General features: G+C 36.1%; 6 protein-coding genes across 6 annotated transcripts; all 6 read right to left on the bottom strand.

Moving 5' to 3' along the window:
• Positions 1 to 5,439: 5,439 nt before the first annotated feature.
• LOC141609508 (glutamine-dependent NAD(+) synthetase-like) lies at positions 5,440 to 12,272 on the bottom strand. Its single transcript, XM_074428548.1, has 14 exons — positions 12,187 to 12,272; positions 10,394 to 10,609; positions 9,987 to 10,292; positions 9,649 to 9,872; positions 9,343 to 9,446; positions 9,099 to 9,233; positions 8,834 to 9,002; positions 8,622 to 8,757; positions 8,170 to 8,308; positions 7,787 to 7,963; positions 7,296 to 7,469; positions 6,806 to 6,901; positions 6,002 to 6,130; positions 5,440 to 5,899 (listed from the first exon to the last, which is right to left on the bottom strand). The coding sequence occupies exons 2-14, from the start codon at positions 10,585 to 10,587 to the stop codon at positions 5,747 to 5,749; spliced, it is 2,136 nt and encodes a 711-aa protein (XP_074284649.1). The 5' UTR covers positions 10,588 to 10,609; positions 12,187 to 12,272; the 3' UTR covers positions 5,440 to 5,746.
• Positions 12,273 to 34,533: 22,261 nt separating this feature from the next.
• On the bottom strand, positions 34,534 to 36,981 carry LOC141608827 (receptor-like protein EIX2). Its single transcript, XM_074428174.1, has one exon. It carries the CDS (start codon positions 36,979 to 36,981, stop codon positions 34,534 to 34,536), a length of 2,448 nt encoding a protein of 815 aa, XP_074284275.1.
• A 13,429-nt stretch (positions 36,982 to 50,410) lies between these two features.
• Positions 50,411 to 52,804, bottom strand: LOC141608826 (receptor-like protein EIX2). The gene has a single exon (XM_074428173.1). The coding sequence runs from the start codon at positions 52,802 to 52,804 to the stop codon at positions 50,411 to 50,413; it is 2,394 nt and encodes a 797-aa protein (XP_074284274.1).
• A 9,213-nt stretch (positions 52,805 to 62,017) lies between these two features.
• On the bottom strand, positions 62,018 to 64,396 carry LOC141608825 (receptor-like protein EIX2). Its single transcript, XM_074428172.1, has one exon. It carries the CDS (start codon positions 64,394 to 64,396, stop codon positions 62,018 to 62,020), a length of 2,379 nt encoding a protein of 792 aa, XP_074284273.1.
• Positions 64,397 to 66,249: 1,853 nt separating this feature from the next.
• LOC141608824 (uncharacterized) lies at positions 66,250 to 68,832 on the bottom strand. The gene is made up of 2 exons (XM_074428171.1): positions 67,780 to 68,832; positions 66,250 to 67,699 (listed from the first exon to the last, which is right to left on the bottom strand). The coding sequence occupies exons 1-2, from the start codon at positions 68,830 to 68,832 to the stop codon at positions 66,395 to 66,397; spliced, it is 2,358 nt and encodes a 785-aa protein (XP_074284272.1). The 3' UTR covers positions 66,250 to 66,394.
• An 847-nt stretch (positions 68,833 to 69,679) lies between these two features.
• Positions 69,680 to 70,896, bottom strand: LOC141608823 (putative prolyl 4-hydroxylase 12). The gene is made up of 4 exons (XM_074428170.1): positions 70,854 to 70,896; positions 70,595 to 70,752; positions 70,346 to 70,441; positions 69,680 to 70,242 (listed from the first exon to the last, which is right to left on the bottom strand). The coding sequence occupies exons 1-4, from the start codon at positions 70,894 to 70,896 to the stop codon at positions 69,874 to 69,876; spliced, it is 666 nt and encodes a 221-aa protein (XP_074284271.1). The 3' UTR covers positions 69,680 to 69,873.
• Between the last annotated feature and the right edge of the window lie 1,193 nt (positions 70,897 to 72,089).

The following is a 72,089-nucleotide window of genomic DNA, read 5'->3' as shown; positions in this document are numbered from 1 at the left end:
AAACTTCTATGTAAATGCACTAATAGTTCATTGATCAATTATACCAACCATGAACTTTTGTTTATCAATGATTTAAACATAATTGAACTAAATCAATACATATATATAAAGCATAAACTTTTCGAGCGATATTAGAGAGTCCAACTTTTTTAGAATTCATATATATAAAATAAATTTTATATAAAATTATTATCATTATCCTAAAAAGTGTAAATCTAGCTTTTTTTCTTAATAATTTATGAGAAAATATCCTAATCGAAGTAGATCTAATAATATGAGAAAATAATTCTAATAGAAGTAGATCTATAATTTATGAGAAAATATCCTAATCGACGTAGATCTAATAATATGAGAAAATAATCCTAATAGAAGTAATCTAATAATTTATGAGAAACAAAATAATACTAATAGAATTGGATTTAATAATTTATCGATTATTCTTTACTAAAATAATAATAGAAAAATAACTTATAAAGAATATTTATTTTAGAAATATTTATAACGCGAAATGTCATATAATAAACATATTCTTGAAAAAAAAACATACAATTACTATTCTTGAAAAAAAAAAGATCCTATTTTTTGACAAATATAAAATATTGTCAAAAATCTAACTTCTTCGATTTTAGCTTCTTAGTGAAATTCGTGTAGTAACAAAGATAATTTTATTATAAAACTTTTTTGAATATTTATAGATTTAAAAAAACATATATATAAAGCAGAAACTTTTCGAGCGATATTAGAGAGTCCAACTTTTTTAGAATTCATATATATAAAATAAATTTTATATAAAATTATTATCATTATCCTAATAAGTGTAAATCTAGCTTTTTTTTTAATAATTTATGAGAAAATATCCTAATCGAAGTAGATCTAATAATATGAGAAAATAATTCTAATAGAAGTAGATCTATAATTTATGAGAAAATATCCTAATCGACGTAGATCTAATAATATGAGAAAATAATCCTAATAGAAGTAATCTAATAATTTATGAGAAACAAAATAATACTAATAGAAGTGGATTTAATAATTTATCGATTATTCTTTACTAAAATAATAATAGAAAAATAACTTATAAAGAATATTTATTTTAGAAATATTTATAACGCGAAATGTCATATAATAAACATATAAAAGTGTTAAAATTGTATATTTTATAAACATACAATTACTATTCTTGAAAAAAAAAGATCCTATTTTTTGACAAATATAAAATATTGTCAAAAATCTAACTTCTTCGATTTTAGCTTCTTAGTGAAATTCGTGTAGTAACAAAGATAATTTTATTTTAAAACTTTTTTGAATATTTATAGATTTAAAAAGGATTTGAGCTGTTAATTATAACCAAACCCGTAATTATCTTTTACAAAAACGTTAGGAAAATGCCGATTTTTATTTTTTAAAAAAATAGTTCAGGAAAAAGTAACATGTCATATTAGGAAAAAAAAAAGTAAGGAATGACATTTACTTGGCATTTGGCTTTTACAATGGCAGTGGAAGGAGACAAATTTCTATGATGACAATATTAGAAATAAACAACTTCAACGATGACATGAACAGTTTTAACTCTGACTTTCTATAACTTATCAAATGTGTATGATTGGATTACCAATAACATTCACATAAGATTAAAAAAATTGAGCTATCATTTAATAGTAAACTTTAATTTTAATTAATTACATTTTGGTGACCTAAAATATTTAATTGTCAACTTTAATCTTAGTTAATTACATTTTCAGTAAAATAAAGTGCAAAATTCGATATTAAACTACATACAAAATAGAATAATCAACATAATATTGAAAAAAAATCCTTGATTTGTTATGTTCAATTTTTTTTTTAGTATTCTGTATAAAATACTAAGAATGTTATGTATACGTCACTTAAGTGGAAAATAGTCAAAACCTCAAGGTACTAAAGTGGAATACTAGGCTAAACCTCTAGGCACAAATGTTGAAAAAAATCTTTTTTGTTAATGGTTAACCATGAGGTATCCCATATGGATTTACTTGAATATAAGGTACTCCTTAGTGTAATAAATTAGGTTAAACTAATTGCATATATATTGGTTAAGAAGTAAAACGATTGTACATATATATTTAGTCATTTACAGCAATTTTCTTGAAATTGAAACTCTTTTATGAGAATTTGTTCATTTTGTTATTAGAAATAAAGAGTAGAATGTAAGATGATGAGACTTGATTTGTTAATAGATAACATTTCAAATAAACAAAAATGAGTTATAATTCTAATAAAATTAATCTAAAACTAATCGAGTTTAAGAGAAGTATCCTAATATCCTACTCCCTCAAATCCACACAAAACTCCTCATTTGATTTTTGAAGGTCAAACTTTGAAAAGTTTGACCGTTAATTCACTGAAAAATTAGATGTCGATTATATTTCGCTTGAAATTCATAGGGAACAATCAGTATTAATGGTAGATAGTCAAAACAAATTTATTGTTTAGAGATTTAAAAAAAAAAAACTCCAAACAAGCTACATATATAATTGTGATACATGTTGTTTTGCGTACCACCATTCAACATTTACAATATCGTATGCTTACAAAATGGAAACGATGTTGTAAGTTAATCTAATTTGTGAATCTTATAAAAGACAGTCTCAGTTATCACGTATTCATTTTAAGGCGTTAAATCACATTTTTGGGAATGACGTTTCAAATTAACTAAAATCGGTGGTACGTACAACGGTACAACAATAAAAATAGGTAACTATATAATACAATTGTGTTTTCGGATGTTATACAACTGATATACTTAATACCAAAAATAGTAACTTTTATGTTAAAGGACTGATGATCCATTAATAATCAATAAAATCAACCCAAAAGTTTTGTGTGTTCCGAATTTCAACATAGTTGGACTTTTTTTTTTTATCAACTTAATTAACTTCTACTACCAAACCATAACAATGTAAACCAATGTTTGTAATCTATTATTCAACAAATTCTTAGAACATTCAATATGCATATTGTAAAAGATGATCCTAATGGGAATCTCATGCATTCTATGTAATTGAATCACATATGTTTTTGTATTGTTGTTTAGAGATACTAATAATCATTGGAATTTGTAGATATTTATCATAAATGTCTCCATATACATTCGAGCGATCAAGACATATAAAACAATTCACCGATCTATGTTACTATTTTTGTTTCATTAATTTACTCTATCTTTATAAAAATGAGGAGATCATTAGGAGGAGGAACGATGCTGAGAAGAACAGAAGTAGAATTTGGCAATTTGGACAACTTAAAACTTTTGTGTAACAGCAGAGCAACTGATAGTATTATTCATATCTGACTATCAGTTCAAGACTCACGCATTAGCCTAAATTTCGAATAAGTGTAAGTTTGAAAGAGTCTTAATAATTTAGACCATTAATTACTCAAGCCCTCAAGCTCTCAATGGTGTACATGTGTTATGATCATTAATTAGTTGAATTAAAGAAACGCACATTATATTTTTAATCGAACATAATCTTTCTTATGCATCATGGAATATTTCTTTTTCTATTTATTCAACCACATATCTTTGTGTTTTGCTGTTAGTTTACATATTAAGTAGAAATCTATTTAGTCATATTTCTATACTTTTTTTGGGTAAAATGTAAGTAATACAATATTATAACCAAGCAACCAACTATTACAACTTACACCGTTTTACTTCATCTCTTGATAGGAAATACAGCAAAGTAATCTAATTGAACCACTCCCTATATCTTATCCTATCCCTTGCTCTACATTTCATCTGCAATCTATACAAAATATCATTTTTAATCGATAAAACTAGCAATTCTGGCCTAAAGCATCCTCATGTTTACATCTATTCTTTGCTTCCCGGCCATATCTTATATATTAGTGCATGTATACAAGCTCCCACCATTTTCTTCCTCATCTGACCTCTCATTCTCTTCTTCAACCACCATTCAACAAACTCATTTTTTGGTTCCTGTATATCCCCAGCATTCTGTTTAACAGATACAAGCTTTTAAGGAAAAGTAGTCTTACTATAAATAATCAAAGACTATTTCGGTTAAAAGCAGATGGTGAATGCGATTAGAACGGTAACTCTATTATTAATCAATCACCCAACAATTTTAATGTTGTTATAAACTACTAACTTATGTTGTCACAGATGATAGATAAAGGGAGTATATATAATTATGATACATGTTTTACGTAACCCCATTTAATTTTACTTAGTTGTTAAAGGTTAAAATAATTTGAAAATTTCAAAAAGGTTTATTTCAGTTATATAGGGTTCATTTTGGTAATTTGCACCATGTTTATGGACATAGGGTTTTGTATTTAATTCAAAACCGATGGTACCTGTAGTAACTACGTAATATAACTATGTCACTTGATGTTTATACAAATGATATGATTACTACTAATTAAATGACAAAACATTCATACTAAAAGTAATAATAATTCATAGGTCATCAACTACACCAAACCACGAACTTTTGTTTCATCAAATGATTTAACATAGTTGGACCTTTTTTTTTTATCAACTTAGGCATATATTTTAAAGATTATACTAATAGGAGCCCCGTGCATCGCACGGGCTTTCCAACTAGTAACAAGGATTTTTTGATAACTTATACCTTGAATAACTCAATTTTTCAAATCTTATACCTAAGATAACTTTCCTTAAAATCTTGTACCTAAAATAAAATTTTCTTCCAAACTTGATACCAAATATCGAAAAAAGCTCTAAATTGACGATCTTCTCCTTACCAATTAAACACCATCATCCTTTTCCCACCTATTAACCCACACATCCACAATTATCACCACTAAAAACCATCAAATTAGTAAGGACAAAATCGTCAATTTAAGGCATTTTTTTAAGATTTGGTATCAAGTTTGGAAGAAAATGTTATTTTAGGTATAAGATTTTAAAGAAAGTTACCTTAGCTATAAGATTTGAAAAAGTAAGTTATTCAAGGTATAAGTTATCAAAAAACCCTAATAACAATAATAATAATAATAATAATCGTGACAAAACACTAATAAACGTAACAATATTCGTGACAAAATAGTAATAATCCATGGCAAACGTGTAGTAATTGTGGAAAATATACGTTGAGGATATATTTTGGCAATATAGATATTGATTAATAAAAACTTTTTTTTACGAGTCCCTTTTGTCATCAAGGGTTAGTGCAACCACAAATTCGGATTTGCATAACACCAGCAAAGTAACAACATAACTAATCCCGTGAATTTTACGGGTAATAGAACTAGTTTGATGATAAATCAAGATGGTCATATACAAGACCAGTTTGACAAAATTAATAATGCTTACATGATAATGAAGATTAATTACACTTGTTGTAAATATGTAAGCAAAATGTACTAAACTAAATAATTAACATGAAATGGCATGTCATTTTTCTTCTATCTGAAAACCTAACATATGAATAACAAGAAACAAATTATTCAAAGTATAGATTAGTCTCATGATAAGAAATCATGAGATTCAAGAATTTGCAAGTCTCCTACCTAATATCTGTGCGAACGTGCCACATGCTTTTTATGAATGTATACAAAGCAAAGCAAAAAAGTGTACTAGGAGGGTAGGAGACCTTGTTAGCCCACTTACCTCTTCTAGTAGACTTACTAATATACCACACTTAAACTAGAAACCTACATTCGGATTTCCTGACCCGGCCGCTGCAACACCCATGCCTCCAACAAGATCAGGCACAACTTATGGCTTGTCTTTATCTGATGATTCCGGTAGAGGCACTCTATTACCGTTCATCTCCGTCACGAGTGCATCAATTTTTCGAAACTGAAATGGCCATCTTGAATTGTACAGAAATTGTCGAAGATCAAAGCGGTTGTCCTCTGGTGAATAACTCTGCCAAAAGCAATTTGTTACATAAGGAATTATAACAAACGAGTTTGTCCGCCTTTGTCCGGGGAACAATGTTTTACCAAATTAATCAAATATAAAAGATACCTCAGCATGGTAGGAAGGTGTAAGTACAGTCATCTTATGTCGATTGATAGAGTAGTACTTAAAGAAGTACTTGACCTTTTCTCCAATCTCAGCAGGTGTCATCCTTGATCCCCATCTAAAGCAAAGATTCTGCAGAAAATTATATAGGATGCCAAAAGTCAGGAGTTAGGATGAAAAACTCGACGTCAACTCGCAAACATTTTCCAGATACTAATAGAATAGTTATTCCATTTCCAAGGGCAACAAAGATCCACAATTATTTGGATTTGAATTTCGATGGAATTTAGCAAACTGCTTTCTGAACTCTATGCTTCTTACATTGTGATTGTCATTTTGATTGAGAGTTGTGGGACAAGAGAAGTCTCTCTTGTGATTTTAACAAGGATAAGATTGCATACAACCGGGAGCCATTGAGGCAGAGGGTAAGTTGTTGCATACTCCACTAATTAGAATAGTATATGACAGCCTAATAATATAGCAAGGGCAGAAGTGAAAATTGTTGATATGACTTTTGAATATTTATTTTATAAGAACTGATATTTATAGCTTAGACAAATGGTTCTAGGTCTTGCTAACAACTGAAAGCCTGAGACAATCAAATCATACTCACCGTCACTAGTTAGAATAGCCTGCAGGAAAAACAGATATAAGTCCTAGGTGGCCAAGACATCAATGTGCAAATTTTCAAGATAATTATTTGTTAATAATTTTACTACGAAACCAAAGTTGAGTTTGTATTAAGCCATATTCGCCTATTTTCATCTCCTCACAGTTTATAAAGCTAAAATTGTAGACATCGCCTACCTTAAACATGGATACTGGACCACAGCGAAATTTTTTACGCAATCTTCCGTAGATTGACAGCTCCTCATAAGTCATGCCCATGTCGACTTCATCGAGCTGTAAGAACAAAGAACCACTTAAGCAATTCTAGATCTATAGTTCATGCAGGAAAACCAGTAGAAGTTAAAGTGAAGAAATTCAAAAAGTATGTCATCTTAAGTTGACAAAATTATGTTTCTAACTGGTAAGCTGAATCTTCACTATTATGCTATCTAGATTATTTTATGGACATAAAAAGGTTATCATATCAGTAACTCATGCATGAAAATGTCGAGAATAGCCCTAATAATCATTAACATTTTGATATCTCTCTTTAATTTACAAGGGTAATGGAGACCATCTCACTGTGAAACTGTCTCGTATAAGGTGTTATTTCATATATGGTACTCCTGATTTTAGTTTGAAACAGTCAACTTCACATAAATGTGTATTCATCTTCTTAAAGAGTCACCTGGGTATAATCAGAACGTATCGGCTCAAGTTCTGCAGTTGGAGGAGCAGCTTCAATCTCTGCCAAGGAAGAGTAACCTAGGTTATCTGCTTTAGCTGCCCACTTCAAGAATGCTCGGAGATCTGTCTTACTAATGCTTCCAATCGGATTTATGTCTGCGGAGCTACAATCATACTAAGAAACAATCCGAAGAATCAATTAATAAGATATGTATTCACCCTACTATTCGCCAATATATATAATATCGTTTAGGCAGATGTTAGCTAGCTAGCTGATAAAGTCATTGAGTGGTAGTACTTATGACCTAGGCTGAAACCCGTCAACATCAGAACTACCATTATCTAGCTGAAAAAAATATGATACGGTTTGTGTGATATGTCTTTATTAGCAAGACAAATTGTGACAATGGAAGTTGTTAAACTACAGAAGTATAAACGGAGGAAAACTCAAAGCCAAAGAGGAAAAGCCTGTAATGAGTTGTAAATATTTACCTTTGTTAAGTAACCACGCAGTGCCTCATCCACATTGGAACTACCTAAAACGAGATAGAATCCTGATTTACTATGAACCCAAGGCATAAGTGATGCCAACATGAAGGCCACCACCATTCTGACTCGAGCTTGGATGTTCTGAAGCGCTAAGTTTTCAGGATTTGAACCTCCATCTACCTGAAATATAAGCAATATGCAGAAGATATTTAAGGCGAGCAGAAGGCATTTTACAAAGCTACATCGTGCGTCAGCTATCTATATAAGAGAAACAGGCTAAATACCACTGCAGTTGGTAAAAATAGGTGAAACACCTGTCGTTCTTTCAAGTACTCCATCTCATTATCATTGTTCTCATTTCACTTGAACGGTTAAATGATGTTTACCTGGTAGCGCAGACATTTGCCTGTTAGAGTTCGAAACAATGTTAGTAGAGCTGAAATGACAGTGTCTATGCTGAGGTTGAGATGCCAGGCTCCAATTTCAGCTGCAAGCTTTCTAGCTCGCGATGTTGTTTCTTCAGAACTGCAAAAGTAATTAAATTTGAGATTTACTGTTTCATATGGGTACCTTTCCGACTGCCCAAGTATTGAAATGGCAAGAAGCAATTTAATACTCCATAAAAACATCCCATAGGCTCACTCTAAGAAAAAAGATGCTTAGATCAATTATCAATATGAGTGTATAAGTACTAAACAGGTCTCCAAAGACCAACTCAGGAACACACATACATAGTGCATGATATATACGTTTCTGAAGTTGCCGGAAACAGCCGCTTTTCACAACATATATAAATTGAAACAGCAAGTCCTATGCATAAAAATATTGGGACAAATACCTATTTTCAGTTCCCATGAATACTGTATAAAATATGCGTTTGGCAAACTCCTTGCTGTCAGTTGGGAACTTCCCATCAGTATACTGTCCAATTCTTATTGCATCCGCTTTGACCTTCTCATCTCCATCCTTAATTTCTGCATTATGCATGAAATCAGAACTAGCTACAACTTACTAGCAAGCTAACGAGGACCAAGTTTGCTTTCACCTTACCTTTGACAACAAGCTGGCACATCCAGCCGACAATAGCAGCAACTGAGGAGCTATCAGCACCACCTGAAAGGGGAAGCAGAAATCCAGAAGCACCACTTCTTCTCAAGTAATCCCACAGCCAGCAAGCTGGCCCGTTGGCTATCTCCTCCTCCGGAGCATGATATCTAATCTACAAGGCATCAATCAATGTAACTCATTAACACTGAGATTCAATGATAAGATACACAATTGAGGACCATGGCTTCATAATTTGTCATAGGGCTACCTTAAGTGGAGAGGAAAGAGGCTCTTTCAAGTGGAATGATCGGCATAACTCGACAGGCACTGAAACAAACGGTACTTTTGTTTTGCAGCTTGCTTGCTCTTGGAAACTGCTAATGGATCCTCGAAGACTAGCAACCTGGTCGAATGAATTCGTGAACTAAATAAGGCAAAAAAAAAAAAAAAAAAAAAAAAAATTATGACCACTGTACTGTACTGTACAAGAAGGAAATCTCAATATCACTTACTATATCAAGATCAACTTGAGCAACCACAACCTCAACATCTTTTAATGAAAATTGTGAGCCTTGGGCAACCACATCTCCATTTACAACAACACAACAGCATCCATCTGCCAACATCAAATCTGTTAGAGTGTATAAAACCGATCTTTGGACTCTAACCATCAGCTTAAGCTTCATCAATCATAGAGACTAGCTAAAATTCGACAGTGATCCATTTTAATCACAATCAGGCAGTCTTCCGAGCTCTCAATAAGGCAAAATGAAAATATCAAAAGCTGAAACCCAAGAATAACAATTTAATTTAATTACCATAATATAAGCGGCCACCATCACAACCCTGATGATTACTATACATGTAGACTCCTCCACGAGTATGTGTAGCATCTATAAAAGCACGCATGCGAACATCAAGCTTTCTTAGTTGATGATGACTTCCACTGGCATTCATAAACACTTCAACACCAGTTAATGCGAGCTCGGCATGTGGAGGATCAGGAGTGAAGAGTTCTTCACAAACTTCAGCTGCTACCATTCTGGCAGAAATTAACTTCATAAATATTTATATAATCGATACACTACAGGAGTTGTCAGTTGTCTTAACAAATATTTGTAATCAGACAATCAAAGAGCAGTAATATGAGACATACGTATCCAAGAACTCCATTAATCCATAACCAAAAGGCACTTTCGTTTGGGATATGGCCTGGGCAACCTTAGGAGGTAGCTGAAACTGCACTATTTCGTACTTATTTTTCCAAGTGGTGAACCACCGGAGCTCTCTATAATTTCCATCATTAGCAAGCCACATCTTTGGCCGTATCATGATGATCTTTCTATCCATACAAACAACTTGGCAATTGTAACGCACCGAGTTACTAAGAATAGGCATTCCAAAGCTGCATAGTATCCCATCCGTCCAATCCCCCAACAAAAGTTCTTTCAAGCACTCCCATCTACAAATTCATCAACAGTTTTCATATTAGTCATGAATTTCAATTAGAAGAAAAACTGAAAGAGAAATAGAAATATAAAATGAAGGGAGGTAGATAAATACGCGTGATTGATAGTATCAAGCTCCAAAAAATGATCTTCGCAGCCATATCCAGTGATTTCAAGCTCAGGACCAAGACGAATAGTGGCACCGGCAGCTTTAGCCAACAAAATGGATTCCTTAATGTTATTGAGGTTAGCATCAAAGTCCATTGCCCATTGATTCAAGTTGCAAGTTGCTACCTTCAACAACCTCATCTTCTACTTTGGTTTTTGTCGTCTACAATTTGTTACTCACTTATTTAGTTAATTCCGCAATTAAGCATTTACTGAAATCGCCCATCAGACCAACGTTAAATGCAAAAATTAATATGGCCACCGAAACCTGTATACTTAAGACCAGAAGCAAATGACAGAAACGAACAGGCATTCCAAAAGTCGCAACATCTAAGAGCATCTCCAATGTTTGAGCAAAAGGAATTGCTTGCAAATTCTTAAAGTTTCAAGCTAGTTGCTCAACCATTAGAGAGCTCCACATGAACTAGCTTAATTTGAGCAACTAGCTCCATGGAACTAGTAGCTCAAATGGACCCACAAAGTAATATATGCCAACTAAATAAATGTATTTGAGTTCATTTAAGCAACAACTCTTATAGCTTAACCATTGGAGGAGTTTGTAGCTTAAAAGTGTTATAGCTCAAAAAGGTGATGTGGAAAGTTAAGCTAGTTGAGTTGTTGCTTACCATTGTGGATGCTCTAACTATAAGTCTCCACAACTCTTCACTTTTAGGACCAAAGTTATGTGTCAAAGGAATAGCACTCAGCTAGGTTCATATTCGTATTACTGCTAACTAATTAAAGACTCGAACGTTTAAATTTTCCAGTTAAGGAACTCAAACTAACACGTTAACTTTCAAGTATCAACGTTATGATATATTTTGACCACCAATATCCATTATCATCCCTAACAAACAAAATTAATAAGGGCTACAAATACTTTTTAATCTTTGATTCATTGTTAATTAACATAGCTAAAATGACTAAAAATGTTAAATTTTCATTTGATTACAACTTAAATGTTAATCATTACAACACATTTAAATTCCTCGCTAACTTGCATCGTACATTCGTACTCTGATAAGTTCCGTTATCGGGTCTGGGCCGCACACGCAACCCAAAACCAATTGGCAATATCTTGACACTCCCCCTCCCCCTCACATATAAGGTCCCGGTTCAGATTGGAAATTTTTCTCGCCAGTTTTTCTTTTTTTATTTTTCATGCGTTTTAGTTTTTTCGACCATTGGTTCTGATACCATAATAAGTTCCGTTATCGGCCTAGGCTGCACACGCATGGAGGAGAGAGAGTCCGGCTTATAAACCCAAGGAGGTTCCATCCCAAAACCAATTGGCAATGGGTGAGTAACTCCTTGGTTTATATGATAGATCCTCTCTCCTATTTTTCTAATGTGGAATACTCGTATGTGCCTTTATCATAGGTGAGTTTTATCTTGACATACTCCAATTTCTACCGCCACCATGTTCTTCAACTGTTCATACGCTCTATTGAGTCATTTTCGAGACCAATATCCGTTGTGAGAGCCCTCTTAAGTTAAGCGGTCTTAAACAAGAATTCGTGATAATATATAACCTCGTAAGTAAGTTGAAAAACAGCCATACGAAACAATTATCCTCAAATAGCCATAAATCAGTTTAATTTAAAACTACAACGATTTAAATCAAACATAATGAAATTATTTGTCGCAATAAAATTAGCATTATACACAACCATAAATTAGGATAAAGCTATTTAAAGATGAGAACTTTAAGCATGTCTAGAAAATTAATCAATTACTTACCACTTTGGAATGATCGAGAATGGATTTTTTTGGCTCAAAATTTAAGTAATCCAAGTTGCTACGTTGATGGAGAAACGAAATTTTTGTTCTCACAAATTATGTGGGTTTGCCAAACTATTTATACTAGTTTAAAACCCGTGAATTTTATGAACTGTTTTGTATTTATTTAGATGATTATTTTAAGTTAAGCAGTTTTTCTATCCTACGCCAAATAGGCATAGGATAATTTGAATAAATTTACCCAAAAAACTTCAATCAATCTATCTATCTATCTATCTATCTATCTATCTATCTATCTATCTATCTATCTATATTAATAAAGGAAGTTTTTTTCGAGCGATTATAGAGAGTCCAACTTTCCAGAAAGACCTCGAGTCTCCAACTTTTTCAAATTACCTTAAATAATAAATCTAATAAGTTTTAATAATTTTTAAATATAGTGAGGGAGTATATCAAGTTTACTAAAACTGCAACAAATATAGCTACGTAAAACCTATTTAAGTAGGACATAATGTCTATATGATAGTATATATATAAACGCTTCTCATACATACAAATCACGGTAGATTTCTTCTTCCCTCAATAACAAAATTTGACTCATGTTTTATGTAGTAGTTTATGTTATATATTTCTCATATTTTATGTAGTATTATGTATTACGTGCAAGTTGTTGACTAAGAATTTTTTACTAATGAGTTCTTTATTTGTGTTGATAGGATGAAGATGCGACAAATATTGTTTCTAAAGGTATGTTTAATCGATGATATTGTGTGGCTTGATTTATTCCCCATTTATATTACTATTACATTGTCTTAATTAAATTTGAATTTGTCGCTGTAGTGTTGACGATAGCCGGATATCATTTATTTATTTGTTGTGTACGATCCTAAGAATTACTGAGAAATAATTACCTAACGTAGTGGAGTTATATATAAAAGGGTTAAAATAATTAATAATTTAGTATCCATTTTGCAGGAAGCATTCAATTCGTATCGTTCAAGTAGGAACTACAAACAAATTAACTACCTACGAAGTCTGGCAAAAGGATGAATATTTCTAACAAAGTTACCACACTGAATCTTTGAGATAAAAACTGAAAGACTAAAAGAGCCAAGGTAGCTTTAGCCTTTGGAGTTTTAGTAGTTTTCGACAAATAAAACTTATTTATATACCGGAAATAAGATTCTTAACTTTTTTTCTTTATTCATCAGTTATATAATATATGTACTTTGACACTTTAAGTCCTTAACAAAAGTGGAAAACTTTGTTTGATATTTCCTTTGTCTCAATTATTTGTTTGCATTATTTTTTGTATTCTTTATGAAGGTATTTTAATAGAAGGCAAATAAATGATTTGGTACAGAAGAAGTATGTCAAATAGATTTACGGTAATTACGGAGGAGGTACGTCAAAAATATTAAAAAGAATTCTTGGAGTGTAAAAAGAAACCTTGATAATGTATCGTATAGATCCTATATTTGTTCGTATAGATCCTATATTTGTGTTCTTATGTTCCAGTGATATGTTTACACTTCCTTTATTTTCCCCTCACAAAATAAAAGAGTGTAAACATATTACATATCACTGAACCAGAGGGAGTAGTTGTCTTGCTAAGTGCTAACTAATTAATGAGTTACTCCACTCAGTTTCTTTTGGTTTTATTTTTGTATAATAAAATCGTAGTAGGTGAAGAGATCGTTGTTAAGAAAAAATTGTTGCACTAATGACTAAAATTCAAGGTTATTTCTTTTTTTTTTTTTTTTGGTACGCATGAGGGGCAAAGCCCCAAAAATCAAGTACTAGCTATTACACGGGGGATAGCTACCCCAAAAATATCTTCTCGGAGGATAGAGCGCAAGCTACCGGGAGGACTGTCCAGCAGCGTCGGAGTAGTACTTGAATAAACTCCTTGATTTGCCAAGAAATCGGCTGCTCGATTTGCTTCTCTATATGTGTGTTCTAGCTTGACATTCCAATGTTCTTCCCGAATTAAATCCTTGCATCGTTTGACTATCACCTTTAAACTGTTGCTGACTAATTGCTCTTCATTAACAAGGCTTACACAAGGAGAATTATCCATTCGTATAATTAGCTTCCTTATATGCAAAGCCTTTGCTCTTTCCAATCCCATAAGTAGGGCCAATAACTCGGCCTTCATGGAGGAACAATTACCACACGATAAGAAGTACGCCGTAATGAAATTACCTGTTTCGTCTCTAATAATACCACCACCACCTGCTGGACCGGGTTTCCTTTCAAGCTCCATCGGTATTTAACAACATCCACGAGTGAGGTGGAGGGATCCAACGGACGAAAATTTCTGTGTTAATTGGTTGAGGTTGTGGTACTAGAAAATCGAAACGGTCAAAAGCTTGCTTAGTGTTCGTGACTTGCTGATAGATGAAGGCTTGAGGCAGAGTTGGATTATCATTACCACGGCCAAAGACGATGTTATTTCTCCAACGCCAAATCCACCAACACGTTATTGCAAAATAGAGAGGCCAATCCGCGTCCGATGTCGAGACATTGTTGCTTGCACTTTTGCACATCCAATCATTAAATGAACAATTATAGAATGCTTGATTATTATCATCGATACCCACCAAATTCCATATATGCTTTGAGACCGGACACGATCGAAGAAGGTGCTCCGTTGTTTCTTCACTGTCTTCACATCTCGGACAATTGGGATTATCCCCCATATTTCTTTTAACTCGATTAACATTAACCATAAGCCTCTCGTGGGCAGCGAGCCAAAGAAACATTCGGATTCGTTGTTGTACTGGCAATCTCCAAATTGTTCTCCAAACCAATGATTCGGCTTGGGTCGTTGTGTCCTCCCCTTTTAGAAATCCCATAGCTGACTTTAGAGAAAATTTTCCAGAGCTTGTACCTATCCAATATAGTGAGTCCTCGAGGTCCGGGTCAATAGTAAGCGAGATCGAGGCTATTTTTTGGAGAATTTCTTGTGGTAAATAATCAGAGAATAACTCCCAGTTCCAACCATGATTGTTACTCCACATCTCGCTGACTGTCATTCCCAAAATATTTTCGGGTATAGGAGCCGTGGCTTCGTCAGACAAGCAAATTCCGTCCACCCAAGCATGGTCCCAAAACAAAGTTCGTCGGCCATTGCCAACCACGGTTGCAGACCCCCTGACTATTGTTCTTGCTTGGGATGATATACCGGCCCATACATTTGACATATTATTTTTAGCTTGAAAAATATCGATGTCACAGCGGTTATTACAATATTTGGCTCGTAGAACACGAGACCATAGGCTGGTGGGTTCAGTAATAACTCTCCATCCTAATTTTGTGAGAAAGGCCGCATTCGCTTGACGAGCCGATTGAATACCGAGGCCTCCTAAAGACTTGGGTTTCTGTATATTTTCCCAAGAGATTAGATGTATGGATTTTTTCTCTTCATTACCTCCCCATAAAAATCGACGAGATTTTTTGTCAATAGAATCACAAACCGATTTTGGGATTTTAGCCGTCTGCATACTATAGTTCGCTATAGTAGATAAAGTAGTTTGAACAAGGGTTGCACGACCTGCTAATGACATTCGTTTTGATGTCCATCCTGCAAGCCTTTTGTTGATTTTCTCCTCCAAATGAGCGAATGTGTGACGAGTCACTCTCCCATTTATAGTTGGCATGCCAAGGTAAATTCCTAAATCATTTGTTTCTTCAAAGCCTAAAGCATTAGAGACCTCTGCTCGGCGTTCAGCATCAGTATTTTTTGAGAAGAAAACCCGAGATTTTGCTTCACTAATTTTTTCCCCGGATGCTTTGCAGAAATTTTCTAGCACTTGTTTAATGAGCACGGCCTGTTCCGCAGTAGCTTCCCCGAATATAACCATATCGTCCGCAAAAAAAAGATTAGTTATTTCTGGGCCATTACGACAAATAGTTACGGGTTTCCAGTTATGGTTTCGAACTTCAAGATCAATTGCTTGTTGAAGTTTTTCCAAGCACATAACAAAGAGATAAGAGGATAAAGGGTCTCCTTGTCGCACTCCTCTTGACGGGCTGAATTTTTCCGTAGGCTCACCGTTCCATAAAACCTGTAAACGTGGAGATGTCACACACTCCATGATCACGTCTGTGAGGAGAACAGGAAATCCTATATCACTAAGTGTGGCGTGTATGAAATCCCAGCGAAGACGGTCATAAGCTTTCTCCAAGTCGATTTTTATTGCCATAGTCCCGTTATTTCCCTTCTTCTTGTTCATTGAGTGAATCATTTCTTGGAATATTACGATGTTGTCCGTAATTTGACGGCCGGAGACAAATCCGCTTTGTGTTTCAGATATGACTCGAGGCAGCACCTTCTTTATGCGATTAGCGAGGACTTTACTTATAATTTTGTATGCCACGTTACACAGCCCAATGGGTCGGAACTGTGTAACTGACTCCGGGGCGTCTACCTTCGGGATAAGGACTAGATGTGTATCGTTCAATCCTTCTGGCATCCCTTTTCCCTCGAGCACTTTGATGACCATATCACACAGCGACTCCTCCACCAGTGACCAATTCTTTTGATAGAAAAGTGCCTGAAAAACATCCGGTCCCGGAGCCTTGAGAGAGCCCATATGATTAATAACTTGTTCTATTTCAGCTTTGTAGAAGGGTTTGTTTAGCCAATCCCAATCCCTGTTATTAAAATCTTGGAATAACTCCCATGGTAATCCATCTAGTACACTGGAGACATTATCATCCGTGTAAATATTTTTGAAGTAGTCAACTATTGCTTTTTTAACTTCAGGAGGATCATCTATCCAGAGACCTTGGTCATTTTTCAAGGACGTAATACGATTCCGCCATCGTCTAACTAAGGTACTAACATGGAAATATGAGGTATTTCTATCTCCATCTTTAATAAATTCGACCCGAGATTTTTGATACCAAAGAAGTTCTTCCTGAGCAATCACTTCATCTAGTTCTTTTCGGAGTTTCGATTCCAATTTAATTAAATGGTTCTGTCTTGCTAATGAAAGTTTGCGCTGGCATCCCCCAATTCTAGCAATAAGAGAACGTTTGCGACGGAAAATATCTCCAAAAATATCTTTATTCCAGTCCTGTAATTTCTTTGAAAGCATGTCAAGTCGGGTTGGGAATGTTCCTTCGGATGGCCAGCTTTCGTCAACAAAGGATTTAAAATTTTCATGAGTCAACCAACAGGCTTGAAAACGAAAGGGTCTATTGATTGAATTGAGAGGTGTAAATCCGTTTGGGGAGATGAACAACGGACAATGATCCGACTGGAATGCCGGTAAATGTTTTGTCATAGCATCTTCAAACATTGTCCCCCAATCCGCATTACACAGTGCTCTGTCTAGTCTTGCGCTTTGTCTTGTCTCGATCGAATTCCCTCGAGCCCATGTATGCAACGAACCAGAAAAGGCAAGCTCAATGAACTCGCAAGTTTCAATCCAGTTATTAAAGAATTCGCACCTTCTTGCCATATTCGAATCCCCTCCGTGTCTTTCATTTAAATTCCGAGTCTCATTAAAATCACCTGCTAGCAGCCAGGGTCTATTGTTATTCCGTGCAAAAGTCTCTAGTTCAGACCACAGGGCTCTACGGTTCGAAGGGTCGGGACTTGCGTATACTGCTGAGAAAAACCAAGGATATTCCCCATTGCGGGCAATTTCGACAGTCAAGAATTGTTGATGTTCCTGAACTGGGTTGACAGAAACGACATCGGTATTCCAATATAGCCAAATTCCGCCACTAAAGCCAATAGCATTTACTCTTGAATGACCTTTGTACCCTAGAATAGTACACATCTTAATTGCGTGTTCATATCCCATATGGGTCTCAACAAGGGCTAACACAGTGGGTTTGTATGTGCGCACAACTTCTTTAATTGCGTTAATTTTATTCTTACTTCCGGTGCCTTGTACATTCCATACCATGAAAGTGATATGGGGTAGGTTATGTGACAAATTGGGAATTCTTGTATTCATAAAATCAGGTAGAATATTTAACGATGATAGATAAGCTCTACTTACAAGCTTTAGAATTCTGTCAATACTCCATGGTATCGACAGCTCCACTGATAGATTCGAGCTGTTGTTCGTTCCCGCCGTGAATTTGACATCCATTATTGGACTCTCCGCTACCATTATCCCCAGGATTGGGGCAGCCATCTCCGGCCATATCGGTATCAATAGCTGCTGTGCCGGTGGAATCACCTCTATCCGGGGGTTTTGAGGGAGGCATCGAGGTTGGGGTAGGGGGCGGTCTAGATAGGAGAAGTACGGGTGAGGGTTCATGGTTATTGATTGTGTTAGAAGGTTGCGTTGAGCAAGTAGCAATGCTTGAATGTGAGATAGCTGCCGGGGAATTAGTACTCTGTTTTTTTAGCGAAAGTGGAATATTAGAAATATCCTGGAGAATTTGTGAAGGGTTGTTGGAAAGAGGGGTAATATTGGTTTTAGACAAGGTAATAATACTATTAGAAGATTTTATGCTAGAATTCTTCTTCACATATTTTGCGGTGGATTTTGTAGATTTAGGAAGAGAGATTTGTTTGTCAGAGTGTTTATTTAGGGAGGAATTTTTTTGCTTATTCTGTGGGATTTGGGAGTGATTTTGTATCGGTAAAACTGGGTTAATTATGGGATGATTGGGTGTAAAAATCGTTTTTGGTAAACTGCTTTGAATAGTAGAGGATTCTGTTTCCTTGGATAGAATATCGTATCTTGAGCCCGTATCTTTTGGTGTTTGACCGAATTTGAAAATTGACCCTGTGTTGACTGCAGTCTGGGCTGGTGTGACGGAGGTCAGTGGAGGTTTACGTCTAGGCGGTTTTTTCACCATCATCCAATCGCCAAAATCGTCTTTTTCTTCTGGTCGTAGCCCTGCTTCAAGGGAGTGCTCATGGCAGACATGTATTGGATTTCCTACGGATAGACTGTTTTCATTATCCGGATTTTGATCATTAATTCGATCTTTTGGGCAATCCTCCATAGCATGGCCTAATTTACCACATTTGAAACATATCATTTTGAGACCTTCGTATTGAATCCCATAAACCTTACCATAAAGTCGGAATTTCGATAGAAGCGGTTTCGAAATATCCACTTCTACACTTAGACGGGTAAATTGACCTCTCTGCGCAGTTGCTGTGTTGTTGTCAATTCGAATGACTTCGCCTACTTTCGAACCGATTTTTCTTAAAAAAGTTTCATTGAAATATTCAACTGGCAGATTCGGGATGCGAATCCAGGCAGTTAACTTTGAGATAGTATCCTCTGATGGGACGAAATTTGGAACCCATTTCCTAATAGTGAGGTATCTATCGTCAATCATCCAAGGACCTTGAGTCATAACGAAATCGTAATCTTGCTTGGAAGAAAATCGAGCCACATAATAGTCTCCTGTAAGATCAGTCAGTGTAAGTTTACCTCTAATCGACCACTTCGCTTGGAGTTTTCTCATGAGTGAGAGATATCCGATTTTTTTATCAAACATTTTGATTATTATAGCATGACGCCAAGGTTTTCTTATGATGGCTTTTTCATGTTTTGTTAGGCAGATTCTGGGGCACATAGCATCAACATCCGCTTCATCCTCTTCAATATCGTCTTCGGAGTCAAAGTCTAATTCATCAAGAGACAAGGTTCCTGATGATTCGGATGGCCCGAAGCCTTGCACCTTTTCCTTGTATGAAATCGTGGGACTTGCAGATTTTTCCATGGCGGTAGTTTCGCCATTCAACTGTGTGTTCTCATTGGTATTTGAATTAGATGGAATGATAGCATTAAAGGTGTCGAGATGCATTGTTTTTCTTTTGGAATTCTTTGGAAGTGATGGGAAGATTGTGTGATTGTTGTCATTTCTATCATTGGTAACGGTGGGAACGATGACCGACGTATTAGTCTCCGGTGGGAGACCATTCTGTGGATCAACCATTCAAAAGAATCGAGAGATTTTTTTTTTTTTTTAAGGATTTTCTCTTTCTATCACTAGAATTATGATCTTGTTTGGTGAGGCTGGTTAGTAATTTGGGTCTATTAATTCAAGGTTATTTCTGATCAACAAAAATATTACTCTATCTATTAATTTATAGAGTACTAATAAGGATAAAGTTATAGACCTTGCTTTATTTTATAGATGAGCACTCATTCCGAAATCAGCAAGAGATAGATAACATCAATTATAGAACAATTGTAATAGTAATGACAGAATAGTTTTTTCAAACAGTTTTTTCAAACATCAGTTTGTTAACTGTTAACTTTGATGTACCGATACATGCTAGAACATCAGTTATGCGCTCATGTGTGCATAGAACTTGAACTCTGATGTACTTCAAATTTCATTTTCTAAAGTAAGAGATTCATATGTGCAGTCATCTACTTAATCAACTCTGCATTGGTTGCTCCCAAATATCAAAGAGTGTTTGCCATGTATTAGATACACTCAACATTGCAGAGAAAGGGAGAAGCGTCTTTTATCTAATTGTACCAGTTTCAATTCCAACAGTTCTTGGTCGGAGATACATTACTGAAATTGTATTACCTATTGTAATGAAATGAAATAGACTCGCACGTTGTGATATATGATTCCTTAAGTTAGCATAAATATATATCCCTTTTATTTGGCACACTTTTAGTAACAATTGTACTGATTTAATCATATATTGTAACTATTTTTTATTAATAACTCTTGAGTAATTTGAAAGCTTCTACAATTAATAAGTTTAGTCGAATTTTTATAAATTACCAAATTATTTAAACAAGTACAATAATAAATAAATATTACTATTACATAGAAAAGTTATAAATAAATTTTTTACCATTAGTCCATATTTTTGTTTTATATAGGTGTGTGTGATCGTATGACTGCCATCCAAATTTTGTAAATACAAAAATATTATATAGGCTATGTGAGTTTTAAAAGAAATTAAAACAATCTTGCATACATGTTTCAAATCACTTAGGACTTGTTCTTTTGAACTTAATTTTAGTTCGGTTAAGTTCAGGTACATTATGGTCAGGTCAGTTTAGTGGCTCTGTTCTTTTCAACTAAAAAGAGCTGAACTAAACTGAACTTAATGGGGCTGAACTGGATTGAAGTAAGCGTTAGGTCTTATTCTTTTGAACTTAATTTCAGCTCATTTTAATTCATTTCAGCTCTATTCCGTTTAGTCCAATGCAGCTTCATACAGTTCAGTTTAGTTCATCTCTTCACAAATTAGCTCCATCTTACTTCAATTCAGTTCAACTATCCAATAAGTTTAGGTCATCTCTTTCAGCCGAAAAGACAAGGCCATAATTTGTGAAGAGATGACTTCGGTTCAATTTAATTCAAGTCCATTAAGTTCAGATCAGTTCAGATCAGAGAATTTCATTTCAAAAGAGCAGCGCTCAAAGTTAAGCCCACTTAAAGTTAGAATATTACATAATGGCCCGTGCATCGCACGGGTATTAAATCTAGTACATATATATAAAGCAGAAACTTTTCGAGCGATATTAGAGAGTCCAACTTTTTTAGAATTCCTAATAAGTGTTGATTTAGCTTTTTTTCTCTTAATAGTTTATGATAAAATTATCCTAATCAAAGTAGATCTAATAATTTATGAGATAGTAATCCTAATAGAAGTAAATCTAATATTTTATAAGAAAAAAAAATACTAATAGAAGTAGATCTAATAGTTTATCGATTATTCTTTACTAACATAATAATAGAAAAATAATGTTAAAGAATATTTATTTTAGAAATATTTATAAAGTAAAAAAAAGTGATATAATAAACGTATAAAAGTGTTAAAATTGTATATTTTATAAACATATAATTAATCTTTGTGAGAAAAAAAAGAGATCATAATCTCTTACAAATATAAATATTGTCAAAAATCTAAGTTGTTCGATTTTAACAATTTGATGAAATAATTTGGGTAGTAATAAAGATAATTTTATTTAGAAACTTTTTTGAATATATAAAAGATTTACAAAAGATTCGAGTTGGTAATTATAACCAAACCTGTAATTGTCTTACACAAAAACCTTAGGAAAAAGCTAAACTTTGTTTTAAAAAAAATACTTCATGAAAAAATAACATGTCATAATAGGAAAAAGAGGTAAAGAATGATATTTACTTAGCATTTGACAGAGAAAAATTTCTACAATGACAATATTAGAAATAAACAACTTCAACGATGGCATGAAATAGTTTTAACTCTGATTTTCTATAACGTGTCAAATGTGTATGATTAAATTACCAATAATATTCACATAAGATTAAAAAAAATTGAGCTACCATTTAAAAATATTAAATAAGTCTCAAATAGATTATGTCAAATGAGCCAAAAAAAATTAAATACAAATGAACAAAGTCAAGAATTTCGATTTTATGCGGACTAATAATTCAAGAACCAGCTAACTATGAATAAGTCAGTGTAAATATATATACAAATTGTGACAACTATATATAATCTACTATTATATCACTGAATTTTTTTTTTCAAGCTGGTTTCAAATTTATCTCAAATCCATAATAGACGTTAAAAATGTATTGAACTGCCAAATATACAAAATTATTCGGTTAGATCAATTTTTACTTTTTAAATTCCAATTCTTCTATGTGTTTTTATTCACTTAATTATTTACCGCGGTTTGCGAATGGTTGGTTATTACTTTGTCATGTACTGATTGTATATTTAAAAGTGCAATAGTTTTTACGGTAGCTTTTCAATGGTGTTTTTTTTTTGGAAAATTTTCATTTTGGTCCCTGAGATTTGGGTTAATTCCACTTTAGTGCCATGGGGTTTGCATATTCCACTTTAGTGTCCTAAGGTTTCGACTACTTCCACTTTGTTAACCCGAGTTTTGAATAAAATTTCATTTTGGTGGCCTAAAGCATTTAGTAGTCAACTTTTATCTTAAGTAATTATATTTTCAGTAAAATAAAGTGCAAAATTGGATATTAAACTGCATACAACATAGTAATATTAGAAATAATGTTTGATTTGTTATGTTCAAAATATTTTTTTAGTACTCCCTCCATTATCTTTTATCTTCTCATTTCAATAAAATTCTCTCACATATATTAGAGAAGTGGCCAAAGAGATAAAAGATGATGGAGGGAGTATAAATTATTAAGAATGTTATGTATAGGTCACTTAAGTGGGAAGTAAACCTCAAGGCACCAAAGTGTAATTATGCACCTCAGGGCACTAAAGTGAAATTAGGCTAAACCTTAGGGCACCAAAGTGGAAATAATCATTTTTTTTGTTAATGGTTAACTATGGGGTGGGTATCCCATAACTATGGGGTGGGTATCCCTAATTGCATATATATTCGTAAAGAAGTAAAACGATTGTACGTATATATTTAGTAATTTGAAGCAATTTTCTTAAAATTGAAACTCTTTCTGAAAATTTGTTCATTTTGTTATTATAAATAAAGAGTAGAATAACAATGTAAGATAATGAGACTTGATTTTGTGAATAGATAACATTTCAAATAAACAAAAATGAGTTATATTGTAACTTTAATAGAATTAATCTAAAACTAATCGACTTTAAGAGTAGTATCATAATATCCTACTCCCTCGAATTCACATAAAACCCGTGATTTATTTTTTGGAGTTCAAACTTTGCAAAATTTGACCGTTAATTCACTTAAAAATATATTTCACATCTAAAAAATTAAATTTCGTATTATATATTTTACATGAAGTTCATAGGGAACAACCAGTCTTAATGGTTAATAGTCAAAAACAATTTTTTATTGTTTAGAGATCTAACAAAAATCCTCCAAACAGACTACATATATAATTGAGATACATGTTGTTTTGCGTACCACCATTCAACATTTACACGTTTGTATGCTTACAAAATAGAATATTCGTAAATGTTGTAAGTTAATCTAATTTGTGAATCTTATAAAATCGGCCTCAATTATCACATGTTCATTTTATGAGATTAAACCACATTTTTGGGAATGCCGTTTTAAATTAACTAAAATCGGTGGCATGTACAACAATAAAAATAGGTAACTACATAACACAACTTTGTCTTCGGATGCTATACAACTGATATAATTAATACCAAAAGGAGTAGCTTTTAAGTTAAAGAGACTGATGATCCATCAATAATCAACCCAAAAGTTTTCCGTGTTCCGATTTTCAATATAGTTGGACTTTTTCTTTTATCAACTTAATTGACGTCTACTATCAAACCATGACAATGTAAACCAACGTTTGCAATCTGTTCAACAAATTCTTAGAACATTCAACATGCATATTGTTAAAGATGATCCTAATGGGAGCCTCATGCATTCTATGTAACAGAATCACATATATTTTTGTATTGTTGTTTAAAGACTACTAATTTTATTGGAATTTAGTATGAATTTGATTTTACGAGAAGGTATATAAAGAGCAAAACACTCTCTTAATTGTAGATAGTCAAGGTAAACTCTTGCTATAGGAGATCTAACATTTCTCTAAACACACTAAATATAGTTATTTATGATACTTGTTGCTTTACATTACACCATTTAGTTTTACGTAGTTGTTATAGGTTAAAATAATTTGCAAGACTCATAAAGGTCTGTCTCAGTTATTAAGGGCGGTTCATTTAGTGAGTTGCACTATATTTATGGAGATAATGTATTGTATTTAATTGAAACATGTGATTTCTATAACAATAATGGAAAAACTAATTACATACTCTTATTATGTTACTTCATGTTTTATAACTGAAATGATTACTACTAAATGACAAAATTATTATGCTAAAAGCACTAATAGTTCATTGATCAACTATACAAACCACGAACTTTTGTTTATAAATGATTTAAACATAATTGAACTACTTTTATCAACTATAAAATATATTTATAAAGATGATCCTAATAGGAGCTCGTGCATCGCACGGGCTTTTCAACTAGTTAACTTACGATTTTTCTATTTTATGCCCAATAGACATAGGATAATTTGGATAAGTTTACCCAAAATACTTCAATTAACTTTTTTTTTTTGAAATAATAATAATAAAAAAACTCAATTAACTTAAAGATTCTAATTCTCCATAAAATTAGCAGTTTCTATTACCTGAATGCCCCTATATTTAATTTTTTTATTACCTTAATAATAAAAAAAATACTTCAATTAACTTAAAGATTTGGATTTATCCTTGGGCTCCTTCCTAAAAGTGTCGTACTAGTATATTTTGTAGACACTTATAAATCAAGTTTTTGCTTAAATGGGGTTGAAACCCAAACTATTTAACAAAATAGGGTCGATTTCAAATTATTTACCAAAAATGGGTCCACGTCATTATTTCCGATTTTTTTTATTTTTTTAATGAGCTGTTAGTTTCTCGCTGTCTGGGACAGCGAGATATTGCTTCCCATATGAAGGTGCTTGACAAGTTACTTTCGTCCTCGCCGTTCTCCTTGCTCCGACCACCAAATAACGAAATACCACCACCATTCTCTTCTTCCCACTTCCCTTATCATATTCACAGCTTTGTTTAAGTTATTAGCTCAATGGTTTGCGCAAAAACCGACCCGCAATATCACCCTCCACTAATGATTTCGATTTCGCGGCAATCCATTTATCTTGTCTTAATATGATTATTTGTACCATATGAACTCGTTTTTTATGTAATTCAAATCTGGGTTTTGATTTATAATGAATTGATAAAACTTGTGAGTAGTTCGGTAATGATGTGCTTAATGTAAGTGTGAAATACACCGTACTATCTAGAAGACAGTAGAAGTATTCATGTAACAATGGTGCATTTATACAGCGACAAGTCCGACAACTGCATTACCAATTGCCTCAAGCTTCGTTCTAAAGTTGGATGAGGTGACGAGGTGTGGGATATATACTGCTCTTACATAAAAAACGAATTCAGATGATACAAATAATCATTAAGAGAATATAAATGGATTGCCGCGAAACCGAAATCGATAGTGGAGGGTGATATTGTGAGTCGTTTTTTACGCAAACCATTATACTAATAACTTAACAAAAGACGCTCTTATGATAAGGGAAGTGAGAAGAAGAGAATGATGGTGGTATTTCGTTATCTGGTGGTCAGAGCAAGGAGAACGGCAAGGACGAAAGTAGCTTGTCATGCACCTTCATATGGCATGCAATATCTCGCTGTCCCAGACAGCGACAAGCTAACAGTTCATTAAAAAAAATTAAAAAATCGGAAATAATGACGTGGACCCATTTTTGGTAAATAGTTTGAAATCGACCCTATTTTGTTAAATAGTTTGGTTTTCAACCCCATTTAAGCAAAAACTTCTAAATTTTCCGTCAATTTTTTTTAGCCCATATATATCAATAAATATTAGGATCGAGATGAATATTGAGCCTAATAGAGTCCTTATGCCACCTAGTTCAGTTAAATTTTTTTTAGCCCATATATATCAATAATTTTTCTCTCCTTTGAAAACCTCTCCCATAATTCCGCAACCATATTAATATACATAGAATAATTATACTATAACTTTTAGGCGTTCAAACCTCAAATAACACAGTCAAGAACGTACAATTATTGAGCACGAAGTCATAGAGAACATTATTCTTATTCTTACCTCTTGTGCCCCTTCCATCAGTGGAGACTTTTGAGTAGAAATGTCAACGACGACTTAAATTATGTAATGACTGATGCCTTATGTTGCGGGGCGCGGGCACGTCAATTGATTCCTTAGTAGAATGCTAATCCGGTTCAGTCTTGAATTCATCATCGTACTACTCTCTAGCTTACTTAATCATAAGATCCTCACACTTCGATACACCTAGTTCCGTCTTGCAGAATTACAACAATTCATAAAAAAATCCATCATTATTTTTACATTATTGTGCTCCTCTCAAAGCTTAATCATAATATCCATACACTTCAAAAATATATACAGTAATAGTTATTAATACATGCCATTAGTGCATGTATTGTGCTAGAATAACACATGAACCATCTCATCTCCTGTTAATCTTAGCTTTGGCCACCCTTGCAGCAACTACATCATACACCCAGTAGTAACTATCTTCTACACGCTGGAAAACGGCATGCCTCCACCTTCTGTTCAACAACAAACACCCAACAACACCCCAGAAACCAGTAGCAAATCTCGACATCACTACTAGGTCAAACCCCATTTTCACAAGCTTCTCTTCATTATCTTCATTTCCATCATCGCTCCTACCCTTATCTTGCTTGTCAACTTTGCCTTCGCACTTTTTCGGTAGAAAATCCCCACAAAGATAAGGATTTATGGCGTATATTGAGGGTTGGTCAGAGAGGGTTTGTAGCTGATTTCCAGTCGGGATTCTGCCTGATAAATTATTGTAAGACAGATTAAGGTGGCTTAATGTATATATTTCACCTATGCTTGTTGGGATATTTCCCCTGAGTTTATTCTTTGACAAGTCAAGTGAAACCAATGACTTCAAACCCCCAATATTCTCGGGAATGTTTCCCGACAATTTATTATACGACAAATTGAGACTCAACAAGCCCGAGATCTTTGTCATGTCATCGGGAATGCTACCCACCAAGTTATTGCATGAGAGGTCTATATCAACTAAATATGGTAGCGTGCTCGTATATGCTCGCTCTATTCCTTGAATAACCTCACTAACATCACCTATGTCGATACTTTGTGATGCATTAGGTGAAGTCATGGCTGTAAGGTTACTTAAACAACCAGGAATGGATCCCGTAAATTGGTTATGTCCAAGGTCCATGATTTGGAGCTGAGGCAAGGAACATATCTGCCTAGGAATAATGCCACTAAACTTGTTATCTCTCAGCCTAAGTATTTTTAGTTCCTGAAATTTTTCGGCTCTAAACCACTTGCGCATTTTGCCCGAGAGCTGATTTCCGCCAATGTCTAAAGTTGTCAGATTTATGAGATCATTCAAGCATGAAGGGATCTCTCCGCTCAACATATTGTCATTCAAATGCAAATAAACTTGATCACCCATCTCAAGTTTGCCGGAATCTCTATTATTAAAGCAGGGGATATGTCCTTCCAGCTTGTTGTGAGAGAGATGTACAAAGAAAATAGTTGAAATATTGTCCCAACAATTTGGAATTACTCCAGATAGGCTATTATTTCGAATATCTAAAGCATTCAACGACTTAAGTTGGCACAAAGAATTGGGCATTGGACCACTAATTTGATTGTTGGAAAGGGAGAGGGCTTCCAAGTTTGGCATTATATGAGCTAAACCTTCTAAAATTGGCCCAGAGAAAAAATTATTTGAGAGATATAGAATTTTAGCATAACGATATATTTCTAACTCACCGCCATTTGACAAAAATCCCCCTGACAAAGAGTTATTATCGAGGTAGATTGTGGAAAAGTTAATGGGAAAAATAGGAGACCCGTCAATCTTGTTGTTAGAAAGATCCACATAGTCAAGTTGTTGCATTTTATGAAACCATCTTGGTATGAACCCGGAAATATTTGAATTAGACAAAGAGAGGACTGATAGGTTTTTTTGAGTTTGAAGCCATGGAGGAAGTTGTCCGTTAATTTTGCAATCATTAGCTGACAAGTATTGAAGTTGGAATGGAGGCACCCAAGCAGAAGACAGGTTGAGTGTTAGCATGGTATCATACATGAGTAAACGTGTCAAACTTGAGAGGTTAGCAAAGTAGGGTTCAGACAAAACTGTATCTTCCAACGGATTGGAGCTAATATATAACATTTGGAGCTTGGAAAGGTTTCCTATCGATGTTGGTATTTTGCCACTCAACTGATTGAAAGAAAGATATAGTCCGTTCAAATTTGATAACTTCCCAAAAGATGCCGGAATCTCACCCGATAACATGTTATGAGAAAGCTGAAGGACTTGCAGATTAGTGAGGTTACCTAATTCATAAGGAACTGAACCAGCAAGAGAAGTATTTGAGAGATTGAGATACCTGAGTTGGTTCATCGAACCAATAAATCTAGGGATTGAGCTATAACTGAAGTAATTGAAGCTTAGGTCCAAGCTCTCCAGTTGTTTCAGCTCAAGCAAATACACTAAGGACTCGAACTTCTTCACTTCAAGCAAGTAATCAAACTTGTCTCCTCCTAGATCAAGCTTGAGAATATGGCCGCTTGTGTTATCACAAACCACCCGTCTCCACTCGCAGCATTCCTCACCTTCCCACGAAGATGAAACATGTTTGTCGAAATAGGGGAGATTATGCTTGAAGTCTAGGAGGGCCGCTCTTTCAGAAGACTTACACCTCAAGGTTGAGTTATTGTTGGGTGAGTTCCCGTTGCATCTATACCATCTTGTATTGAAAAGGATAAAGGAGTAAATCAGTAGGCAAGTTATTTTTGCATTCCTCATTGTTCAGAAACAATATTAATGGTAATGCTAATGGTGATGTAGTGCATATTTTGTTTAATTAGTCCTTATTACTCCTTACATAACTGATGGACAACCAATAAAATAATTTACATGCTAATGTCAACTTGACGGGTTCCTGAGTCAAAACGGACTGAATGTACGCAACTTGCATAAACTTTATTTAACAATAAAGATTATAGTCAATACTACTATTCTACCTAACAGGAGCAATTAACCAAACTAGTAGTCAGACTTTGAAGTCTTAAACTAACATGCTTTCAGACTTCTTATTATCGAAAGATTATGAAATTCCGACGAGCAACTCTCTTATAAAACAATTTTATAGTTACTGTGTTTTCTTGATATATATATATATATATATATATATATAGACTAGGAAAACCAGGAAGGCCAAATCAATGAAATTGGACTATATTATTTGTAATCATATGGAATACTCCGTAATATTTAACAAAACTTGTGGTATCTACTCATATCATTATCATTATAAACCTTTTCTAATTATAAACTTAAAAGGTCTTAAACCAACCAAAATTGCTGACAACTGGAGATGACTTTGACTTAAAAATATACTCGTAAGGTTTGGGCATAGATGTATGACTTTGACTTAAAAATATACTCCTAAGGTCTTAAACCAACCAAAATTGCTGACAGTTTCCATGCCGATTTGTTGCCACAAAAGTCATACATATGATTTACTAGATCGAACTACCGCCTCATTGGCATAGAGTAGGTCTGTCAACATAACATACGAAAAACAAACATGATCAGCGTAGAAAGATTGAATAAGAAATCCGAGCTTTAAAGTCAAAAGTCAAAACGCTGAACTGAAGGAAACACTCCCTTGCTAAAGACGGGTAACTCATTGATCAACATTACGGAGGAAACGAAAAAGTTGTTATAGAATCCATAATCTAATCCGACTCTAAACATAACAAATAGTTATGGAAAATGGATCATTGGGATCGGGTACAACAATGTACAATAACTCATGTAAGATCCACACACGTGGCGGAGAAGATTGTACGTTTCATTTCAGAACAGGAAGACTTACTCTCACCATCGAAAACAGCGAACCAAGTATTTTGTTAGCATCTATTTTATGTCTCACCACCATTGTATTAGAATAATGAGATGCAGCGTTGTACTGTGGTTTGTGTATAGCACGAAAATTGAGGATTTCCGGCATAAATTGAGGTCAGGTCAGATAAGGTTTGTATCAACAATATCTCAGCAAATACAAGACCAAATCAATTAGTCAATCAGCCAATCAATTAGCATACAATATCTTTTGTAAATAAAGGAAGAAATTACACTGTATAATATCTACCTATAGGCTCCTATTATTGACCTAAAATAGACTCACCTCTCCCCTATATAATGTACTCATTCTCTGTGTATAATATCTACCTATAGGCTCCTATTGTTGGTACCGTGACTGACGGTGTGGGCTTGAGGTGGTTGTTGGTATTGTCGGATGGGAGGTTCTGGGAAGACAATATTGAGAAACAGTTTGCGGAACAAGGGACAGTCGGCTATAACGTGACCGACTTGTCTACACCATTGACAACGTCCTTTAAAAGGACGTGGGTTGGGGTTGGTCGATGGCTGATGACGGTTGTTTTGAGGGTTGTAGGCAGAGTTTTGGTGGTTGTTATGACGGTAGTTGTTGCGGTTTTGATTGTTGTGACGATAGTTAAGGTTGGCAGTGGGTTGAAATAGATCATTTGTCGGGTTTTGTTTGGTGAGGAGCTCGTGTTGGAGCAGCTTCTCATGAAGTGCTTCAAACGATATTGGGGTATCGCGTGCACGTACGGCATCGATCACTGGTTTGAAGGTATTATAGTCTAGTCCTTTTAGAACTTTGGAGATGACGTCTTCGTGATCCAGTACCTTTCCCATTAACGCCAATTGATCGATGCATGCTTTAATAGCATGTACATACTCAGTAATGGACTGGTCAGTGGTTTTGATGATCGAATCGAGACGATCATCAAAACACCAAAAAATCTGTCCTTTGCCCACGCCCCAACTCCTTCAAACGCTACACCAAATCCGCTGCCAAACCTCTTCAACCACCAGTAGCCATGACCAACACCGATCAATCTGTCCTAAACCCCCACGATGCAGCCACCACCTACTTCCACACTCCAACCCACCACCACGAATACAACTCCAATCCCACCCCGCACAAGTCGCCATCCAATAACACAAGTATACACTCGCAAAAACCCACAACAACAAACGCAACCTACCACACCTTCTGTCACTATCAATGACCTCTCTACACCCGACCAAACCCACACGCCTGATCATCAAAACGCCTCCATACCACCTCCATCAAACTGCACCGTTGTCACCCGTCTTGATAACAATATTCGGAAACCAAACCCACGATATGCCAACCTCGCCCAAGCCTCTACTACCTTCACTTCCTTACCCAAAACCGTGAAACAAGCCCTTGTCTCGACTCAATGGCGAAATGCAATGCAAGAAGAATTCCAAGCCCTTGAAAGAAATAAAACTTGGACCTTAGTTCCCAAACAATCAAACCAAAATATAATAGGATGCAAATGGGTCTATCGCATTAAATATAACCCCGATGGCTCACTCAAACAACACAAAGCGCGTCTAGTTGCAAAAGGATTTCATCAACGACCGGGCATTGACTACACTGAGACCTTTAGTCCAGTGGTTAAACCTACGACGGTTCGTCTAATTCTTTCACTAGCAATCACGCATTCCTGGTCACTACGTCAACTCGACGTAAACAATGCATTTTTACAAGGTACCCTAACAGACACGGTCTATATGGCTCAACCCCACGGCTTCGTTGATGCCTCTAAACCCGACTATGTCTGCAAATTACAAAAGGCTATTTATGGCTTAAAACAAGCTCCCCGAGCTTGGTATACTGAGCTAAAATTATATCTTGTCACCTACGGTTTTCGACAATCAATCTCCGACTCCTCTTTGTTTATTTTCAACAACAAAACCACACGCATTTATATGCTAGTTTATGTCGATGATATTATAATCACTGGACCAAATCAACAACATATCCAACAATTTATAAGCAATTTGTCCAACAGATTCTCAATAAAGGACCTTGGACCGCTATCATACTTTCTCGGCATAGAAGTAACACCCAATGCCGATGGACTCCATCTAAACCAATCAAAATACATACACGATATTTTAGTCAAATACAACATGTCCGAAGCTAAACCAAATACGACACCTATAGCTACTGACGCACATCTTACTCGAGAAGACAACAACCCATACAAGACCAAACCAATTATCGAGCAATAGTGGGAAGCTTACAATATCTCTCACTAACTCGACCCGATATCGCCTTCACTGTAAATCGATTGGCCCAGTCTCTTCACCACCCTACATCTACACACTGGTCCGCATTAAAACGGCTCCTACGCTACCTTCAAGGAACCCAAACCCACGGCATCCAGCTTTACCGCACCACGCCACTTTGTCTTCATGCCTTTTGCGATGCCGATTTTGCTGGTGATAAAGATAATTACATATCGACCACAGGTTATATTCTCTACCTTGGCCGCAATCCAATCTCATGGTCTTCCAAAAAACAACGCGGACTTGCTCTTTCAACGACAGAAGCTGAATATCGTGCCCTTGCTGCCGTGACAACTGAAACTCTCTGGCTCCGCAACTTACTTACAGACCTGCACATATCCATTACAAAACCTCCAACCATCTACTGCGACAACATGTCTGCCACTTTATATGCCAAGAATCCGGTCTTCCATTCAAGAATGAAGCATATGGCACTCTCCTTCCACTTTGTCCGTGAACAACTTCAGCTAGGCCACATTCGCATCCAACATATCGCAGGCAAAGATCAACTGGCAGATGCGCTCACCAAGCCACTACACAAAACTCGCTTTCATGAACTACGAAACAAGATTGGACTCCTCCCACTGACGTCCATCTTGCGGGGGCGTATCAACAATATCTCAACAAATACAAGACCAAATCAATTAGTCAATCAGCCAATCAATTAGCATACAATATTTTTTGTAAATAAAGGAAGAAATTACACTGTATAATATCTACCTATAGGCTCCTATTATTGACCTAAAATAGACTCACCTCTCCCCTATATAATGTACTCATTCTCTGTGTAAATATTCATTCATTCAAGTAATATACAACCTTTACATGGGGAAAATAGGAGACGACTTTTACTTACAATATGCAGATTGCAGGCTCGTGAGTGGAAATATGTGCGACTGATGATCATCTACACAGCTATACAACTTCTTATTACGAGTAAGTCTATTATAAAACGCTTTTATAGCAACGGTAATATATAAACTAGGAAAGAAAGGAGCTCACCAAAATCGATTGAATCCGCAAGATGAAACCCGATTTTAATAAAGCCCAAAGAAACCCTAACTCCTTAATCGATCAAGATAATCTTGGAAATTTCAAGCTGATTTCCAATTGTACATACAACTCCATTGGATAATTGATTGCATTCTGTTTTATTCCGCGATTTCTAAGTGCAACGCTTTTAAAGCCATGCGTTTACCCTGGTTTAGGTGAGTGCTCTAGCGAGAATTTACATATTCTCACATAGATGGTACGAATTATTGGCAAAGCTTCTCAAAAGTCTGTACAACATCCTTAGGAAGAACCGCACAAGCACACCAATAGTTTTCAAGTCCGAAATTAATAGAATTATTAGTTGACTGGAGCAAGTCAGCATAAGAAAGATGGTAATGCTTAAACAATCGGTTTGTTTACTCCATAATACGGAGTAATAATTATATTTTGGCTTCTATACACATTGAAAAATAATTATACCAACAATTGTATACCATGACAAAATAAGAAAGTAAACCAAAGATACAACAAACCATAACATTGATAAATTCTGCAGAAGTGATCAAACATAAAAATGTGTTTATTTTACTACAGTGCCAGTCACTTTATTGCGTACACAACTACACATGAACCATCTCATCTCCGGTTGATCTTAGCTTTGGCCACCCTCACCTTCAGAGCAACTATTACATACAACCAGTTATAACCATCTTCGATATACCGAAAAAATGCAAGCCTCCACCTTCTATTCAACACCAAACAACCAACAACACCCCAAAAACCAGTAGCAAATCCCGACATCACAACCAGGTCCAACCCCATTTTCTCAAGCTTCTCCTTATTACCGCCTTTGTCTTTATTGCTCCTACCCTTATCTTGCTCATCCTCTTTGCTTTTACACTTCTTGGGCAGAAAATCCCCACAAAGATAAGGATTTCCGGCATAAATTGAGGCTTGGTCAGATAGGGTTTGTAGCTGATTGCCAGTCGGGATTTGACCTGATAAATTATTGTAGGACAGGTTAAGGTGGCTCAATGTATATATTTGACTTATGCTTGTAGGGATACTTCCCCTGAGTTTATTCTTTGATAAGTCCAGTGAGATCAATGATTTCAAGGCCCCAATATTCTCAGGTATCGTTCCCGATAACTGATTATACGACAAGTTAAGACCCATCAAGCCGTAGATCTTTGTCATGTCATGAGGAATGTTACCCACCAAGTTATTACAGGAGAGGTCTATATCCACCAAATATGGCAGAGAGCTCGTATATGGACGCTCTATTCCTTGCATTACCTCACTAACGACACCATGGGAGAAATCCAACGGTGGAACAGGTGAAGTCATGCCTTTAATGTTACTTAAACACCGAGGGATGTATCCCGTAAAATGGTTATGTCCAAAGTCCATAATTTGAAGTCGAGGCAAAAAGCAAATCTTCCTAGGAATAGAGCCACTAAACTGGTTTCCTCTTAGCCTAAGTATTTGCAGTTTCTTCAATTTGTCGACCCTAAACAAGTTGAATATTTCGCCTGACAACTGATTACCACCAATGTTTAGAACACTCAAATATGTGAGATTGCTCAAGCATGAAGGGACCTCTCCGCTCAACATGTTGTCATTCAAATGCAAATAAAAATGAGGGTCAAACCCATTTATGTTTTTATTATTAAAGCATGGAATATGTCCTTCGAGCTTGTTGTACGAGAGACGTACACATGAAAGAGTTGAAATATTGGTCCAACATTTTGGAATTACCCCTGACAAGCTATTATATTCAATATCTAACGCACACAATGATGTAAGTTGGCACAAAGAATTGGGGATTCGACCACTAATTTGATTATTGGTAAGGTAGAGTGTTTTCAAGTTAGGCATCGTATGACTTAAACCTTCTAGAAACGGCCCATAAATGAAATTATGTGACAGATCTAAATCTTGTGCTTGATGATAGACTTCAGTTTTACTGTAATTTGACAAAAAATCCCAAGACAGAGAGTTATTAGAGAGTTTAAAGCAACTGAAGTTAATGGGAAAAATAGGAGACCCGCTAAGGTTGTTGTTATAGAGTTCCAACCAGACAAGTTGTTGCATTGTGTGAAACCAGTTAGGCATGACCCCGGAGATGTTTGCATTAGACAAATCGAGATATGATAGGTTCTTTTGAGTTTGAAGCCATGGTGGAAGTCGGCCGTTGATTTTGCAGTGATTGGCAACGAATGATCGAAGTTGAAATGGAGGCACCCAATTAGAAGACAGGTTGATTGTTAGCATTGCATGATCCATGTATAAATACGTCAATTTTGAGAAGTTAGCGAAGTGTGGTTCAGACAAAACTGTGCCTTCCAACAGATTGTAGCTAATATCTAGAAATTGCAACTTGGAAAGTTTTCCTAATGATGTTGGTATTTTGCCACTCAACCGATTATTATTAAGTATTAAGAACTCCAAGTTTAATGGCCACCTAAGAGAGGATGCTATAGAGCTCAAATTATTTTGGGAAACATTTAATTCCTTCAAATTTGATAGAGTCCCTAAACATGCCGGAATCTCACCAAATAACTTGTTAAAAGAAAGATCAAGGACTAGCAGGTTAGTGAGGTTACCTAATTGACAAGGAACTAACCCACCAAGAGAAGAAGACGAGAAATTGAGATACCTAAGTTGCCGCATCAAACCCATATATCTTGGAATTGAACTATAACTGAAGTTATTGTAGCTCAGGTCCAAGCGCTCTAGCTGTTTCAACTCAAGCAAGTAAGCCAAGGACTCGAGCTTCTCCATTTTTAGCAAGTGATTATTGTTGACTCCATTAAGGTCGAGCTTGAGAATATGGCCGGTTGTGTTATCACAACCCACCCGTCTCCATTCACAACATTCCTGACCTTCCCACGAAGATGAAACCTCTTTGGCAAAATAGGTGAGGTTGTGCTTGAAGTTAAGCAGGGCCGCTCTTTCAGAAGGCTTACATTTCACGGTTATTAAATGATTGGCCGAGTTACCCGCGTTACAGCTACAACATCTAGTAGTATTGAAAAAGATGAATGTGTAAATGAGTAGGCAAGTTTTTACCAAATTCCCCATTGTTTTGAATGTAGTATGTATTTCTTGTTTAGTTTATACAACTGATGAACAAGGAATAAATAGCCTACATGCTACTGTCAGTATCATCTATTGAATGATTGCAATTTACATCATTGTGTGAGTTGAAAAGTATGGAATGTACAAAACAATATTATTCTCCATTGTTATGAAGTATTTAGTATTTTAGTTATATATAGTGTGTATATAAACTTGCGTCATTCGCCTCAAATAATTATCAATTCACATCTATTTATATTCCTCCGTATTATTATTCTTTTCCGACTCGAAATGATAATATTTGGTGAAAAGTCATGGGGTCGAAAACAAGCAGAGCAAGAGAAATACAGAAAAATAGGTCCCAATGAGAAGCATTATTCTAAATCTGTCAAGGTTGAAATCCATTTATATACGCAAGTTCAGTAAAGACATGTTAATATCTATCATTACTGTCATTTGTCGATTGAATTATTGATTATAACTTCAATTAACAGTCACCGCTGTTAAAATATTCAACACCTACTCTCAATATGGCCGGCAAGCAATTTTTGTGGACTAATATTCATAAATGTTCTACTGTTAAAATAGTAAGAAGAAGGCAAATGGTAATAGCATTTTACACATGCTGTTTGACATTTACTACTTCATGTGGGAAAGCCACAATATCAATAGTCTTATTTGCTAGTATAAATAGCAAGCTCTTTGTTTGAGCAATGTACTCAGAACACACAAAAACAAAACAAACAATAAGAGAGTTTGTGAGTCGTAGAAATATTAGTGAGTTAAGAGTGTGAGTGTTTATTTGTAATTGGTATATTTCCAATTTATTTGAGTGTTTATTTGTAATTGGTATATTTCCAAAAACTTGATGGCATCAAGCTATACCTCGCAAGTGCACGATTTTATCGTTGTACACTATTAAGGGTCGATCCCACAAGGAGTTGAAGAGATTACTAATTGTTCTAATCCGATCGTTTAGCTAAGTCGAAAATAAAAGATGATGGTTGTTATACTAATGCTACCTAAAACAAAATGAAATGCAAACTTAACAAAAGCAAGGAAAATAGGCAAGAACGAAGAATAAATTGTAATTCAAATGATTAAACGGCCTAAGACTCGGTTCTTCCCAAACAATTCGCAATTCCACATAGTTAAATCTCTAGGCTAATCACAAGGGTAGTTAGGTGAGGAGGTGACGGCTCTAATTCGCCTAAGACCCCCCTCTCGGGTTCGAAATAGGACACTAGCACTACCCACCAACCCCCCTCTCGGGTTCGAAGGTCGGAATCCCTAACTCAATACCCCACTACCCCAAAAACATGCATTTTCCCGAGGTAGTCCGATATTTGCTAAGGTCATTAAGCCCCATCAATTCCCGGGTCATCCCACTCCCTCTCTCGAGGGTCGATTTCAAACGCTAATTTAGAGGTGTCCTACCCCGGTTCTCCCTTTCGGTCTCAACCGAGGTCAACAATAGGGTCAAATCTCGGGTATCCAAATCACAACCTAACCAACTCTCGTTGGTGGTCAAGGGTCGTAAGTCGACACTACCCAAAAGTCAACCCATAAACCAAGTCATTCCTCTAAACTACCCTCACCAATTTCCCCAAATAATTAGCCTTTATGAAATTCAACTAATGAAATTACTCATGTTGGGTCAAACCGAGCCCTAGTGGAAGACTACTCACTAATCATGGTCCTAATTGCAAAATAAACAATAAAGATGGAAACTTGGGTCACAAACATGGTGAGAAGATGAAATTTACTACTAAACATGCAACAATCTAACAATGGGTGTAAGGAAAGATGATTTAATCTAATGATGAGAGTGATTAAACCTAAAGACACAATCTTTAACCAAATCACTCAAAGATTAAGTCTTTGAGGACAACTACCCAAGGATGAACAAATGAAAGAGGAACAAAGGGAAGATCAACAATGAAAAGATGAATAGTGATGAAATCAACAACAACAAACAAACAACAACAATAATTTCAACATAAACATTCAAACAAACATGAAGAAAGAACAAGATGTAAACAAATGAAAATAAGGAGAGAAATAATACCAATCCAAAGCAAGAAAGGGAATAGAATAGAATCAATAAGTATAAACCTTCAATCTTGTTCTTACAACCCAACTTCAATCCCAAATTGATTGAAGAACTAGCTTAATTAGGGAATGATTAGCAAAATAATTAACAAAGTTTTAAACTTGAAAGGGTAAATGTTCTGGATCTAGGGTTGTGTGTCAAAGGGTTTAAGGGGAGGGGTATATATAGGTTACACAAGGATTAGGACCGAAATTGGAAATGGGCTTTGAAACACGTAAATGCACTCCCCGGTCCGGTCAATCCGCCCGGTCATTTGACCGGAGTGGGAGTTTCTGGATTTTGAATTGAAGTTTTGAAGTCATCGGTGTGCACGGCCGGTCACCGCCGCCGGTCCCCTGACCGGTGGGGCACCTTGACTTCAATCTTGACTTTTGGCTTTTGGAGGGACTCCCCCGGCTAGCTAGGCCACGGTCATTTGACCTATTTGGGAGATTCCTGTAACATTCTTCAATTCTTTGTATGTGTTAAGCTCATATGTCTTCCCAGCCGGCTAGCCGGCCGCCGGGCCACCGGCTGGGGATGCTTCTTCATACTTCTTCCTTCATTTCCTTGTAAATGTACTCCCAGCCGGCTAGCCGGCTGCCGGCCTACCGGCTGGGGGTACTCCTCAGCATAATTCCCTTCATCTTTCATGCATAGCTTAGAAATCCCGTCTTTCTAGCTTCATTTCGCCCGTTCCCGCCTCAATTTCTGCAAGGGGGCCAAAGTGTCATAGTAAAGGGAATCGGGACTAGAAACGAGAGTAAAGGGGGTACAAAACCGCCTTAAATGGGGTCGAATATGCATGAAAATAGAGGGAAAAAGAGTGCAAAATGGTCCTATATCAAACCTCCCCACACTTGAACCTTACTCGTCCCCGAGTAAGTCCTCAACCAATTGCACAAAGCGTTATTATGATAGATATGGAGAGTGGATGCACAATATAAGCATCACTCAACTAAACTACTACTTAAGCCGATCGAGTATTAGCGCACTCAACGCCCCTTCAACTCACAATTTGACACCCATGAGGGGAGAGTGCCATATTGCTAGGCAAGTTGGGTCTTGCTACAAAACTTTCGACACATTCACCATAAAAGCACATGATCGACAAATAGAATGCATCTAACAAAATGATCCACTTTCCTCATCTAAGTGGCCAAATTTTTCAAACAACAAAACACGGTTTAGGTCGGGAGTACCGTCTCAGAAGTGCCAATTGAGGTGCCAATCCCCTAAGTATGACTCAAGCGACCCTCGTGTGACCAATGCTCAAGAAACGCATTCAAGAGCGGGGAAAGGGAAGAAAGGGCAAGTCCGCCGAGAATTACAAAACTGACACGAGATTCGACCAAAGGACCCATGACTAAGGAGACCAAGGCAACGACATCCTCACGGTTTTCACTCGTCACTCAATGAAAGAACAAGGTGATTTTTGTGAAAAAAAGTAACCAAAATCACTCAACTAACTCGACTAGCGAAAACGTGCCCGCAATCTAATGTGTAACACCGTCCTATGTCCAATGAAATGCAAACAATGGGAAAATGCACAAAACATGAAGCAAGGGTTACAACGGGGCTAAGGAGAAGGTCGAAACGGGATTGGTGCAAGCACCGTTTGGACATGTGGGGCTCAAATCAAGAATCGTCGACACATCACATCCCATTTTTTATTGTAACACATGAGACACGTCTATGCCCTAACATAGTAATGATGGCCAAAACTATGCAAAAAATGCATAAACCCAACTCAAGTAGGAAAAATTTGATAAAACTCCTTTTATTTCAACAAATGGTAACGTCTACACCGTAACAATGACTCGGTTTCCCAAGCCATGCAAAAAAATGCGTAAACCCGACTCATCTTTGGAAAAACATCAATTTGCCCTTTTATTTAGCAACGGCTTTTTCTACCCCATTTAATGATGAGTAGGGGTGTTGCTTGCCTTTTTCTTTTTCTTGGCAACAAACGAATATATACAACTCACGACTCATCATTTTTTTTGTTTTTCATGTCCTTTTTACTTTTCTATTTTGTTTTTCACTTCTTTTTCACAACCTCTTATTTATATATGATGCCAAATTCATACCAAGTTCCGACCCAAACGGATATGTGAACTATCCATCACTATGCCCCAAATCACCTCCTACAACACAACTACAAAACCGACCAATTCTTGATTAAGGAAAGGTGTTTATGGAATGTAGTTAATTTAGTGGGTTTGCCAATGAAAAGGCTAAGGCTCAAAAGGGGGTGAATCAAAAAGGGAGATAATGTAGGGAATAAAACAAGGCTATTTGGCTATTGTGAGGTTCATATAAACTGATTTTTGCTTCATATCATATGCACAAAAATGTAATGCAATTTCATGATCTAAGGACGATGCGACACACTTATGCGTAATGATGTGACACGCCTCGCGAGGAGACCTACTCTCGAACCTAGATGAAGGCGGGGTATGAATGTACCCGCCCTAGGAGGCTCTACCCTTACCTTTGAGTAGTTAAGTCGAGCCAAAGGTCTAGCCTACGGCCCAAGGTCTCACAAGTTCGGTCTAGACTCATTGGTCAAGCTCCCCCTTCCTCGGCTAACTAAGAGGCCACGGGTGCGAGTCACGAGGAGGGAAAAGGCACAATTGGGCACATTAGTTCATCATGGGGGTACTTGGTTCCCTCCCTTTGACCATGTTCTTCCTTAAAAGCTTATTTACAAACTCAATGCAAAAGAAAGAAATGCAACAAGTATTTACATGTGAAAAAAATGCATGCGGAAATTTAAACAAACATGAAATGAAACGTGCAACAAATTGGCTAAACCTAGCAGCACATCAACACCAAAATTCCAAACGGTCTCCCAAGGAGACACCCAAAGCAACAAAATTCCCGTTCTCCTTCAAAATATCCAAGATACTAAAAAGAAAGAATAGTAAAAAGGAGCAAGAGATAGGAAGGATTATACCAAGCGGTCTTCAAGCTCCTTTTTGCCTCAAGTGGTCAATGCGCCGAGCCAAAAGGTTAGACAAAACATATATATACAATGCAATTTTTTTTTTTTTTTTTTCAGAAATTTTTCGATTTTTAGGCACTTTTTCTAATTAATAAACAATTACAAATATAAACAAATATGCACAAGAGTGGATATTTCCCTCCCCACACTTGAGATGTACATTGTCCTCAATGGACAAAAGCATAGGGAGTGAATAACAAAATGAAATGAACATATTTAGTGGATTTTTGATTTTTCAAAGGCAAAATAACATGTTTTTGTGATTTTTGGTTTTGAAAAATTTAAAAGACGTATTTTTGGGTTTTTGATATGAAAACTCCCTCCCCACACTTATTTATTTACATTACTTCCAAATGGAAATAAATGTGTGGAGGGAGTACAAATTAAAAGACATGTTTTTTTTTTTTTTTTTGGCCCTCCCCACACTTATTTATAGACATGGGAGGGCATTTTAGTGGAATAAAGTAACATTTTTTTGGTATTTTGGTCATTTTTCAATTTTTAGTTGGTTTTTTTTTTTATTTTGAAAATGCAATGCATGCTCTATTCTATATGCTAAATTGAAATGACAATGCAAATTATGCTAAGTGAATGCAATTACTCAATGTGACAATATATTACAAAATTGAAATCTAATGCAATCCTATATGATGCAACTAAATGAATTATCAACTAAATGCATGCGAAAAATTTAAACATGAATGAGAAATTTGGATAAAAGGGAGGGATCGTACTTGTCATTTGGATTAAAAAGGGAAGAAGAAGTGGAGCCCTCATTACTAGGCTCTACTCAAAGTCATCATCACCCTCACCGTCTCCATCATCATCATTACCATCACCATCACCATCACCTTGAATTGCCCCGAACTCGGAGTCACGGATGAAATCGTCCGTGTTCAAGTGGACATCCGAGCTAAAATCCTCCATGGCTTGGCTCATACCAACAAACATCTCCGGGTGCCCTCCGGCACCACTAGACCCGCCCTCTTGGAAGATTGAAGGGGCACCCCCGAACCACCTCGCGTCATGTCCCTCCCCTTGGGTGGTAGGCGGGGTGGGAAAGACCGGGGCACTAAAATAGTCGGGCCGCAAGTTAATATCTCCGTAGCGGAAGGTCCCATCTTCCGGATGTCCGCCATCCGGGAATAAATAGTAGGAGGGGTGAAGGCCGGAGGGGTGCTTGTATTGGTTCCTCATACAATCATCATAGACCGGGAATTGACCAAGAGAATGGTCATAGTAAATCCGGTCAAGTCTTTGTTGAAGCCCATGCCGCTCACTTACGGCGTTTGTCATATTAATTTTCATCTCCGCCATGAAGGAAATGAGGTCGGCATGGAGAGGGGGCGATTGTTGTTGTTGTTGACTGGAGGACCCCTCTCCTTGTTGGAAGGGCCCGGGGACAAATGGAGTAGTCGGTGTGGCATACCGCAAGGTAGACCTTGCGGGAATGATGGGTCGGCCACGAGCATACCGAAGATTTGGGTTAATTTGTTGGGGGATAGAGGGGTCTTCAAGATTTTCAATTTCAAGCAAATAGTATTCCGAATTAGGCACTACCTTCATTTTGTCGGGATTGGGAAGAGGGATAGAATTTCGATCAACCCCATCCACCCGAATTTGCCAATAGTCTAGGCCATCATTCGGGTGGGTCTTCAACCAACCGAGGTTGTGGTGGATATAGCTTTTGAAAAACATCGTATCACCAATCATAGAACGCAAGCCACCCAAGTTGACCCTCCGATTGAGCCTCTTCATCAAATGGGTGATGAGTCCACCCACGACAACGGCCGTATTAGAGGCCGGAGAATTGCTAAGCCTTTGTAATGTAAGGGCCAAATGGTGGGCGATGTCAATTTTGAAGGTAGTTGGGTTGGAACGAAGGTAAGAGCCGAGGATTTCTAATTCCTCCGTTCGGAAATTATGATTTTCCTCTCGGCCAAAGATGGTCCAACCCATGTACCGATGCCAAACCCGAATTGCCGCATTATGAACGGTGTTAGCGGCTCTCTTGACCCCCTTGATATCATCCAAACCCGAAATAGCCTTCCATAAGGCCCCATGGTCGAAAGTCTCGGGTGCCTTGTGAGGCGGGCTAGTGTCAAGCCCGAAATGGGATGCAAAGGTCGGGAGGGTCAAGGAGTAGTCCTTGTTCATCAATCGGAAGTGCAAAAAGGCGACCTTTTGGGTTTGGCGATGCTTGTCAAGGCGGAGGGAACTCAAAAACTCCCAAGTAAGACGGACATAGGTCCGCTCATGAATTGCATACATCATTTTCATACCCACCCCTTCAAATAATTCAAGAGTAACTTGATCTAATCCTAATTCCCGCATGGATTGTCGATCAATAAATCGGGTAGGGACAATAGGGCGTTTCTTGAATAAGACAAACTTACCTTTCATTGTGATTGAAGCGAATTGGATGTCCGGGAAGTCGGGATCGGAGCTCATGTCGGTCGCCGCCGCCGCCACCGCCTCCGCTTGTTGAAGTGCCAAGTCTCCTCTCCTCACTCTTTTCTTTGGGGCCATTTGTGGGTGATTAGATGGTGGGTGAAAGGTTGGGAAGGAGGTTGAGGTGGTTGTCGGTGGTGGAGGTGGTTGTTGGAGTGGTTGTTGGTGGGAATGAAGGAGGGTGGTTAGGGTTAGAGTGAGAGAAGAGGGAGGAAAGGTGTCGAAAAGAATGAAGAATTTGGGGCAATTTCGTGTAAAATTAGGCATCAGTGTACTCCCAGCCGGTCAGGAGACCGGCCGCCGGTCACCCGGCTGGGAAAACGTATAGATTTCAAAAATTTTAGAATTTTTACAGAATTTTCGCAGCTTGGAAAGTTTTCCTAGTGATGTTGGTATTTTGCCACTCAATTGATTGTAAGAAAGATCTACGGACTCCAAGTTTGATGGAAACCTAAGAGAGGATGCTATTGAGCTCAAGTTATTTGCTGAAAGAGCTAGTTCCTTCAAATTTGATAACTTCCCTAAAGACGCTGGAATCTCGCCTAATAACATGTTATTAGAAAGTCCAAGGAATTCCAGGTTAGTGAGGTTGCCTAATTCATAAGGAATTAACCCACTAAGAGAAGCATATGAAAGATCAAGATACCTGAGTTGCTTCACTGAACCCATAAATCTCGGAATTGAGCCATAACTGAAATCATTGAAGCCGAGCTCCAGGCTCTCCAGTTGTTTCAGCTGAAGCAAATACACCAAGGACTCGAGCTTCTCCATTTTAAGCAATTGATAATTCTTGTCTCCGTTCAGATTGAGCTGGATAACATGGCCGGTCGTGCTATCACAAACCACCCGGCTCCATTTGCAGCATTCCTCACCTTTCCACGAAGATGAAACATCTTTGTCGAAGTAGGTGAGGTTTTGCTTGAAGCTGAGCAGAGCTGCTCTTTCAGAAGGTATACACCTCAAGGTTGAGTTGTTGGGTGAGTTACCCGCCTTACAGCTACAGCATCTAGTAGTATTGAAAAAGATGAATGTGTAAATCAGTAGGCAAGTTATTACTGTATTCCCCATTGTTTTGAAGGTACAATGGTAATGATAATGTAGTATATATAGAAGTATTATTTAGTAGAGTGTATACAACTGATGGATAACGAATAAATAGCCTACATGCTACTGTCAGTATCGTCTACTGAATTATTGCAGCAGCATCACCCTAATGCTTGGTGGGTTCCTGAGTTCAAAAGCAGCTTAAACTTGTATTAACAATAAAGAGGCGGTCGCAGTTGACGAAGGCAAGACTTATAACGGTCAATACTACGGTCTACGGAGCACTATTCTAGATTTCTAGATATAAACTTTAGTAAAGGGTGCTTTCAAGGTTATTAATGAAGAAGCTGTCTACTTAATAACGGCAACTAACAACAACCACTGCTCAGACTTTTGAAGTCTTCGCCATTATCATTCGGGGATCCAAATACGGTCATACAAAGAACTTTGTAATACTCCATTTGTCCCAATCATTTGTTACCTTTTTTTATTCTTATTGTGGACTTCACTCCTATTTTACCTATGAAACGAACATCTCCCTCTTAAAGTGTATATCAAAACTACCCTAAGAACTAAAACAACAAAATTTAGAAATTTCATTTTCGGGTAAATCTCTTATAAAACAATATGATATTAGATCCCACATTGACTGGAATAATGTGAAACACATGTTAAGGTAATTGTTACCGTGGGATATCAACGAAAAATTAAGGAAATCAGGAATGTGGTGGGAAGAAGTGGTAGCTGAAGACTGGGAGGTGAAAAATGAGAAAGAAGAGGTGACGGTTTAAGGCAATAGTTTACCATAAGAGTATCCCACTTCCCTGAATTTCCATTTGTTCGACTATGTTACCCCGATAACAATTATAATCATCTCACACGGCCCTCTAATGAGTTCGATGAAACAAAACACCATACTTGGTTTGCAAGAAGCAGCGAAACGAAGTTGAAAAAAGAATAATGACAATCGGTTAAAAAAAATGTCGGGCACAGCTAGCTAACCGAGTAAACAATGGCACAGCACGGTAAGGTGCTAAATCTTGCGTGAACCCAAGGCTCGCTATGTAACTATCCACTAGTGAGTGTTTGGATCAGCAGACTTTGCAGCTCTTTCGACATGTCCCGTAATAATCAGGAGACCCAACCATGAATACTGCATTTCTTTGGCATTCCCCGAGGGCAGCCCATTTTGGGCAGCTTTCGTCTTCATCTGTGCAGTCACTGTTTTCGTGTTCAGTTGGAACACTAATCCCACTGACTGCTCTTAGGTGAAATACTTTGACAGCAGACCAAATTCCGCCTTCAGTCACCGGGTTTCTCTCGTGGAGGCTCCTTTTGTCAGGAGATGCATTTGGGTGGACATTGAAGAAGAGAATAGCGTTTCCTTTAACGGGTTTCAGTAAATTGTTACGGCTAACAGAGTAAGGCCACAACTTGCTCTTCAGTCCTGAGGTTTTGATCTGCATTATTGCACAAAAGACTGAAGATGACTAATGTAAAACAAATAAATTGGACAAGCTTCTCATATTGTGGAGTGAAGGGTAGCAAGCGGGTAGTGCAATTCTCGATGCATTCACAAACAGCTTATTTGTAAACTAAGACCGAGTACATTCTATCCCATTACCCTGCCTACTGTGGAACTTTTGAGGCACTAAGTTAATGTTATAATTGACTCTTAACATATACTCCCTCCGTCCCGGTCAATTGTTGTCCTTTGGTTTTGGCACAAAGACCAAGGAAAGAGGAGAGAGAGCCAATTACTAAATGACAAGTGGAACAAATTGAGTGTGAATGATCAAAATGCTCAAGTTCATTCTTAAAATAGAATTTTCGGCACTAAACCACTTGGGAATTTTGCCTGAGAGTTGGTTTTCCCCAATATCTAAAACTTTCAGGTTTTTGTGATCGCTTAAAGCATGAAGGGATGCCTCCGCTCAACATGTTGTCATTTAAATGCAAATAAAATCCATCACTTATCTCAGACTCAGGGATCGGACCCTTGATTTTATTATTGGAAAGGATTAGGCCTTATAAATTAGGCATTATCTGTCCTAATCCCCAACAATTTGGAATCACACCCGTTAAACTATTATTTTGCAGATCTAAAGTAACCAATGATGTAAAATGACATAAAGAATTAGGGATTGGACCCTCGATTTGATTATTCGAAAGGTATAGGATTGTCAAGTAAGGCATTATATGACCTAATCCTTCTGGAAATGACCCATTAATGTAATTATTTGAGAGATCTATCTCGTTCGCTTGATTATAGACTTCAGCTTTACTGCCTTTTGGAAAAATTAACCCAGACAAAGAGTTATTAGAGAGGTTGATTGTGGAAAAGTTAATGGGGTAAATAGGAGACCCGCTAAGCTTGTTGTCAGAGAGAACCACCCAGTCAAGTTGTTGCATTGTATGAAACCAGTTGGGCATGAAGCCGGAGATATTTGCACTAGATAAATGTAGCTTATATAGGTACTTTTGAGTTTGAAGCCATGGAGGAAGTTGTCCGTTGATTTTGCAGGCATCGACAAATAATTCTAGAAGTTGGAATGGAGGCACCCAATCGGAAGGCGGGTTGAGTGTTAGCATCGTATGAGACGTATAAATATGTCAAGGTTGAGAGGTTAGCAAAGTGGGTTTCAGACAAAATTGTGCCTCCCAATGGATTGTAGCTAATATCTAAACTTCGCAGCTTGGAAAGTTTTCCTAATATTGATGTTGGCATTTTGCCACTCAACTTATTATTAGAAAGGTCCAAGTACTCCAATTTTGATGGAAACCTAAGAGAGGATGCTATTGAGCTTAAATTATTTTGGGAAATATATAGTTCCTCCAAATTTGACAGTTTCCCTATAACTGCTGGAATCTCGCCCGATAACATGTTATATGAAAGATCAAGGACTTGCCGGTTAGTGAGGTTACCTAATTCATAAGGAACTAGCCCAGCCAGAGAAGTAGATGAAAGATAGAGATACCTGAGTTCCTTCATCAAACCCATAAATTTCGGGATTGAGGTATAAGTGAAATCATTGAATCTCAGGTCCAAGCTCTCCGGTTGTTTTAGCTGAAGCAAATACGCCAATGACTCGAGCTTGTTCATTTTTTTTTTTTGATCTAAACCATCCGGTAATCCGAACCACATTGGGCCGACTAATCCGGATTTCGGGGCGTGTCCAAGGATTACGGTATTTAAACCCCTCCCAATCGCAATTGTGGGGGATCGTTCCGCAGACCTCCCTACCAAGCGCATCCCCATGCTACCACTGCGCCAACCAACGATTGGTAGCTTGTTCATTTTAAGGAACCTATTAGTCCCATCTCCACTAAGATCGAGTTCAAGAACATGTCCGGTTTTGCTATCACAGACCACCCGACCCCCAATTGCAGCACTCCTCACCTTTCCAAGAAGATGATGTTGGATTTGGACTTCCATTAGTCGGTTTTCTTATTTATGAAAACGGGTTGAATGCGACCGGTAAAGCCCACTACAGTTGTATGATCCATTGGGCCTAGGTCTATCTCAGTCAGTACGGTTTACTCGTAGTATACTAGGATCTTCTCCTCCCTCTTCTAGGTTTTCCTTATGTTGACAATCAATGGGGCATGTCAACCCAATAACCTATTTATATAGGTTAGAGGTATTCTAGACAGGAAGAGAGACCTAGCCATAATAGAACTGTATTTGGGCCCCTCCATCAGGCTGCCCACTGTATAATAAACAGGCCCTACACTTATCAGTACCATCACACTATGTACTTAACCGTACTGACTGAGATAGACCTAGGCCCAATGGATCATACAACTGTAGTGGGCTTTACCGGTCGCATTCAACCCGTTTTCATAAATAAGAAAACGTCTTTGTCGAAATAGGTCGACGGAATGATTATACTACGAGTACTTTGACAGCCTATAAATAATCACAAATTCTCATTATAGACGGACACTATCCGTCTATACGTATAGACGGATACCATTTCCCCTCACAAAATATCCATTTACCATAAAGTGGGAAGCACATGGGGGTGCCCCACCTTATCCCCCTACCCATTTTATTAGAGGTCTTTACCCGTCTGTTCGCCCCACCCGTCTATACCAAGACCTATTGATAAATAATACTCCATGGTATACGGAGTACATGCTAACGTCAATAATGTCGACGGAATGATTATACTTGAGTCAAAAGTTAAGAATAAAGTAATCAACAACAATAGTAATAAGCCAACTACAGATGTTAGTGGAGAATTGTGAGTGGAAATATTAAGGACTTTGACTTACAATATGCATACTTGTGAGTGGAAAATATTTGATACATGAATAAAATGAGTAAGAACTGAAATTAAGTTCAAAAGAACAGGGCCTAAGTCTCTCATAAAACGGTTTTACAGTAACGGTTTTTGTTGATATAAAGAAATTTAGGAAAACTTAAAAAGCTCACCCAATCATTATCATTATGATCTTAAATCCGCAAGAAGAAATCCATTTAGAGCAATCCCAACAAAACCCCTGATTTGATGTCACAACTAAAAAATTGTAAATTTGAAATGGGTTCATGTTGACTTGTTTTTTTCTCTCAGTTTCAATACAAAATCTGAGGTTCCCGAATTTGAGCTTTTTTACAGTAATGGATCGAAGTTGGCAATTTTAGAACTCTTCTATATAATAATACGGAGTCATAATTATATGTCCTAGACTCCTAGTACATTATACATACGTACGGCAGACATTATTACACTTGCTTTGCACATCATTATTATACGGATCGAACATGACAGAGGTGCTTCTTTTGCTACCTACAATGCTAGTCTCTTTGTTGGATACACAACTTTATTTGTATCTCAACTCCTGTTCATCTTAGCTTTGACCACCCTCACCTTCAGAACAACTATCACATACAACCAGTTATAACCATCTTCAACACGCCGGAAAACTGCATGCCTCCACCTCCTTTTCAACACCAAACACCCAACAACACCCCAAAAACCAGTCGCAAATCCCGACATCACTACCAGGACCAGCTCCATTTTCTCAAGTTTCTCCTTATTATCGCCTTTGCCTCTATTGCTCTTATTCTTGTCTTGCTCGTTCACTTTAGTTTTACACTTCTTAGGCAAAAAATCCCCACAAAGATAAGGATTTCCGGCATATATTGAGGCTTGATCCGACAGGACTTGTAGCTGATTGCCAGTCGGGATTGGGCCCGATAAATTGTTGTAGGAAAGGTTAAGATGGCTTAACATAGGTATTTCACCTATGCTTGTTGGGATTTTTCCCGTGAGTTCATTCATTGACAAGTCAAGTGAGATCAATGACTTCAAATCCCCAATATTCTCGGGAATCATTCCAGATAGCTGATTATATGACAAGTTGAGATTTAACAAGCCAACGATCTTTGTCAAGTTATCAGGAATGCTACCTATCAAGTTATTGCAAGAGAGGTCTATATCCACCAAATATTGTTGCGTGCTTGTATATGCACGCTCTATTCCCTGAATTACCTCACTAATAGCATCATTGAAATGGCTAATTTGTGACTCTTGTGACGCATTAAATAAAGTCATGGTTGTAAGGTTATTCAAACAAGGAGGAATGGATCCCGTAAAATGGTTATGTCCAAGGTCCAAGATTTGGAGATGAGGCAAAGAGCACATATGCCTAGGAATAGTGCCACTAAACTTGTTTCCTCTTAGCCTAAGTATTTGTAGTTCCTTCAATTTTTCGGCACTAAACCACTTAAGCATTTTGCCTGAGAGCTTATTTCCACCGATGTCTAAAACTTTCAAATTTGTGAGACTCCTCAAGCATGAAGGCATTTCTCCGATGAGCATGTTGTCATTCAAATGCAAGTAAAATTCCACACCAACACCATTTTGGTAGGAACCACTATTATTAAAGCAAGGAATATGTCCTTTTAGCTTGTTGTATGAGAGACGTACAAGTGAAAGACTTGACAAATTGGCTAAACAATTTGGAATTTCGCCCGATAAACTATTATTATTGATGTCTAGAGAATTTAATGACTCAAGTTGGCACAAAGAATTGGGGATTTGACCACTAATTTGATTATTAGAAAGGATCAGAGTTGTCAAGTTGGGCATTATATGACCTAAACCTTCTAGAAGTGGCCCAGATATAAAATTATTTGTGAGATCTATGAAGTTAGCAAAGCGATATACTTCAGGTTTACTGCTATTGGACAAAAATTCCCCTGACAGAGAGTTATTAGAGAGGTATATTGCAAAAAAGTTGATAGGTAAAATAGAAGGCCCGCTAAGATTGTTGTTAGAAAGAAGCACAAAGTCAAGTTGTTGCATTGTATGAAACCAGTTGGGCATGTGCCCAGAGATATTTGCATTTGACAAAAGGAGCTGTGATAGGTTCTTTTGAGTTTGAAGCCATGGTGGAATTTCTCCGTTGATTTTGCAGGTATCAGCACCTAAGAATTGAAGTTGGAAAGGGGGCACCCAATCAGAAGACAGGTTGAGTGTTAGCATCCTATTAGATATGTCTAAAACTGTCAAGCTTGAGAGGTTAACAAAGTGCGATTCAGACAAAACTGTACTTTCCATTCGATTGAACGCAATATTTAAATATTGCAGCTCGGAAAGTTTACCTATTGCTGTTGGTATTTTGCCACTCAACTGATTATGAGAAAGATCTAAGTACTCCAAGTTTGACAGCTTCCCTAATGATGCTGGAATCTCACCCAATAACATGTTATAACCAAGATCAAGGTGTTGTAGGTTAGTGAGGTTACCTAATTCATATGGAATTAACCCACCAAGGGAAGCAAATGAGAGATCGAGATACCTGAGTTGCTTCATCAGACCCATAAATATTGGAATTGAGCTATAACTGAAATCATTAAAGCTGAGCTCCAAGCTCTCCAGTTGTTTCAGCTGAAGAAAATACACCAAGTACTCGAGCTTCTCCATTTTAAGCAATTGATAATTCTCATCTCCGTTCAGATTGAGCTGGATAACATGGCCGATCGTGTTATCACAAACCACCCGACTCCATTTGCAGCATTCCTCACCTTTCCACGTAGATGAAACATCTTCATCGAAAAAGGTGAGGTTGTGCTTGAAGTTGAGCAGGGCTGCTCTTTCAGAAGGTATACACCTCAAGGTTGAGTTGTTGGGTGAGTTACCCGCCTTACAGCTACACCATCTAGTAGTATTGAAAAAGATGAATGTGTAAATCAGTAGGCAAGTTTTTACTACATTCGCCATTGTTTTGAAGGTAGAGTAATAACGATAATGTACTACTCGTATATATTTTGTTTAGTTTATATGGAGTACAACTGATGGATAATGTAGTACTACAAACTTGTATTAACAACACCACAAATTCTCATTTAAGACGGATATAGAGGCTCTCTCAGTTGACAAAGGCAAGACTTATAAGTTATAATAGTCAATACTACTATTCTACCTAATAACTGCAACTAATCAACTTATGGTCAGACTTTGAAGTCTTCTCCATTACACAAAAACAAACAAACGAATGAATTGTGATTAGCGACGACTAGAGAAGACTTTGACGAAGTCCGTATGTGACGAGTATGACTGATGATCCTAATTTCTGAGGTGTCCCGTAACATAACGAAAGTTTCATGTAAAACAGTTTTACAATAATCTTTTTGTAAAGAAACATGACATCAATAATTATTCGTATGAGCAAGTCTCTTATAAAAGCAACTAGTTTTCTTGCCCGTGCGTTGCACGGATATTAAAATAATATGTGATAAATTTCACAATAAAATGGAATATAGATATATAGTACATCGTTCATGTCTAAGATTTTATGTATGCCGCATGACCAACAAATAATTCCCGTTAACATAATATTGACATAAGAATAAAAGAGTGTTTGATTAATAAAATACTTTTTTTTTAGGAAAATAAAACCAATATGAAGTTTATATATATGATACTTGGACTGATAGTTTTTAAAATTTGTTCATTAATACCTGTTTATTTTTCAATTGGTCAGGGAAAACAATAATATCTACTCTGCATAATCAACTCAATGATGCAACAAACCTCCTTCTTTCGAATAACAACCATAATATAATCATTGCTGGATCAAATTGTAATTATGTAAAAACATTTAGAGGTAGTTAGAATGTTATATCTCCCGGTCAAACTATAGAAGTACGTTTGAATATGAACCAAATTCCGACGCAATACTACATGCCTAGGGCTGCTTATGACCCCCCTCTCTATAGCAATAGTCTTGGCCCCCATCTTCTCATCTGAAACAAAATATTTCACGCAGACCCCCATTTTTCTTCCCTATTCACACGCATGATCTAAAACAATCTCATCCCTTGAAAGATCGATCATTGTCTCCGAAACTTATCTCATATTTATCCAATCAAGTTAAAAACTAAACCCCTACTTCTAGAAAAATCCACCATCCAATAGAAACTAACCCTTGCTCTCGACAATGTTGTTTTTTTAGGAAAATAAAACCAATATGAAGTTTATATATATGATACTTGGGACTGAGAGTTTTTAGATTTTGTTCATTAATACCTGTTTGTTTTTCAATTGGTCAAGGAAAACAATAATATCTACTTTGCATAATCAACTCAATGATGCAACAAATGTACTTCTTTCGAATAACAACCATAATTTAATCATTGTTGGGTCAAATGGTAGTTACGTAAAAACATTTACAAGTAGTTAAATGTTATATCTCCCAGTCAAACTATAGACGTACCTTTGAATGTGAACCAAATTCCAACGCAATACTACATGGCTGGGGCTGCTTATGACACCCCCTATAACAATAGTCTTGCCCCCATCTTCTCATTTGAAACAAAAGCCTTCACGCAGACCCCTATTTTTCTTCCCTATTCACACACATGATCTAAAACAATCTGATATCATCCCTTGAAAGATCGATCCTTGTCTTCGAAACTTCTCTCAAATTTATCCAACCAAGTGAAAAACTAAACCCCTACTTCTAGAAAAATCCACACTCCAATGGAAACTAACCCTTGCTCTAGACAATGTGTTTAGAATTAAGATTTTACTTTAATTTGGATTGATGGGGTCAAGATTAAGTTTGCCAGTATGATATTTTGAGGTTTCTTGTTATTATTCATGTTACCTATATGTTTTAATGCAAGCGATATTTTGCTGATAAATAACCTTATTTATTATCACTATCCTCGTTGAACTCACTACCCTCCACAAATACACCCTCCCTCCACCCCACTAATTTACCCGTAAAATAAAACATCAGCCACTGTGATTAGTTCTTACTACTTGAAACAACCTTCAATCCACTACCACTATCACTACCTTTCTGCCACGTTTTACATCTAAGAAGTCATAAATCACATTCACCTCCATGAAAATATGGATCCTCGTCTCCCTTATCGAAGACAATATATTTCTCCTTCAACAAAGAAAAGTTTAAGAAGCAATCTTCCCTCTTATCTCTCTCCTTTTCCCTTCCTAGTCGTTTTCTCGTCCCCTCCCCTACCTTCATTCCAAATACTCAAACAAAGTGTTTAGGTACAATGTTTGTAAACTGAATAAGTTTGAATATTATATATATACACGAACTTTGTTATTTATTTCATTTTGCATAAATAAATCTTACTACCCCCATCTCATTTTTATTGTCCTTTTTTCTTCAAATTTTATTATCTCATAATTATTATCCCCTTTCTAGATCTAGTAAGGAAAAACTTTAGTCAACCAACTCGTCGCAATGAACCTCATTCCCACTCGAAACAACCTTTAGCCCACTACTTAATCCATTCGGTTCACACATAAAACGGTCTAAAATGCAAAGCTTTCATCTCTCCCTTGAAAAGTCCATCTAAGTAACAGAAACCTAACCGCTACTTTCTGAACTTCATCATTTTTACATCCCGTAAAGATTAAGTTGAACATGACAAAAAAATGCAGAAACTTAGGTTTTGTTTGATAACGACAGATTGAACATTTTTTTTAGCATTTTGAGAGTTTTTGCACTATTTAAATAACAAATGTGCTGTTTTGAGTGTTGATCATCGACATATTGAAATAGTAGATTGTGGTGTAATTTCCTGTTTTACATTATGACCTTTAATTAGTACGGAGTATATTATAAGAAACTAAAAATTGAGTTTTTTTTTATCTTTGAGGAAATTAAAGATCAAACTTTATCTTTATCATATTTATAATTAATATTCTTCACTTAAAATATATAAATTTAAGCAAAATCAAATAAGTTAGCTAAAAGTTATAAATCACACATTGTACAAAGCTGTATAATCATTTTTTTTATTAATATGAAATAAATGTCATAAACTTCATGAGAATATTAATGTGGTAGAGAACTATAGAAGAGTTGGCAAGTACGTGACCGCCTTTTAGGTTTAAATTTTTTCATTTATTTTTATATTTTTGCCTAAAGGTGGTTAAAGCATTGTATTATGCATGACGAATATGTCTCACCCTTCCCCAATTTGTATCTCTCCCTAAATTATACAGATGATGTGCTCAATTTACACAAAAAAAAATAAAAAAATATAGCATCAACAATAATTAGTTTGCTCCATATAATTGAATAGTACCGTTTTTTATGCATGTAAATTTGTCAGAAGAAAAGGTTGAGAGAAACGGTCTTCACTATATTACAGAAAGACTACTCTTACCCTTTTATGTGTTTTTCATGACTTTTTTTTAATGTATCTAATAATTTGAATCTTAACCTTATACATATTTCTATAATAAGTGTATCTAACTTACCTTCAAGCCTCATTCAAATCTATTTTATTACTCGTGTTACCATTTTTACTTTAAACTGTAAAACAATCGCACAATAAAGTTTTTCAAAACATTTACTCATTGGTCATAATATGATATTTCAATTCGCAAATTAGTAGTAACTTTCTTTATCTTTTAATACTCCTTGAAAAATAGATATCAAACTTTTTACTTATCAATAATTTGTGAATATCTTATTTAAGTTTTGATTAATATACTTTTATATAATGACAAATGAATGTAAATAATATAATAAAAAATTATCAATAGAAGTTGAAGTGTATTGTGAGGGAAATAACTTTAAAATTAGTAGGAGAAATACATATGACATTTGAAAAATAAACTTCGTATTATGTATAATTAAATATGACATTAGCAATAACAAAAGACGTAGGGGCATATTTCAGCGTTCATTTTACTCTTTACATGAGTAAATTCCATGTAGTATGTATTATGCATGCGCATTTGTCACAACCCAGTTCGGCCTAGGGCCTTTTAGCCTCATAATACCTCATTTTTTTAATCGGAAGTTGTTATAAAATTGGATATTATAAATATATCAAAGTTTTTTTGGCCTTCTAATTTAATAAAAAGTGAACAAATACTAATGAATAATTTTTTAATATTAATAAATTGTAGATAATTAATTTATTTCCTGTTTCTAATAATAAAATTATAAAATAATTAATTAATTCTCATTTCTAATAGGAAAATCATATTCCTAATTATAATAGAGAAATTTTAAATATTTATTATCTCCTAATTCTAATAGTATAATTAGGAAAAATAAGCCTTAATAAATTGTTAATTTATTTCCTATTTCTAATAGGAAAATTGTAAAATAATTAATTAATTCTCAATTCTAATAGGAAAATTATATTCCTAAGTATAATATAAAAATTGTAAATAATTAATTATCTCCTAATTCTAATGCTAATAGTATAATTAGAAAAAAAAGCCTCCTTTAGTTATATATATTGATTGATTTATCTTAAAAAAGAAAAACCAGAGAGTAGGGAAAGCAAGCAGCTCACCAAATCAATCATGTTAGATTATCATCATTCCGCAACTCGAAACCCGATTTGAAGCTCGCTCAAAGAAACCCATTTCATAAACCCTAACCCCTAATTTTCAAGCTGATTTTTGATATAAATTTTGCACTCTGTTACTAATTTGAGGAACCGATTTCATGAATTGCCAGTTGCCACCATAATTGTATTAATTGAATTCAATTTGGGTGATTTTTTATATGCGATGTATGGGTTGTTGAGATCATCACAAAAACTAAGAAAAACAGAGATGCTAGAGAAATCAGGTAATTTTGTGTGTGAAAAGGTTTCCTAATACGGAAATGAGGTACCAAGGTTGGTGATGTGAGTGGTAACTGATAAGGACTCCTATTTTTTAAACAAGTAGTAAGAGGTTTGATTTTTGATTTTTGCAAATGAAAAAGTTAAATTTAAAAGGGGCCAATCCATTAAATTGTCTTTAGTATTGTAAAAGAGATTGCCCCAACTGTCGATAGAATACTCCTGGTTAATACCTAACAAAATACGAAACCTTACTTGTCAACTAGTTTTAGTCCCGTGCAAAAATGCACAGGTTTTAACGTAATATTATTTTCAAGTTATAATAAAACAATATGGTATATAACGATGATACCATGTTACAAATTATACTCAAGCGGATATAATTTCACATGATTGAATATTCAAAAATTTAACTAAATTCATTTAGCAACTCTCCTATAGGATCGTTCTATAGCATATGACTGGTCTAATAGGAGAAAAGCCCAAGCAAAAACATTGAGTTATTAAGTTATTAAGTTTTTGATTTTATTTTGATAACTTTATACTTTATAATGAAAATAACATATTTAAATATGTAAGTTATTAATTGAAAATATAAGGTTATTAAAATAAAAGTATTATTTCATATTTTTATTAAGTAATTTTGTTGTGTCTTATGCTATTGTGTTAGTCTTACCTAAATATAGGTCTTATAGAACGATTTGTGAAATTCCATGGTGAAAATAAATTTCAAAATGCTCATGAATACAATCAAGAAGCCACATCTGCTCACGTGTCATCATAATACTCAAGCATAATCCTACGTGGCAGGTCCATAGCATCAGTAGAAAGAAAGAAGAAGAAAAAAAAAATATGCTAAACTTAAAGAAAAAAAAATATGCTAAACTTAAATTCAACTGAAAATTGGGATGGAATATTCCATAACCCATTCATATCCTATATATATTATAACCTATATATTGTTATTTGCTTTCTAATTTAACTTAAACAAAATAATTTACATTGACTTTATCCTCCAAACAAAGGAAAGTGATTTCCTTTGTTTGAGATTTGTTTGAGAATTTTTCAATAAGAAACGTCATTCACGGAATTATTGACTTTTTACTGGCTAATATTTGAGAATTTTTCAGTAAAAAATATTTATGATTTTTTTTAATAAGAAACGTCATTCACGAAATTTTTCAATATTATATCCTATATACTGTTTTGATTTCATCATACCAATATGAAGATTTACCGAAAATTAAAAAATCAAATGCTAAAATCAAAGACATTATAATTATAATATATGCTATAATTATATTATATGCTACAATCACGACTACAATCAGTTAACGCAGGCAACTAATACTAAAATAGTAAACTTAGAAATCCTGTATTTTACGAAGGAGAGTATGAAATAAAATAAAAAATGAGATCAAATCACAAATCATATCAGTATTGAGAATGAAATTTTGACGAAATTGGCTATCATTAGTGAAACCCTATTACGTACCCTCACTATAAAAATAACAACATCAACCCACACATTTCCATCCACCTCCACCGTTCATTCATATTTTCCAAAAAAACCAAGAAATTTTTTATCAACTTTACCATGGCTTTCAGCTGCACTCCGGTTACAATCGGTAATATACAAATTTTAATGTAAGACTATCTTTATATATTTTTAAAAATTGTGTAATAGATAATTAAATGTGTACTAATTTTAGTGTAAGTCTTGATCATAGTACTGAACACGATATAGCTCAAAGATGAATAATTATTCGAAAATAATTACGTAAATCTTTAAACTATTTATTTTTGCAAATATTAACCATACCCATCTAACCTCTAAAAACAGACCCGTAAATTTCACGGGTTTTAACCTAGTCCAATATAAATCATGATACAAATTAATAATTTAGATGCTCATAAGTCCAAAATCTTAAACTAAGCCCAAAATAAAATGAACACTAAACTAAACATAAAACAAATTCCATAATTAAAAACCCAAACTCACACTCACTAACCAAACACAAAAAAATTACCCAAACTTTAACTCTCAATTTCATTCACCCTCCCATTTCTGGCTCTTCCTAGTTCATACCCCTGTCATTCATCTACCTCAATCATATACTCAAGTAAATGCTCACTTATGTTATTTTTCACCATTCATCTACCTTCCCCCATCTCTTATTATTTTTCTTTTTAAAAATTTTTTTTACATCAAAGACCTTCAATAATTGGCAAAGATTCATGTAAGTATATGCTACAATTTAATATATGTGTAATTTGTAAATTAATAACTTTAAATTGTTTTGTAAATTGATTTTTCTAATCATAATTTATTTGCATGTTTATATTTAAATAATTCAAAATTAAAATAATATTCTGTTTTTGTTGAATATTTTTTTGGAAATAAAAGATAAAACCTTTTTCATTATTTATGTACTTTAAGCATTTTTTCATTTACTCTTGTGTTTTCTTTTATGTTCCTTTTTCATTAATATATGTACTCTATTTTATGTCACATAATTTTTGTAATTTTTTAACTGATTCACATTAATTTTTTAAATTAATTCATATTTTACAATTTATTTTTATAATAGTATCATTTATTAATGTATTGATTTGTATAGTTATGAATTTATATAGTGATTTAGATTCTGCAGAATTGTTGTAGAGTTGGAGAAAGAAATAAAAGCTCCCTAAAAATGAGGAAGACACGATTGGAACACAAATAAGATCCTACAACCTGTTGTACAGTAGCATTGTACAACAGGCCCATATATATACATATATATTACATATTAAACAATTTAGGCCCAATAAAAGAAAAAATTCTACACAACTCCTTTTTCCCTAATTCTGATTTCTCTCTAGTCGACAAACCCTTCTCTTTCTTTTCTCTAAATTTCTATTAAACGACAGTCGACAATCCTCTCTTTTCTATAATTCTGATTCTAATATGATAAAAGGGAAGCAGTTAGCATCATAATCAAGAAGAAAAACGCATCTAACAATATTTTGGTGAACGAGAAGCAATTTACATCATCATCAAGACGGAAAAATGGATCTAACAATACTTTGAGGTAATTTTCTACATCAATCATACGAACTATTATTAGAAGAATACAAACTAAAAAAATACGAGTACATAAGAATACGAGCTATTAAGATAAGAATACGAGCTAATGTAAAAAAAAATATGAGCTTAAAAGAATCACGAACTTAAAAATAGGAGCACATAAGGATACGAGCTATTAAGATAAGAATACGAGTTAATGTAAAAAAAATACGAGTTTAAAAGAATCACGAGCTTAAAAATACGAGCACATAAGAATACGAGTTATTAAGATAAGAATACGAGCTAATGTAAAAAGAATACGAGCTTAAAAGGATCAAGAGCTTTAAAATACGAGCACATAAGAATACGAGTTATAAAGATAAGAACACGAGCTAATGTAAAAAGAATACGAGCTTCAACTATTTTCATGCTTTATAATTTTGGATAAAAAAAATTCCTTTCTCACGAGTCATGTCCTATGATTTGTTCCGCATAGTTAATTAATTATAATAATTTAAGGAGTATGATTCATTAAGATGGAGAGTAGTTAGAAAAATATGGAAGCAGTAGATGAGAGAATGGGGGATTGGATTGAAAATTTGATTATGTTATTTTTTTTTTTGTAAAAGTATTTGAAAAAAGACTAAAATACCCTTGGATGTACAATAGCATTGTACATCCAGTTGTATAGTCTTGGAACTGCGATTGGAAAGAGAAACAAATGCATTTTTTTTCATAAATTCAAGGAACCAATAAGAGGGCTTTAAAAGACCCATCTTTTATAAAAGTTTGATGGCTCGGAGTTGATCAATATCTCGGCCACAGCACACCATGGGTTCACATAAGAGCAAAATAAGTTTAAGAGTTTTGTACGCGAAAAATGGACAGCAGAGAATACTACAAGGAAATGAGGGACATAAGGAAAGTCTAGGAACAATAAGGTATGAAATCGAAAGCCAGTGTTCTGGAACATACCAATTAGCGACCAGCAATGTTCGGATTTAATCAAGTTATGTTAATTCCATTTGTTCTACAATAATTGCTATGGATTAAACAAAAAGATAAAGATTTCAGCTTCGGCCATAAATGTTATGGATTAAACAAGGATTAGCTCTGCTTACAATACCTTTTACAGGTGCGATTATTTAAATGATCAAACTCAATCAGTTTCTATAATAATATACTCATGCTTCTATAATACGAGTAGTATACTAATATGCTATAGTATTATAGTACAGGGTAGAACACTAGCGCACTACACTTGGAGAACAAGAAGAAACGAAAATGTTTGCGAAAAATAAAAAATGAACCATCTCATTTCCTGTTGATCCTCCTAGCTTTGGCCACCCTCACTGCAACTACCACATACAACCAGTTATAACCATCTTCCACACGCCGGAAAACTGCATGCCTCCACCTCCTTTTCAACACCAAACTCCCAACAACACCCCAAAAACCAGTCGCAAATCCCGACATCACAACCAGGACCAGCTCCATTTTCTCAAGCTTCCCCTTATTATCGCCTTTGCCTCTATTGCTCTTATCCTTGTCTTGCTCGTTCACTTTACTTTTACACTTCTTAGGCAAAAAATCACCACAAAGATAAGGATTTCCGGCATATATTGAAGCCTGGTCAGACAGGACTTGTAGCTGATTGCCAGTCGGGATTGGGCCGGATAAATTGTTGTAGGAGAGGTTAAGATGGCTTAACATAGGTATTTCACCTATGCTTGTTGGGATTCTTCCCGTGAGTTCATTCATTGACAAGTCAAGTGAGATCAATGACTTCAAATCCCCAATATTCCCGGGAATCATTCCAGATAGCTGATTATATGACAAGTTGAGATTTAACAAGCCAACGATCTTTGTCAAGTTATCAGGAATGCTACCTATCAAGTTATTGCAGGAGAGGTCTATATCCACCAAATATAGTTGCGTGCTTGTATATGCACGCTCTATTCCCTGAATTACCTCACTAATAGCATCATTGAAATGGCTAGCTTGTGACAGATTAAGGGTCATGGCTGTAAGGTTACTTAAACAAGGAGGAATGGATCCCGTAAAATGGTTATGTCCAAGGTCTACGATTTGGAGATGAGGCAAAGAGCATATATGCCTAGGAATAGTGCCACTAAACTTGTTTCCTCTTAGCCTAAGTATTTGTAGTTCCTTCAATTTTTCGGCACTAAACCACTTAAGCATTTTGCCTGAGAGATTATTTCCACCAATGTCTAAAACTTTCAAATTTGTGAGACTCCTCAAGCATGAAGGCATTTCTCCAATGAGCATGTTGTCATTCAAATGCAAGTAAAATTCCACACCAACACCATTTTGGTAGGAACCACTATTATTAAAGCAAGGAATATGTCCTTTTAGCTTGTTGTAGGAGAGACGTACAAATGAAAGACTTGACAAATTGGCTAAACAATTTGGAATTTCGCCTGATAAACTATTATTATTGATGTCTAGAGAATTTAACAACTCAAGTTGGCACAAAGAATTGGGGATTTGACCACTAATTTGATTATTAGAAAGGATCAGAGTTGTCAAGTTGGGCATTATTTGACCTAAACCTTCTAGAAGTGGCCCAGATATAAAATTATTTGTGAGATCTATGAAGTTAGCAGAGCGATATACTTCAGATTTACTGCCATTGGACAAAAATTCCCCTGACAGAGAGTTATTAGAGAGGTATATTGCAATAAAGTTGATAGGGAAAATAATAGGCCCACAAAGCTTGTTGTTAGAAAGAAGCACAAAGTCAAGTTGTTGCATTGTATGAAACCAGCTGGGCATAAGCCCGGAGATATTTGCATTTGTTAAAAGGAGCTCTGATAGGTTCTTTTGAGTTTGAAGCCATGGTGGAATTTCTCCGTTGATTTTGCAGGTATCAGCACCTAAGTATTGAAGTTGGAAAGGGGGCACCCAATCAGAAGACAGGTTGAGTGTTAGCATCGTATCAATCATGTCTAAAACTATCAAGCTTGAGAGGTTAACAAAGTGCGATTCAGACAAAACTGTACCTTCCATTCGATTGAACGCAATATTTAGACTTTGCAGCTCGGAAAGTTTACCTATTGATGTTGGTATTTTGCCACTCAACTGATTACCAAAAAGATTAAAGTACTTCAAGTTTGACAGCTTCCCTAATGATGCTGGAATCTCACCCAATAACTTGTTATCAGCAAGATCAAGGTGTTGTAGTTTAGTGAGGTTACCTAGTTCATATGGAATTAACCCACCAAGGGAAGCAAATGAGAGATCGAGATACCTGAGTTGCTTCATCAGACCCATAAATATTGGAATTGAGCCATAACTGAAGTTATTGAAGCTGAGGTCCAAGCTATCAAGTTGTCTCAGCTCAAGCAAATACACTATGGATTCAAGCTTCTCCATTTTAAGCAAGTTATTAGTGTCGCTTCCATAAAGATCGAGCTGGATAACATGGCCGGACGTGTTATCACAACCCACCCGGCTCCATTTGCAACATTCATCACCTTTCCACGAAGATGAAACATCTTTGTCGAAATAGGTGAGGTTGTGCTTGAAGTTGAGCAGGGCTGCTCTTTCAGAAGGTATACACCTCAAGGTTGAGTTGCTGGGTGAGTTACCCGCCTTACAGCTACACCATCTAGTAGTATTGAAAAAGATGAATGTGTAAATCAGTAGGCAAGTTTTTACTATATTCCCCATTGTTTTCAAGGTAGAGTAATAACGATAATGTAGTATTGTATATATTTTGTTTACTTTATACTCGCTCCGTCCCGATCAATTGTTATCCTTTGGTTTTGGCAACAATTCTAAAGTTGACAAGTGGACCAAATTATAAGTTGACAAGTGGACCAAATTGAGTGTGAAAAATCAAATTGCTCATCAAATGCAATCCTAAAATAGAAAGGACAACAATTCATTAAGACACCCAAAAATGGAAAAAGACAACATAACATGCTTGATGGGTATCCTGAGTCAAGACGGATCGAATGTACCCAAACTTGTATTAACAAAACACAAATTCTCATTTAAGACGGATATAGAGGCCGTCTAAAGTTGACTAAGGCAAGACTTATAATAGTCAATACTACTATACTACCTAATAACTGCAACTAATCAACTTATGGTCAGACTTTGAAGTCTTCTCCATTACACAAAAACAAACAAACGAATGAATTATGATTAGCGACGACTAGAGAAGACTTTGACTAAGTCAATATGCGACGAGTATGACTGATGATCCTAATTTGTGAGGTGTCCGGCAGCAACATAATGTGAGTCTCATGTAAAACGGTTTTATAATAATTGTTTGTAAAGAAACATCACAACAATAATCAAATAACCAACTTGCTCGTACGAGTAAGTCTCTCATAAAAGCGATTTATATTAAAAAAGAAAAACCAGAAAGTAGGGAAAGAAAGTAGCTCACCAAATCAATGAAGTTGGATTATCATCATTCGGAGTCTAAATCCTCAAGACGGAAACCGATCTCAAGGTCGCTCAAAGAAACCCTTAATCTCATAAACCCTAATCCCTAATTTTCAAGCTGATTTTTGATAAAAAAAATTGCACTTTGTTACTAATTTGAGGAACCGATTTCACGAATTGCCAGTTGCCACCATAATTGTATTAATTGAATTCAATTTGGGTGATTTTTTATGACCATGTTTTGTGTTGACAACAAGCACAAAAACTAAGAAAAACAGAGATGCTAGAGAAATCGGGTAATTTTGTGTGTGAAAAGGTTTCCCAATACGGAAATGAGGTACCAAAGTTGGTGATGTGACTGGTAACTGATAAGGACTTCTATTTCTTAAACAAGTAGTAAGAGGTTTGATTTTTGATTTTTGCAAATGAAAAAGTTAAATTTAAAAGGGGTCAATCCATTAAATTGTCTTTAGTATTTTAAAAGAGATTGCCCCAACTGTCGATAGAATACTCCTGGTTAATACCTAAAAAAATACGAAATCTTACTTATCAATTGGTTTTAGGATGGAATCTCATTTGCTTGTTGGTCAATCTCATACACATAGTTCTATATCCCTACACAACTACACGTCAATCATGTTTAGTTTATCTAAATTAGTTGTTTAATAATGTGTCATTTAAATATCGGTTCTTCTTAGTAGTAGAGTCGGTATCACCGGATGCAAGCCTCGCATCTCATTAAAATTTTCTATGTCAAATAGTTTCTTAGTAAAATAGACATGTAACTTATGAATTATGATTGTTTAGCCTCGTATTGATCATGCCGACTTGCTGTAGAAAAAAGTCAATAGTTGGGACTTGCCTCCTCATTGGCATAATGTAATGATTGCCCATTACATTTTTTCTTCACTTTTCCCCCGATAATATTAGTTGGACATTTGCTCGTTCGCCCTTAATTGATTGATTTATGCGTTCGGCCTAAAAGAACCATTATCTAGGCAATTCATTCATCAAGATTACTAAACAAAAATTACACTTAATAATCTTTATCATAATACACTCGTACCAGAATCATAATTATATGCCGTAATACAGGCGTACACACACTACACCGGACACCACCAAACACCAATAAAGTGCATTACACTTGGTTTGCACAAAAGCAAAGGTAGTAAACAACAAGAAACGAGGAAAATTAAGGTAGTACAAAACATAACAGCTAGTGTGCTACAATGCTAGCCTCATTATTGGATACCCAACTGTATTACCATCTTATCTCCTGTTAATCCTCGCTTTGACCACCCTCGCCTTTAGAACAAGTATCACATACAACCAATTATAACCATCCTCGAGACGCTGGAAAACTGCATGCCTCCACCTTGTATTCAACGCCAAACTCCCAACAACACCCCAAAAACCAGTAGCAAATCCCGACATTACTACCAGGTCCAACCCCATTTTCTCGAGTTTCTCCTTATTATCGCCTTTGCCTTTATTGCTCCTACCCTTATCTTGCTCATCCACTTTGCTTTTACACTTCTTAAGTAGAAAATCACCACAGAGATCAGGATTTCCGGCATATATTGAGGCTTGATCAGATAGAGTTTGCAGCTGATTGCCCGTCGGGATTGGGCCTGATAAATTGTTGTATGACAAGTCAAGGTGGCTCAAGCAATATAGTTCCCCCATGCTGGTAGGGATACTTCCCCTAAGCTTATTCTTTGACAAGTCCAATGATATCAATGACCTCAAACCCCCAATATTATTAGGAATAGTTCCAGATAACTGATTATGCGACAAGTTGAGACTCAACAAGCTGGACATCTTTGTCACGTCGTTAGGAATGCTTCCGACCAAGTTATTGCAAGAGAGGTCTATATCCACCAAATACGGTAGCGTGCTGGTATATGCACGCTCTATTCCTTGAATTACCTCACTAACACCACTTGTATCCAAATCCTGATCTGATGTATCAATATTAGTCAGTGAAGTCATTGCTCTAAGGTTACTTAAACAACGAGGAATGGATCCTGAAAAACGATTATGGGCAAGATCTAGGGTTTGGAGCTGAGGCAAGGAGCATAATTGCCTAGGAATAGTGCCACTAAACTTGTTTTTTCTAAGCCTAAGTATTTTCAGTTCCTTAAATTTTACGGAACTAAACCACTTGATCATTTTGCCGGAGAGATGATTTTCACCAATGTCTAAAACTTTCAGATTTGTGATATCGCTCAAGCATGAAGGGATCTCTCCGCTCAACATGTTGTCATTCAAATGCAAATAAAATTCATTGTTAAAACTATAACTCGTATTAAAGCAGGGAATATTTCCTTTGAGCTTGTTGTACGAGAGACTTACTAGTGTAAGACTTGAAATGTTGGCGAAACAATTTGGAATTTCGCCCGATAAACTATTATTTTGAATATCTAAAAATTCCAACCACATAAGTTGGCAAAAAGAATTGGGGATTAGACCACTAATTTTATTATTAGAAAGGATGACGGTTTCCAGGTTGGGCATTATATGACCTACACCTTCTAGTAGTGGCCCAGAGAATAAATTATTTGAGAGATCTATCTCTTGAGCAATAGGATATACTTCTGTTTTACTGTTAGTTGGGAAAACCCCAGACAAGGAATTATTAGAGAGGTGGATACCGTAAAAGTTGATGGGAAAATAGGAAAGCCGCTAAGGTGGTTGTTAGAAAGATCCACAAACCCAAGTTGTTGAAATGTATGAAACCAGCTAGGCATGATCCCGGAGATATTTGCATCAGACAATATGAGTCCTGATAGGTTCTTTTGAGTTTGAAGCCATGGCGGAAGTTGTCCGTTGATTTTGCAGCTATCGGCATCAAATGTTAAAAGTTGGAATGGAGGCACCCAAGCAGAAGAGAGGTTAAGGGTTAGCATGGTATCAGACATGTCTAGTACTGTCAAACTTGAGAGATTAGCAAAGTGGGGTTCAGACAAAACTCTACCATTTAATGAATTGGAGGTAATATCTAAAGTTTTCAGCTTGGAAAGTTTTCCTATTGATGTTAGTATTTTTCCACTCAGTAGATTACTAGAAAGATCTAAGTACTCCAAGTTTGATGGAAACGTAAGGGAGGATGTATTTGAGGTCAAATTATTTGTTGAAAGATATAGTTTCTTCAAACTTGATAGATTCCCCAAAAATGCTGGAATCTCACCTGATAACTTGTTATTAGAAAGATCAAGGACAAGCAGGTTAGTGAGGTTACCTAATCCATTAGGAATTGATCCACCAAGGGAAGCAGAATTGAGATTGAGATGCCTGAGTTGCTTCATAAAACCCATAAATCTCGGTACTGGCCTATAACTGAAGTTATTGCGGCTCAAGTCCAAGCTCTGCAGTTGTTTCAGCTCAAGCAAATACTCGAGCTTCTCCATTTTAAGCACGTGATTAGTGTCGTCTCCGTTAAGATGGAGCTCGAGAATGTGGCCGGTTGTGTTATCACAGACCACCCCTGTCCATTTACAGCATTCCTCACCTTCCCATGAAGATGAAACATCTTTGTCGAAAAAGGTGAGGTTGTGGTTGAAGTTGAGCAGGGCCGCTCTTTCAGAAGGTTTACACCGCAAGGCTGAGTTGTTGGGTGAGTTACCCGCCTTACAGCTACACCATCTAGTAGTATTGAAAAAGATGAATGTGTAAATCAGTAGGCAAGTTTTTACCAAATTCCTCATTGTTTTGAAGGTACAGTGATAACGATAATGTAGTATGTATTTTTTGTTTAGTTTATACAACTGATGGACAACGAATAAATAGCCTACATGCTACTGTCAGTATCGTCTACTGAATTAGTGCGACAGCATCACCCTAATGCTTGGTGGGTTCCCGAGTTCAAACGCAGCTTAAACTTGTATTAACAATAAAGAGACGGTCGCAGTTGACGAAGGCAATACTTATTAACAGTCAATACTACCGTCTACTGAGTACTATTCTAGATTTCTAGATATAAAGATATGAACTTTAGTAAAGGGTGCTTTCAAGGTTATTAATGAAGAAGCTGTCTACTTAATAACGGCAACTAACAACCAACTACTGGTCAGACTTTTGAAGACTTCGCCAGTATCATTCGGGGATCCAAATACGCTCATACAAAGAACTTCGCAATACTCCATTTGTCCCAATCATTTGTTACCTTTTTAAATTTTAATGTGGACTTTACTCCTATTTTACCTATGAAACGAACATCTCTCTCTTAAAGTGTATATCGAAACTACCATAAGAACTAAAACAACAAAATTTAGAAATTTAATTTTCGGGTAAATCTCTTATAAAACAATGTGATATTAGATCCCACATTGACCGGAATAATGTGAAACACATGGAATATCGACGAAAAAATTAAGGAAATCAGGAATGTGGTGGGAAGAAGTGGTAGCTGAAGACTGGAAGGTGAAAAATGAGGAAGAAGAGGTGACGTTTTAAGGCCAATAGAGTATCCCACTTCCCTGAATTTCCATTTGTTCGACTCCATTACCGTGATAACAATTAGCCTCATCTCACACGGCCCTTTAATGAGTTCGATGAAACAAAACACCATACTTGGTGTGCAAGAAGCAGCGAAACGAAGTTGAAAAAAGAATAATGACAGAATCGATTAAAAAAAAATGTCGGGCACAGCTAGCTAACCGAGTCAAGAATGGCACAGCACGGTAAGGTGCTAAATCTTGCGTGAACCCAAGGCTCGCTATGTAACTATCCACTAGTGAGTGTTTGGATCAGCAGACTTTGCAGCTCTTTCGACATGTCCCGTAATAATCAGGAGACCCAACCATGAATACTGCATTTCTTTGGCATTCCCCTAATGCAGCCCATTTTGAGCAGCTTTCGTCTTCATCCGTGCAGTCACTGTTTTCGTGATCAGTTGGAGCAGTAATCCCACTGACTGCTCTCAGGTAAAATACTTTGACAGCAGACCACATTCCGCCTTCAGTCACCGGGTTTCTCTCGTGGAGGCTCCTTTTGTCAGGAGATGCATTTGGGTGGACATTGAAGAATAGAATAGCGTTTCCTTTAACGGGTTTCAGTAAATTGTTACGGCTAACAGAGTAAGGCCACAACTTGCTCTTCAGTCCCGAGGTTTTGATCTGCATTATGGAGTGTCTAATGTAAAACAAATAAATTGGACAAGCTTCTCATATTGTGGAGTGCAGGGTAGCAAGCGGACAGTGCAAAAAGATTTATTCTCACCTGAGATTCAGGGAAGGAAATCTCACCACCCCGAGAAGTGTTTGAAAGACTCAAGATTACAGTCGCCATCAAAGGTATTACCCATAATATTGTATCCTAGTAAATATAGCAAAGATAAATGTATAAAATCAATTAGTACATAAATCTTGTATAGGCTCCCTTTTCCTTCCTCAAATAAACCCCTAGGATTAGTATATATATGCTCCTCATAAGCTGTAAACATTCATTCATTTTATATACATACATTACCTTTCTTATATGGTATCCACGAGCACACGATCCGCCAAAAACCTCCTCAAACCCCGTCGACCTTCCTTCAAACGCCAAATCTCCACCAAACCCGCCTCCTCCACCATGACAAACAACCAGGAACTGTCCGTCCCAAACCCCCACGACGCCACTGCTCCCTTAACTTCGTTGAATCTGAATCACTGTGTAAAGCTCACTCCAATGAATTACACATCCTGGTATTTTCAACTGACTAATATCTTTTTTGGTTTTAGTTTACTTGGATTCCTCGATGGATCCAACCCGGCACCATCACCCACCATTGTGGGTGATGACAAAACCGAAAAACCCAACCCTTCTTACTTTACATGGCTTAAACAAGACGGGTTGATATTGGGTGCTCTTATGGGTACTCTTTCATCAACTGTCCAAGCCCTTATCATCCGCGCAAAAACCTCAAAAGAAGCGTGGGATATTCTTGCACAAACCTATGCAAACCCCTCTCGTGCTCATATTTTACAATTAAAAGACCGTCTAGATTCGATTGTCAAAACCTCCGATCAATCGATAACCGATTATATCAATACCTTCAAAGCCTGTGTAGACCAACTTGCCCTAATGGGCAAAATTATCGACCCCGAAGACATCATATCAAAGGTTCTTCGCGGCCTTGATTACAAAGTCTTCAAACCCGTTATCGACACGGTTCGTGCCCGTGACAACCCAATCACGTTTGAAGCTCTCCACGAAAAACTACTTCAACATGAACTTTTAATCAAACAATAAAAACCCGATACTGACATATTCAATCCTACTGCTAATGCCGCTTACCGTCAAAACTACTATGGCAACCACCGTCAAAACCATTCGAACCACCCTAATCACAACCACCGATACCACACCAACCAAGCACCTGCCTACAACCCCTCTGCCACACCCCAACAATCCGCTGCCTACACCACAAACCCGAACCCACGACCCTTTAAAGGCCGCTGCCAGTGGTGTCGCCAAGTAGGGCATGTTATTGCTGATTGCCCCTTCTTTCGCAAGCTTTTTCCCACTATTGTCTTTCCTGCACCACCAACCCGTCACCACCAGCCACCCCAAGCTCATGCCGCCACCTCTGCCAACACCAACCCCAACCCTAATCCCAATTACCTTCTTGACAGCGGAGCCTCAAACCACGTCACCCATGATCTCGATACTTTAGCCTTTCACTCTCCATATTTCGGTCCTGATGATCTGATTATTGGAGATGGTTCGGGTCTCGATATTGCAAATATAGGTAATTTTCAATTGTCATCCCTCAAACTGACGAACGTCTTACACGTTCCAAAAATCTCTAGAAATATTTTATCTATTTCCCAATTATGTCAAGATAATAATGTGTATGTTATTTTCTCATCTAATTCTTTTTTTATTAAGGACAAATTGACGGGATCGACGATACTCCAGGGCCGAGCTAAAGAAGGCATTTACGAGTTGAGCCCACCATCACCAACCGCATATTTTATGA

Source organism: Silene latifolia, chromosome 10 (genome assembly GCF_048544455.1).
Source record: "Silene latifolia isolate original U9 population chromosome 10, ASM4854445v1, whole genome shotgun sequence".
NCBI classification, from domain to species: Eukaryota; Viridiplantae; Streptophyta; class Magnoliopsida; order Caryophyllales; family Caryophyllaceae; genus Silene; species Silene latifolia.
Note: the sequence above shows the minus strand (reverse complement) of the source record. Positions and strands in the feature narration are given on the sequence as shown.

What these genes read in the sequence shown, in the direction of transcription:
- LOC141609508 (XM_074428548.1), bottom strand. Translation starts at nt 10,587, where the DNA reads ATGAGGTTGTTGAAGGTAGCAACTTGCAACTTGAATCAATGGGCAATG. An exon ending in GTGCCAGCTTGTTGTCAAAG is followed by an intron (nt 8,758 to 8,833) that starts GTAAGGTGAAAG and finishes TGCATAATGCAG; the next exon opens with AAATTAAGGATGGAGATGAG. An exon ending in CACCTTCCTACCATGCTGAG is followed by an intron (nt 5,900 to 6,001) that starts GTATCTTTTATA and finishes TGCTTTTGGCAG; the next exon opens with AGTTATTCACCAGAGGACAA.
- LOC141608827 (XM_074428174.1), bottom strand. Translation starts at nt 36,981, where the DNA reads ATGGGGAATTTGGTAAAAACTTGCCTACTCATTTACACATTCATCTTT.
- LOC141608826 (XM_074428173.1), bottom strand. Translation starts at nt 52,804, where the DNA reads ATGGCGAATGTAGTAAAAACTTGCCTACTGATTTACACATTCATCTTT.
- LOC141608825 (XM_074428172.1), bottom strand. Translation starts at nt 64,396, where the DNA reads ATGGGGAATATAGTAAAAACTTGCCTACTGATTTACACATTCATCTTT.
- LOC141608824 (XM_074428171.1), bottom strand. Translation starts at nt 68,832, where the DNA reads ATGAGGAATTTGGTAAAAACTTGCCTACTGATTTACACATTCATCTTT. An exon ending in TTTTCCCATCAACTTTTACG is followed by an intron (nt 67,700 to 67,779) that starts GTATCCACCTCT and finishes ATTGCTCAAGAG; the next exon opens with ATAGATCTCTCAAATAATTT.
- LOC141608823 (XM_074428170.1), bottom strand. Translation starts at nt 70,896, where the DNA reads ATGGTGGGTGATGGTGCCGGGTTGGATCCATCGAGGAATCCAA. An exon ending in GTGGATACCATATAAGAAAG is followed by an intron (nt 70,442 to 70,594) that starts GTAATGTATGTA and finishes TATATTTACTAG; the next exon opens with GATACAATATTATGGGTAAT. An exon ending in TTTCCTTCCCTGAATCTCAG is followed by an intron (nt 70,243 to 70,345) that starts GTGAGAATAAAT and finishes TCCATAATGCAG; the next exon opens with ATCAAAACCTCGGGACTGAA.